The sequence below is a fragment of the Rissa tridactyla genome, chromosome 5, assembly GCF_028500815.1.
Source record: "Rissa tridactyla isolate bRisTri1 chromosome 5, bRisTri1.patW.cur.20221130, whole genome shotgun sequence".
Classification (NCBI taxonomy): Eukaryota; Metazoa; Chordata; class Aves; order Charadriiformes; family Laridae; genus Rissa; species Rissa tridactyla.
This window is the reverse complement of record NC_071470.1, coordinates 31,546,464-31,607,411: the sequence shown is the minus strand read 5'-3', so window position 1 is coordinate 31,607,411 and position 60,948 is coordinate 31,546,464. Positions and strand designations below refer to the sequence as shown.

General features: G+C 42.3%; 1 protein-coding gene and 2 long non-coding RNA genes across 6 annotated transcripts; 2 read left to right on the top strand and 1 right to left on the bottom strand.

The window, feature by feature from the left end:
• The first annotated feature begins 206 nt into the window (after positions 1-206).
• Positions 207-6,037, top strand: LOC128909760 (uncharacterized). The gene is made up of 3 exons (XR_008466509.1): positions 207-434; positions 5,434-5,527; positions 5,931-6,037. It is a non-coding gene; the product is annotated as an uncharacterized LOC128909760 (long non-coding RNA).
• Positions 6,038-18,358: 12,321 nt separating this feature from the next.
• TNIP2 (TNFAIP3 interacting protein 2) lies at positions 18,359-26,498 on the bottom strand. Its single transcript, XM_054201878.1, has 6 exons — positions 25,981-26,498; positions 23,201-23,506; positions 21,176-21,259; positions 20,354-20,638; positions 19,865-19,984; positions 18,359-19,376 (listed from the first exon to the last, which is right to left on the bottom strand). Exons 1-6 carry the CDS (start codon positions 26,449-26,451, stop codon positions 19,095-19,097), a joined length of 1,548 nt encoding a protein of 515 aa, XP_054057853.1. The 5' UTR covers positions 26,452-26,498; the 3' UTR covers positions 18,359-19,094.
• Positions 26,499-26,831: 333 nt separating this feature from the next.
• On the top strand, positions 26,832-44,079 carry LOC128909759 (uncharacterized). Of its 4 annotated transcripts, none has more exons than XR_008466508.1 (4): positions 26,832-26,877; positions 35,685-35,929; positions 40,794-40,866; positions 41,788-44,079. It is a non-coding gene; the product is annotated as an uncharacterized LOC128909759 (long non-coding RNA). The 4 variants fall into 4 exon arrangements; XR_008466505.1 differs by lacking the exon at positions 26,832-26,877 and adding an exon at positions 27,741-27,963; XR_008466507.1 differs by lacking the exon at positions 26,832-26,877 and adding an exon at positions 31,553-32,029.
• Positions 44,080-60,948: the final 16,869 nt, after the last annotated feature.

The window sequence follows — 60,948 nt, the reverse complement described above, 5'->3', positions numbered from 1 at the left end:
TTCTTAGAGGGATTTTAAGGGAAGGAGGCAAGGTAGATGAATGGCCAGAAACGAACTATTTCTGCTTGCTTTGTACCATAGGGATGTCATTCCTTTCACTTAAATTGCTACCTGGATTGCCTCTTCTGGTGTGTTTTACAGAAATAAATTGGGTAAAGAGGCATCTGGATCCAGAAGAGTGTTACGCAGTGTCAGACACTTAGTAATTTCAGGATGTCCTGCAGGTAGTTATGCTATAGTGGTGTTACACGTGCACCAGCAGATAATTTAGTCATCAAAATGAATTACGTCATCTACTAATCTGATTTCTTTTCTCTGATATGGTAGTTTTACAGATCTTCAGAGGCAGCTAGAATGAGTAAGACTAAAATCAATTATACAAACCTCCAGACCAATATGGACTTTCTGTAGGAATCTCCCAGAAACAAGAAGAGGTACAGAACTTTGTTCCCTTTCTCTGTACTAACACAAGAATGTGAAAACTGCAATCCTTGATAAAGTGTCTAGAATGAGCCTCTGACAGAGGCCACTAATGAATAATACAGCAATGACCGTGTATTTGCTCTGTTTCTAATCTTATTTCCCTGAGGATTCCCTGCTGGCTTTCATCAACTAGTGATTTAGGGACTTCCTGAGCCAGATGCTGCATGCACACTTGTGCTTAAAAGCCAACGGACCTCTCTTCCTTCAATTCATCTGATCAGTTTTAAAACCATTTCTCCTTTTGCCATCCAAAACATCCCATGTCAGTGAGTTCCCAAATCTGATTATACCTTTTTTATGCAATAACTTTTTGGTTTGGGGTTTTCTTCCCACTTGATACTGAATTCCTGCGTTATGAAAACCAGCAAATACTAATCCTTCACCACCTTGTTCACTCATGATTTTATAAACCTCAGACATCAGTCATCTCTATTCCTACTTAAGAACTTTGAGCTTATTTAATCTTTCCTTGTATGGAAACCTTTCTGTATATCTGTATCTGGTTCCCTTTCTATATATTTTGTATGTTGTCTGCCTGCATTTCATTTATTAGAAGATGACCCAAGCTTCACACTGGTGATGAGAAAGGGATTTATAAGTTAGCACAGTGTCTTTTGTTTCTATCTCTAATTCCCAACTTGTTTTTGTCTTTGTCGTGGCACCTGATCCCTGCCCTGGTGTGTTCAGGGAGCTTAAAACTAACCTTGAAATGGCAAGATACTCATAAAAGATACTCTGCCTATAAGCGCTAGTTCAGACTCAGTGGAAGGACATGCCAGTACATATCTGTTAAGACATGGATTTGGGATTTTTACAAAAGCTGACTTGCTAGAGAGGGAGTAGATGGCTTTGAATTGTTATAGTTGTTGGTCCTCTCCAAGTTCCAGGCCTGTTTCCCTCTGTTCCTCTCTCCCCATCTCCGAGAAACAGAAAGGAAAATCTTCCCTGAAACTGTTTTAGTTCCTTTTCTGATTCCAAAGGAAAACACCCAAGTTGTGCTTCAGAATACCAATAATTCCCAGTATTACAAAAGTAAATCACTTTCTTCTCTTGATTTTAAGAAGAGGAGCTGAAAAGTAAACAGTAAGCTGCTCCTGACAGTCTGGTCTGTGCTGCATGCGAGGAATTTGATTTCAAAAGCCTTCCCAAACTCAGACCTAAGGGATGGAAAGTGCTGTGGTTTTTGCAGCAGCTGAGTAATTTTGTCATTGGCTTTGCTGATGTGGACTATTCTTGGTTTTATGGTAGAGCAGAAGCATAAAGAAACTTAAAATGTCAGTGATATGTGCTGATACATCCTTGATCCTACAAAAACTTTAAACATCAGGTCTCTTTTGTATATATATTCAAGCGTACTGGAAGGTCCAAACCTATGCTAGGAATCTTAATGAGTTCTGAAACACCAGTCATATTCTGAAACTGTTGGTACTTTTCTTTTTCAGAAAAGATTGGAGGAAAAATTTAACTAATTTTTCAGCTTTACCATAAGTAAGGCCAATGCTAGGGTCCTGCTGTGCCAGAAAGATGGGCCAGGCTACATTTTTTATGTGGAAAAGGAGGAAATACTGTTTCAGACCAAGCTGAGACAGAGGCTTAACTGTTTTTTCCAAGGTATTGGTCTAGTGAAAGATATCATCTTTCTACAAACCCTTGTCCTGAAATAACAAGCACATCAAAGATGGCATCAGACCTTAGGCTACAGTGTTTAACTTCCATTTCTGCAGGACTGTCACCTTGCAGCCCCTCTGCCTGTGTCTCAGTGTGAAGTCATGTTGTGTTTGGACTGCAATGCCAAAGCATCGCATTTTCTTCCATTTCACTTGATTTTTATTCTTTTCCTGAATGGTGTTGCCTGGCATTCCTCTCATCTTTATCAGACAGAATCCCCTTTGTTTTCTCACCCTTTATTTTGACCCCCAGCCCCTTTTATTTACTTTTCTCAGCCCTCTCAAGCGTTCTCCTTTCTAGCAGAAGAGGCAGCCCTGTGGCAGATGTGTCTCAGTTTTGGGTACACGGTACCTCCGCTTATGAAGCCAGAGCACTCGGCTGCAGCCAGAGAGACCACCCCTTATCTGTGGGGTGGCTGTAGGAGCCTGCACGCAGCACCCTGTCTCTTCCCTGCTCCGACAGCCACCCTCCACCCGTGCAGGGCTATGTTGCAGGGAAGCAGAAGGTGAAGCCAGACGTGCAGTTCTCACCAGTTCTGCTGAAGACAGGATTGCTTTCTCAGTGTTTCTTCCACTCATCTTCTACTTGTCCATAAACTTAGTGTCTTTCTGTGGTGTCCTTTTTTGCGGCAATGCTGGGCGCTCCTTTAGCAACACCAAGTTGGGGTTACTGGGAAGTTGGGGTTACTGGGAAGCCCTGAAACTGGCCTATGTTCTGCTGCTGCTGCAGACCTGCCTGCATCCCGCTGTGTGCTGACCTGTTTCACCCATGTTGTGGGTGGTGAAACCCTGTCGCTGCTCTGCTGGAGGCTGCAGCGTGCTCCTGCTCCGCGCCTTTCCCACCCATCGCAGGCACTGAGCACTGGAGGCTTCTTGGAGTTGCTCTTGGGTGTTAAGTCTCTCCAGTCTCGGCTGTGTTTTAAGGCAACTGTAGGAGCTTTAACCACTACAAGTCCCTGTTACTAAGAGCAGGACTGCCCTGCTGCTGTGAGGGCAGAGATCTGGAAAGAGGTGCCTGAGAAATTGCACTAAAGCATTAAAAATCCAGGAATTTTTTTCACTGGGATCGGGGATTTTTTGTTTCAGATAGGGGGTTTGCACAGGAAGTGTACTCTCTTTTCCCCTCCTAGTCTCCGATTGTTTTGCATTAGTCACCGGTGCTGATTAAAGCCCAGCCCAGATTAAATATGTTAAGGTGACTCCATTACCACTGTGTCAAGGAACAGGAAGGTATAAACTGATAGATAGACGCAATCACTGAGTCTGATCCTATGTATACAATAGGTGTCTGTATGTCAGTCATCCCTAAGGTGGTGGTGGTTAGTGGAAAGGCTTGTGCAAGAGCCAAGAAAAAGGGAACGAAAGGTTAAGCCTGGAAGGGTGGAGAAGGGAAGAGGTGGGTGCAAAGAGGAACTGAAGAGCTGGCAAAGGGGATTCGGCTTCTTGTAAACATGCAGCTTCATGAACACATGACTTGGACCTGTGTAGCTGAAGGTTTTTGGAAGCTGGAAGAACAAAATCTCTTGTCTTTTATAATTTCTGTTATCCAGACTAGTGCAATGGAGATGCAAAATTTTTGTCTGTAATTGGTGTCCTAGGATTGGAGGAAGCATGCAAGTGACATAGCTCCCAGACATGGCCTTTGCAGAGCATGAAGCCAAGTCATTTCCAAATTGCAATATTTGAGGAATTCATGAAAACAGGGTGAGATGTTTGAAAAAATTGAAAATACCAGGCTTGGAGATACTCGGGAGGTTTTGAAAAGCTGTTTTTGTTTTTGGAGAAAGCTAACTTATCAGAACCAAAACTTTTATTGGAACTTAAGCTTAGTTGAACTGTTGACTCTTCCAGGGGAGATGCAGAAAGGAAGAGCTCTTCTGAACCAGAAGGCTGAGGTGAAGAGTGGGCCCGTCTGCAGGTTCGGGTCTCCTTCCAAGCAGTCTGTCTGAGCCCTTGTCAGCATTTTCATGTGTAGTGGAAAAACTTTATCAGGACAGAATGGAAGCAGCATCCCTGAACAACCTGTCACTTAGAGCACTGCCCTGTGGCAGGAAAGGTTCCTGCCCTACCACCAGTTGTTGATGCACATACATGCATGATTTAATCAAATGTACACTGTTCTGCTATAGGCATAGGTGGATTTTGGAGATTCTTTGCAGGCAATGCAGTGAGCAGGCATGGGATGTGGTGCATGATGTCGTTTCTCTTCGGTTTGTTGCAGAAGTACAGCATGATGCATGTCATGTCTGAAAAGGGTAGGATGGCAGGAGGTGGCTGCTAGTTCGTGTGGTCCTTGGAGTCAAGTGTTGGGGAGGGAGGCAGGGATTGCTCCATCCCTGGGAGTGCCTGTGCTGGGTCTGGAGAGCAGGGCAGGGCTGCCAGCTGGCAGAGGGCTGCAGCAGCCTCCACAGGCTGCAGAGGCTCCTTGTAGGAGGGAATTACACATCACAGTGGCAGAAAAAGGGTGTAAACTTTTTGTAGAGACCAAGTGGACACTGCATAGAGTTTTACAATCGGGGAAACTAATGAAACTTGCTGTACTGGAAAGACTGGAAGGGGGGCTGCATGGTTTCCTTGCCTTCTGAAAGGATGTAGCTGGACTTCCCTCAATCTTCTTCTCTGTTGTCATATTTTACAATCTTTTGTTAGAGTCCTGTGGTCTTCTGTCCATTCCCCCTGCCGTGTTTTTCTTCACGTGCAGTTTACAAAGCACTGTGCAGTACTTCAGTTGCACTTTTATTAACACAACGCAGAGCAGAGGGATTTCTTCACATCCAGCTGGCAGCTCCCCTGTTTATTCTCTGCGCTTTGATGTCTGGCTTATTCGCAGCAGCCTGTGACTCAATCCAGCCTCTGAGCCTTTTTGAGGAATTGCCCTGTTAGTGATTCCTCATCACGTACTTGTGCAATTCATTGTCCTCAAACTATGTTACTTTGCATTTGTCCTTGCTGAATTGCCAGCGTTTTCCAAACCACCTGCCCAAGTTGCCAAAGTCGTTCTGATTCCTTTCACCAATGTTCTGGCACCTTCTTTTCTTTTGGGGTCTGTATGTCTATTTAATAACTCTTCTCTATCCCATCTTCCAAGCGGTAATGAAAATTCTGTTTTTTTCAGTCCAGGACCAATCTTTGAAGAGCCTTGCTGTGATATATCCTCTGACTGATTTTTGCATCCCTTGAGATAATGGTTTTTTAGAGTTTGCTTATTGAAATGTCATGTGAAAATGGCACCAAAACTCTCAGTATCTCTCATAGTATCTACTGTTTTTCTTCTGCCCACAAGTGCTGTTATCCTGAACAACAAGGAAACAATCAATTTGACCATGAATTGCAGCCAACAAAGATTTGTCAAGAATGAATCACCTCCTTGCTGTCAGGTTGGCACTTAAAAATCATCTGTTTGTTCCTTTGAGGGGGGATTGAAATTAGTTTGTTTCCATTTTAAAGATGTTTGTTGTTTCCAGGCTTCTAGAGTTTCATCCATGACTTCCCAAATGAGACTGAGTATCTTTGGGAATTCAAAAAATTCAACCTTTTTTTTTTATTTATTGTAAACTTCGTGATGATTAGCATCAACCCAGTCACTGAAAAACCTAACATATCCAACAAATCCCTAGTTTAAGTTCATGTTACCTTGATGTCACTTGTGTTTGTTGTGTCAACGGCCCTGTTACAGCTGACTTTTTGTAAGGACAACAGAAACTGTGCACTTCTTGTATCAGATCTCAGTTCTTTTCTCTTGGTCAAAGTCCAACTCCATCCTTTGTCTTTCTCTTTTAGTTTAATATCAGGGTCCTAAATGCGGTATGCAAACAAGTGATATTCAGAAGGCCATGATGAAGTTTGGTGTAATTATGTATAGATTCACCGTCATACCAAGATGAGAAATTCAATGATATCAATAGCGAGTAATGCCCTTCTTTTCTTCACTGTAAGTACCATCAATTCAGATCCTGGCTTAGAAAATATTAGAAGTGTTTTGTGCTTGGTCTTGCTCTAGTTCTTCAGTAGATGTAGATCAACATCTCAGGGCTGCCTTTGTGCAGCCTTAGGAAAGCACAGAGGTTGCAGGTCACATTCGTGATGCGCTCACAAACTCATGGAAGAGTTTCCAAAATGACGGCTTAGTTTTAATCAACACTACTGTTGCCTCACCTTTGTGAGCAATGGAGCCACATCAGCGTTGTAATGCAGAGGAGGGAATGTGACAAGGCTGACAATAAGCGTGAGGGATTTGTGTTATCACCCACTAGTCTGCGCATGGTCTGGTGTGATTCATTGTCCTCACAAAATGGGAGAGCAGCTACAAAGAGAGTGATTTAGAAATCTCATCCAGTTGAGCCATGAGGAAATCAGACATAACAAAAGAACGGAAACACTTGCTGTACCCTAGGCTTACTGTAAAACCTTCACAAGTTGCAAAAAAATAAAATACAAATGTCATGGACTGTGAAGTCAGGAAAGAAGGGATAACTCTGATTGATGTCCAGCCAGGAGAGGGAGAGGGTCTAATGTATGTATAGTGAAACCATGCTGTCAGGATTTTAACTTGCTGGGATTTAGGGGACCTAATTATAAAAGAAGTACCTGTGTTAGACCTCCCAAGTTTTCAGGCTCTCTTGCTTTCTACCAGTCTGTTAGCCGAGTTTTCAAAACAAGCCTGTGCATTTGAATTGAGGAGTTTCTAGAATCTGACCCAAAAAAAAAGTGGCAGATTTCTTTCCTTCCTCTTCACCCTTCATCCCTGCCAACAATGGATTGTGTTGTTTTTCTTATAAACACTTTGAGAAGTATTTGTTTTAGAAGCCATGCCAAATATGCTATTTTTCTGAATATTCAGCATTGGTTCCGGAGATAAGTGTGTCACTTCTTTCTCTAGTGTTTTCGGTGAGGTTTTAGGTGTCTTCTCTGTATCTCCGCAGGGTATTTATTTACCTGTAGATCTTGAATACTTTGAATGTGACAGTTCATAAATAAATACATAAAATTCCTCTCAGGATTGGGGGCGGGGGCAGGAGAAAGGGAGAAATAGGTCTATTTTTAAGCAATAACAATTAATCAAAATCAACAAGTGTTTTGGGGCTTTGTCTGTTTGGGTTTGTTTTTTTTTTTCACTTATCTGGTGTCAAACACCTCAAGCTGAGGTTAACCTGGGGGTCCTGAACACGAGCCATCAGTGTGCCCCTTGTACTAAAGGTGGCTGCCATTAGGCAGAGCATGGCCAGCAAGTGGAGGGAGGTGATCCTTCCCTTCTGCTCAGCACTGGTGAGACACATCTGTAGCGGTGAGACACATCTGTAGCAGTGAGTCCAGTTCTGAGCTCCCCAGTACGAGAGAGACATGCACATACTGGAGAGAGTCCAGCAAAGGGCCAGAAGGGTGGTTCAGGCCTTGGAGCATCCATCAAACAAGGTGAGGTGACAGCTGGGACTGTCCTGCCTGGAGAAGAGAAGGCTTAGGGGGAATTCTTCACAACATGTATAAATATCTGATGTGGGGCAGTACAGAAGATGGGTCCAGACTTTTCTCAGTGGTGCCCAGTGACAGGACAAGAGACAATAGGCACAAGCTGAAATAAATGAAATTTAATTTAAACATAATAGAAAAAACTTTTCTACTGTGAGGGTGATTGAACCCAGGAGCAGGTTGCATAGAGAGATTGTGGACTCTTCATCCTTGGAGATGGTCAAAACCTGGCTGGCCACAGCCCCAGGCATCCTGCTCTAGCTGACCCTGCTTTGAGTAGGAGGGCGTTGGACTAGACAATCTTCAGACCTTCCTCTTCCCAAGCTCAACTATTAAGTGATTCTTTGCAAACTTGCCATTGATTGTGACAGTCATAAATTTGATTTAAACAAATAATTCATGCCTAGACCTGCTGTCTTCATTCAGAAATTCCAGTAAGTTTCTTCCTGCGTTTCCTTTAGGTGCTGGCTCCATGCCCATGTCCTTTTCTGTGAAGTTTAATTCCTATCAGTACTCTTGCATGCATACAAAATTTTCCATTATTGATTTAGTGCATGCTCTAAAAGCTATTCTGATGTTTATTTCCTAAAAATTCCTTCTGTCATGGTCAGTCTTGGCTTCCAAAACAGCAAGCTTTTATAGCTTTTTGATGTGTTTATATTATCCTCTTTCGTATTTGACCTCTCATTTGCAAAGAGCTGGAGTGGAAATCCCAAACTCCAGACACACAAATGCAAATTGACATTTTCTGAACCTGCGGTCCACAGCTCTTGCTTCAAAGAGTTTTTGGCCTTCCAAATGGAAAGGATCCTGCACTGCTTACACTGGGGTCTGAGTTTGTTACCTGCCTCAGCTGTCAGCCTCTTGCGTAGATCAGACTCATCCTGACTCACGAGCAATTGCATCAGTAATTGGAGTAATTGCACCAGTAGGAACAACTGTAGCTACAGGTTGTACTGGTTTGGTGTACTGAAGACCCGAATGGCTGTTGCAGGTTATGTTGCTACTAAAAGTGCTCCCTGAATTCATTAGTGGCAGAACTTTCACTGTTCAAATCATGCCAGTTTGGAAATAGGTGTTGATGATGTGTTGGTGTATTGAGTAAGGCAGGTTTTAAACCACAGCCTGTTCATGGACATCAAGTAATGGGATGGGGCTGGGTGTGCTGGAGACTGGCTAATTGTTCTGTAGCTGGGATTTTTAGCCAATGCAGCTTGCAAAGTTGTGGGGGACTGTTAATGCACTTGAAAAGTTGCGTGATCATTGTAATTAAGTACATAACCCTCATATGTGGGCACAGCCTTAGACTGTAGCAGTGCGTCAGGCCTCAGAGTTAGCCTCTTCCATCCAGGCATGTCGAATTGGTGACTGCCTAAAAGCACAGGTGGATGCAACTTGCTAGTCCTTGCAAAAACCAGCAGAGACAACCCAGGTACAGAACCAGACCTTCTTGCTTGCTCATTTTTTGTCAGCCCTGGGGAGGAAAAACAGTTAAATAATGTGGAAAACTATGGAAAGAAGAGCCCCAGTGGAGTCCATAGCCTGTGGCCACACAAAGTGGCTGTACACGTGACCTGAGGCTGAGATTTTTAGTGTACCCAGACGAGGCCTTTCTCCATGAAATCACAGGGTTGTCTCATTGAAATGATGTCAAAACGGTTGCACTATTTGCAAAATCCTTGTTCTGGCTTGTGTTAGCACCATCTCTAGAAAAACTGCACAGGTGCCCCTGTGTTTTGCAGTGCGACAAAGCTCGGTGTTTAAATTAGTCGCTGCCCTCTGTCTTCCCCGGGCTGGAAGCTGCATGGAGGAGACTGGAATTTGACTTTTAAAATCCAGTCAAACATTTGCAGCTTTAATATTGAGCCTTATAACAATATTAACACCAGCTGCTCAAAGATTCAGAAGAATTGCTGAAGAGGTGCACAAGCCCAGCTTCTTACTTTTAGACATTGGGGTTCTTTTCTGTGCATGCTGGAGACATTATGTGTCCCTCTGGTTAAGAAAGCAAGGTAAGAGATCAATTTTGTGAAAATCTCTGTTAGAAGTTATTATTTGTACTCACTATTTGGTTTTGCACTATTGCAGCAAAACAGAAATACTTGCAAGTACATTTAGCGTGGGCATCCTTTTGGGGCTTGACTCAAAATCATTCAGTTGCCCAGACTCTAAAACAGGTCCAAGTACAAATGTTGGGGATTGCAGGTTGTTTACAGCTGCTGAGAACACAAAGGGATGACCTGACTGCAGGGGGAAAAAAAAAAAGGTGGCACTCGCCTGCCTTTCCAGGCTGTGAGAGTGGCTTTTACTGCTGAAGTATTTCCCAACCTTGTTATTGCCCGGTGTGTGTAACACAATTAATCCACGCAAGAGAATACAGCAGAACCAGGAGGGAGGGTGTCCTCATGCTGTTTTGCGACACTGCGCATTTGAGTTCCTCAGCTGTGCTAAGAGGAAGTGGTTATTCGGTTTTGCTGCCGTTTCAGGAAGGATAAAGCTCCAGTAAACTTTCCCTGAGAGTCACCTGGAAACCACAGGGGTAAAAATTAAGATTTGCCCACTGCCTGTCAAAGGAGACACCACCAGGAGGAAACTTAAGCTAAGGTGAGTGCAAACCCGGAGTTGAGGAGAAAGGCAAGACGAGTGCAATCCCCACTGCGCAGGAGTTACCATGGTCAGCACACACTATTTTTTTCTCCCCTAATGGTTATTCTTAGGAGTTGAAGACTTTGACATTTTGTAGGAGGAGGTGCGGTGCCATGTGACCGGTGTGTGTAGGTGCAACAAAACGAACCCTCAAAACAGTTCACAAAGTAAGTTGTCACCCATTCTTTGGGTGACGAGGTGGTTGTGCTCATCAATTTTTTCCACTGCACATTGTGCCTCCCCAGGACCTGTCACCCTGCAGAGAGTTTAGGGGATTCCGTGTCTGGTTATCAAAGGATGGATCTTGTGTAGGAGGGGAAAGCCTGCCTGCACCCCACACTGGCTCCTAGTCTTGGCCACAGAGATTCATCTAAAAAGATGACTTAGTGCACATGACTGTCTCTAAAACACCCTGGTCTAGTCCACGGCTTTGCCTCAGTGTCTCTGTCCAACAAATTCCACCTTACTCCCCTTTCCAGACCCTCTCTGCTCAGTGGCGAGTGCTGCAGAGCCACCCCCTCTGCTGGGAGATGAATTCCTGGTTTGCATGTAGCGCAAATCTTTTGGGCCGTCAGAGACCTCCCATCACTCCCAGCACACCGCCAGCCACAATCTGTGTCCTGTATATTTTGGAATGTCTGTCTTGAGAGAAAACTGGACCTGAAAAGGTGTAAAACCTCACAGGTGCCACGTGGGAAAGTGGTGACATTACCTCTGGAGATGAAGTGCCTTTTGATGACTACTACTCTTCCCTAAATACAAGAGGTACTTGAAGAAGAAAGAAGGGCAATCATATGGTGCTTTTGCAGCCAAGTTGTGTGCCTTGGTGATTAGAGGCACTCAACTGGGGCGGCCGGTGTCTATGGGCTCCGTGTCCTGCTCCAAGAACTGTGTCTGTGCTTGAGTGTGATTGGAACAGGGCAAAAGTGGGCTCTGATGATCAGTAAGTGGACTGCTCAGGAGAGAGGGAGGGCCTGGCCTCCTCAGTCCTATTAAAGGAGATTACTTGTGGTTTTAAAGCTATTTAGAGTTGTAGGGGAGCTGTCAAAATTCTGCTTTATAAAAAAACTAGAGGTGCAAGCTCAGAGGCCGAGCTTAGTTTGCATCATTCACCCTCTAATAAAGGCTAAAATCCCTTCTTAGCACAAGAGGTGCGTGCACTTGCACGTGCATGCCTATTGCAAGCTATACCCAAGCGTCAAATTCCCTGCAAACTCCTGAATTCCTCAGTCACTCCCTGGTGATGCTGTGATACCTTCATCTATATCCCGTCAGCTTCTCTTCAGAGGGTTGCTTTTCATGGCTGATTTTAGACCTGACCTTGCAATTGCTGGTACTGTGAGCTTCAGCTTCCTGTTTAAAAGCTGCTCTCAGGACGCGGCTCTGTAGTGACAAGGTGATTCTCCTGGATTTCCCTTGCTCTTCCCGCAGGCTGTAGTCCCTGTTCTGTAGGATCTTCATGTGCTCTGGACTCACATCTCTTCCCCTGTCAACACGATCACCCAGCGAAGAGCATCCTGGATGAATGAATACTGGTAACTCAGAGGCTGTTGTTTAAAGAGCAATTAAGAGCATTACAGTAGATCACCATGGACCTCATTAATGAATTTTGTAACTGCAGTAAATGAAAAGACTTTTGTATCTTCCGACTCCTGCCATTGACGAATGCAAGTTTAACAACATTTAGACCTCATACTCTCTCCAGGCAGTTGCATTTGGTGTGATGCCCTTCCTCTGCGTTGTGCAGCAGTGAAGTACAGATGGACTTCCTGCACATCTCTGCTTCGTTGCTGGTGTGACAGGGGACATGTCCCTCATCTGAAGAATCATCTCATGTACATTCACAATTGGCATCTGTTTGATCCTTAACCACAGGTACAACTTGCCCCTCCCACTTGAAGGTTTGCTGGCCTCAGCAGAGGACATGCGTTGCTGGAGAGCTGTCACTTGGAAGGAGACCTTCCCTACTTCTATGTCCAGGTGGGCCTGCACCGAGGTGCCCAAACATGGGGAAAGATGCCCACCTTAAAAACACATCCTTTCTTGTGCCCACCACACCTGTGTGTAACAGGCGCCGATGCAGTGTGTCACAACTGCCTGGAAAATATGGTGTGTTTTAGGGGTCATGCCATGTTGTGAATAAGGAGGGGTCTGGCAGATGCAGGCTGCTGGTGGGCTTCTGCCCAACTCCCCTCTCTGCTGCTGTGGCTCTTCTGGCTCTTTGCTTTGACTGTCCTGTTGTGACGTGTGAAGGGCAGAGGTGGGCTTTGCAAAGTGCTCAAACCAAGTCTCAGATGTCATTAAGGATGGGAACCGCTCTAGCTTTTGTTTTCTGGGGACCCTACACCAGGTCTCTTGTGGGGCTTGCTCGGTGGCTCTGGTGGTGCAGAGCAGTCAATGCTCAAGGAGCAGTTCCTGAAGCGCACCCAGTAGGTGCGTTGCATGAGTGACAGGCGTTCCTGCTGGTAAGGATCAACCACTGCTCAAGTTTAGGGCTCAGATTAGGACTGGTTTTCGTGGAGGGCAGAGACGCCCCTTATCACAGGAGCCAGGATCAAAGAAAGATCTCTTTCTCTCCAGAGGTGTCTGGTTCCCATCTGCCAGCCGTCATCGGGGTTGGCACATGGGAAAGCTCTGTTCTTCCACCCAGGGAAGTAAGAACAGGCCTCACAGAAGGTGGAGCAGGTGCTCAGTGCTGAGGTCAGAAGGGGAGCTGAGAACCACTAAATTAGATCCGCATCACTGAGGGCAAGTTCAGATGGTGGGAAGGAGGAATAGGATGCTCTTTTAGGCTGCACTCAGCTATGGTTCATGAGAGTTACTTTACATCCTACCAAGACCCCCTTTCTTTTAGTAGATGATGTTCTTCCTCAAATGTCTGTGGACCTTTGCATGCCTCTCTGGATGCTTGAGCTTCCTTGAGATGTGGTGGTGTTGGTCAGAATGAGGGCTGATTCCTCTGTTGGTGTCTTGAGCTTCTTTCTTTACTCCTTTTCCCCTCATATAAGCGCGGATCTCTTGGTCTAAGGAGATCTGAGCTCCTCTCACTTTTCCTACTGTGTGTCCCAAAAGAGATGGAGACCCTGCCCTGTAGTGTGGTCTGAGACCTGCTTCCTGATTTGCACCAGGCAGGAAAAACCCTAGGGCTTTGTGAGTGGGGCTAGTCACAGTGGGGCTGCTCCCAGAGCTGGTGTGTGTGCCTGTGGCTCTCCTCCCAGCCCAGGGCCCAGGTGGTGGGTGCAGGTGGCTGGCTTGCATGAGCTGCAGGTGGCCCGGCCCAGGGAGGGCTGTGGGGGCACAGCTGGAGGGAGACCACAGGTTGGCAACTTGCCCTCTGTGCCAGCAAGGCATTATTCCCTTGGCGTGTGCTCCTGTATCAACAGAGGAGGAGGTAACCCCAGGCATTGCCCAAGTCTGGACCACTGTGGAGCAGGGCATCAGGCCGTGAAACCCACTGTCCCATTCAGCCATGCCATTGTGGGCTGTTAAGGGGAGGTTTGGGAGGTGGCTGGAGGAAGTCTGGCTGCTGCCGGAGTCAAGAAGCTCAGCAAGGCATGGGGTGTGCTAGCGCTGGGCCAAAGAGCTGGCAGGGCAGGCACCAGTCTTGCCTGGTAACACGTGTGCCCCTCCGGTAAAAACTGCCTGTGATATTTGTGTGTAACCAAGACCATGTCTATTGGCGCTTTAAAAACAAACAAACAAACCAAGTGCTTTTTGTATGAAGACAGATTTGAAATAGAGATTGGATGAGAGCAGGATGGGAGTGGAGGGGAGAGAGAGGGTTGCAGTGGTGACAGGGAGGGGGTTGGAGGTGGATCTGCAAGCACTGCAGAACTGGGTCCCACTGCTCTTTCCTCCCTCCCACTCCTTGAGAAATTAGAGTGTTGAAAGCCTCAGGCAAGGTGAGTCCGTGTGACACCGAGGAGGTGGGTGTCAGCATGAGGAGGCAGAGCTGCCCTGCTCGTGGGTGCTTGGCCCATCCATCAGCCAGGTCTCCAGAGGGCATGCTGGAGAGCTGGCCTGGGGAAGGACCATCAGGGGAACAAGTGTGGTTAAGCCAAGTACACACTTCAAATGGGGCTTTTTTTGGTGCCTTCTAGAAATAAGCTGCCTCGTAACCCGCCATCTGGTCCAGTGCTGTTCACAATGAAGTTCCATGTGCTATGGAAGTATCTCAAGCTCCTGAGGGAGGCTGTCAGCCACTATAGATGCCACGCCACACATCCAGTGCATGTTGTGAGGAGTTCCTGCACCCTCAGCTTTACAGTGAATGTAAAAAGAGGAGGAAAAAGTGGATGTACTAAAGAGAAAGGGGAAGAATGCACTGAGCAGCAGTGGGAGTGGAGGCTATGCTGTTTGGGACAGTCGGTGCCTTTCAGGAGCCACTGTTTCATCAGTTACTGCAGCACGTTGTAAACCCCCACCCCACCTTGCTGGAACTCTGACCCCCCCAGCTAGGATAGTCCATAGTAGGGAAAGCTTCAGTGAGGGAGCTGGGCTGGGCTTTGTCCTTAGTGATTTGAGACATCAGGTGAGAAGGCGGGAGAGCTTAACCTGATACCCCATCCCTCTGCTGAGGGCCTGCTGGGTTCATCTAGTGCTTAGCAAGTGTTTCTTATGCTATAGGTTTTTAGCCGAACAAACAACCCCCCCTGCCCCCTGCCAGCTGATAGCTACTGGAGCATGGTACTAGGAAATATTACTACAGCATACTTTGAATTCTCATAGATTTTGTAGAAAAAGAATTTGAGACTTCCCTTTTTTTAGAATGAGAAGCACTGCTGTTCTGAGTACGACGGTGTGGCATCTTGTTTGGAATTTCCCTTGCTTTCTATATATATACATGCAGCGAAGCCACAGGAAATGGAAGTTTAAAAAAAATACCATAGAGCATAGGTATCTGCTGCTTGAACAAATTTTATTCTTGTTGTTGGTTTTATTATTAGTGAGCACTTAATCTTGAGGCATCGTTTAAAGCTTGTTTTAAAAGACGTTATGTCCTAAATCATTGGAGGGGGAAGCAGACGTTGCCTTAAAAGTTGCAGAAGTTTTGAGAAGCTTTTTAGGCTCTGTACCACCCATGGTACAAAAGACAGCGTTACTGTTGAGCTTTCTCTCCCTTTGGGACTTTTGGGGTAGGGGCTAACTTCTGAGGCTTCTCTGGGTTGTATTTTCTGAGATTCGGTGAGTCAGTCTTGCCTACAGCTGCTGTCGGGATTGTGTGCTGAGGGCCTACTTCTGCATGGCAACCAACATAGTTATTAGTAAACAGCATTTACTTTAAAATCGCAAGCAAAATACATTATAATTAGGTCCAGGAACAATGAGAAGCAGCTTGCCAGCACTTGGAGGATAAACCTGGTCTGAAAAGCTCATTGCTGGTGAGACAGCTGCTCGGGAGCTCTGAGCTTGTCTTAGGTCTGAACTCAGGCTGGTTTGGAGAGCAAAACTCGGGGAAGGTAATTTAATGAGGGAGAAATTTTAGGAGAAGGGATGGGCTAATCATGAAAGTAACTGGACAAATACATCTTGGCAGCTCTTAATATGCTAAGACACATTCCTACAAGTCCCAGAAGAGACAGTTATCCTGCTTCCTCCCAGCCTTCCTGGACCTACAGAGGTCTTTCTTCTAGTATTGGCATGCCTCTCCAGTACGGGCATTGCTCACCAGCAACAAGGCGTTTACAGAAGCCTGAACGGGTGTTAACTTTGCCTGATAACAGGGTTCAGTTATCTTGGATGCCTTTTGTTTGCCAATAAAGCAAATAAGGAACTGAGTCCCATACAGCCACATATTTTTTCTGTATGGTTTGAAGAGTCTCCTGTGTGAGGACTTGTTTCTGCAGTTTTACAGGTGATGTGTGTTTCAGTGAACAAGCGTGGTACAAATGGATAATGAAAGTTCATGAAGTTTATACTATTGAAGTTCCTTTCATCTTATGCAGTCACTCTCTTACTCATATGCCTTTATTACTTTCTTTTGGGAAAGGAGCTGGGTTTCTTTTACCATTTAACCAAATGAGACACGCATCCAAGTGGCAGAGAAAACCATTCTGAGGCCAGAAGGAGCTTTCCTTAATTTAAAGGGTTCAAAAAAATGCTGGGAACTCCTGGCTGCTTTCACTTCAGTGTTGAGGCAGGGGAGCTGACAGTTTTTATGCATTCTGGTCTACAAGTTGAGGAACCTGAATTATGAGTGTAGGAGGTGGTGGTAATTGCTTGGGATGCCTTGATGTGTATGCTTTGCCTGGTGAGGAGAGGGAAAGTAAAGATTTTTATACTGTTTCTTCAAGAGATCTACCAGTGACTTCAGTGTAAAAGTCAAAGCACTGTTTTCTTAAGAGGAATAGCTTCTGCTTTATAATCCGAAACAAATATTTGCATGTAAGACACTGGTAGCTCTCTACAGTGTGTGTAACTGGTTTCTTGGTTAAGCTGGAGCAAGAAAGAAATATGTAGGGCTTTTTACCAGCCAGAAAAAAAAACTCAGAAGGAAATGGTAAAATAAAATAGCTCTGAAGCGAGGTATTTTTATACTGAAAACCAGCAGATCTGTCCTAGATTTTTGCCCTGGGTATTCAAATTCCAGCCATTTATTGCACAGCTTTAAGTGATAGCTGTAATTTGTGCTTGATCTATAGCTTCACCTGCTTGTGTCTGTTGGTCCAGTGTGGTCCTCTATGGAGATATATCCAGTTTCCCAGCACTGAAGTGCCTTCCTTTCCCAGGATTTGGACTCTAACCTCTGCTTTGACAAGGGGACTAATTCACAAGTCTTAAAACAACTAGAATCGGTACTATTAATTTCTTTGTACTGCAGATTCTCATATCTAATTCTTGCATCTATTTCTAATAGTTCTAGGTCAGTCTGTCCAGCTGTACCCACAGGGATTAGCCCAAGTGGAAACCCACAGCAGACTTGAGCTTCTGACTGATGTATGTTAAGGCAGTGATGATCTCAAATGCCATAAGAAACAATGCCACTGCCAAGATCTAACTTACTTTATTGTTGTGTTTGTGACTATCTTGTAATGTTAATCACTAAAAAAGGTCCATATTCTGCTCTATCAATCACTGGTGATATAGTATTGGTGTGCATTGAAGCTGTAAACAAGGCTTGTCTAATGAGAACAGTCAGAAAAAGTAAGATTAGCTTATGCCACAGGAAGTTTAATCATGTTTCTCAGCCTATATTCTGTGGGCTGCATCTGATCTTCAAGACCTTAAAAGGCAATGTATAAAATGGTTGCTAAAAAAAAGGAAAAAAAAATAATAAAAATCTCTGCATGTTTGTGCATGTTGTATTGGGAAAAACAAGCTAGTAATCAATCATAGGTTTGCAATCGGTTTAAGATTAGATTAATAAGAACCATTGCACCTGCACACTGCATGCAATGGTCCATGCATTTTTTTTTTTTTTTTGGTAAAATCCTACCCAAGGCAACATTGGAATAAACCATCATCTTCCTTTGGGGCTGTAACAGGATCATGAAAAGGAAATATCAAGGAAAATATCCTCCTAACGTATAGCACTGGGAAGGAAGCAAAGCAGAAGACAAGTGTTGTTATACAAAGTAAGTTTTCTTTAATTATTGAAAGGTTGTGGTTGTATTAGGACTTTACTTTGTATCCTGTCCTTAACTCCAGCTCTGACATGGTGAGAAACACCTGGAGCCAAGACTGAAAAAACCTGCAGCCCTGTTACATTTGTACACCTTAACTTCTGATACTTCTTCAGAAAACAGTCCCCTGACATTTGTTGAAGTTATCTCCAGTGTAGATAGGATAAGAAGAAATTTATGCTAGCACTGGTGTCGTCACAGATGCGTGGCAAGGTAGGGCATTAAATGTGTTCTTGTGCATCTGAAAGGTCATTCTTCCTCTCATAAGTGAGGAGTGATTTTTTTTCAATGTATTTGAAAATAGTCTGGGACACTGGTTATCACTGAAGTAATGAAATAACTCATATCTATCTGAAACATGACGTTTAGTTATCCCTTAGTATAGTTACTGGGACTATTTCACATTTAAATACTTAGACTGAAAGAGAGATTTTTGACCACTTTACTAATGTAGTAAAGCAACTGCACAATCACTTTTATTATAAAAATAATCCCTAGGTAAAATAGGAATACAATCAATAATTACACAAATACACATTTACAAACGTGTAAAATAGTTACTTACGGCACAGAAAAAATAAATATCCCTGTACATTGTTTCTGTGCAAAAAGACAGGCTAGTTTTAGTCAATAACCAGCCCTTTCATGTTTTTTTCACTTCTCCTGATTTCAGTTGACACGAGGATTTTCAGATGAGAAGTCTGAAAGTTCAGCCTCAATAGACAAGAAAATACTTTGCTTTTAATCCAGATAAAGCACAGCAAGATTTTTCCTATCTTCTGCCAAAATGCTCCTCCCCCGTTCTTCAGCCTGCATTTTTGGAAGAGGAGGAAAATTTCAAGTTCAGTAATTTTTTTCACAAGCTTCCAGACTGCTGTCAAGAATTAGACTTGAATACGAGTCAAGCTGCACTCTGAAGCTAACTACCACTGTAGGTTCCAGTTTAGTCTGTAGTAGAATTTGCATTATGCTTGCCTTCCTTGTAGGTGTCAAAAATAATTCTTCATAAAAGCACTTTGCTTTATCTTGAAGTATTTCATACAGTCCAAGAGAAGGTGAAATCAAATAAGAGGTAGATATTGTTCATCCTCCTAATTCCTAAGAGCTGTCCATTCGAATGTCTCTGGTTTAGGACTGTAGGAGATATGCATAGAGCAAAGTTTCACTGTCTTTAAAGTAGTGATCAACTTACAAGCCTCACATCACGTGGTCACTGACAACATTCAGCAACGTGCTTGAGGAATTCATCACTGAGTTCATCACTGAAAAACCTCATACAATGAGGGCATCTAAGTTCACCCTGTGCCCTGCCCTCAGATCCTGAGTTTCCATTGTCCACAGGAGGAGAAGCTTGTTCAGACTGTGAAGGTGTTCTTCTCGTGCCTGTTTGGCCTGGGCTATTGCCTCGTAGATGTTCAACGTTCGTCTGTACGTACATATGATTTTGGTTACCAATGTGAACTCTGAAATGACTGCTTGTGTCTCTTGAGTCCTGGAATGATAAAGAGAAGTTCTTGAAAAAGATGCAGTAAAAAGGTATTCTTTAACAGAATATTTTATCATCTCTATTCGAAACACTACTCGTGTTTTCATCAGAAGATTTATAAATAAAGTATGCATTGTTTTTTGAAGTTTTCTTAACATAATTGCAAAGAAGGTTTGTAGAAAACACAGAACATAGTCAGTATGCTACTTTGAAGATGCCACTGTTAGAAGAGTCCTGGCTGTTCTCTTACTTCTAAGCATTCATATTGATCCAAAAGAGAAGGAAAATGGACTGGAAAGGGGTATTACACATGTATTGGGAAGCATCTCCACTAGAAATGACTATGAAATAATTTAAGTTTTTGATAGCTGCACTGAGCTGAAATGGTTTTAGAAGTACTAAGATTTTTTTCTTTAAATATATTTAAAAGTATACTTTAGTCCTGAATCCTGTTGACATGCTTTAATTGAAAAAGTAGCATGTTGCTTTCTTACCTGTCTTCTTGCTAGCTGGTGTTGAAGACATGCAACTTCTGCCTGAAGCTCTTGTATTTTACTCTGTGCTCGTTCTCTGTCTGATCTCTCAGATGTGAAATCATCTTTATAAACTAGGACCTGAAAAAGAATTACTATGTTAATATTTTATAAATTAGACTACTGGCAGGTTACATTAAAAACTTGAGGCTGTGATTCCTTTGTTTGTAAATACTTAGTCCCAGAATCTCAATATTATCATATCTGTACTTTAAAGGTATTTGTATTTATTTTTCAGATCTTTCTTAATCTTGTATTAAAACCACAGAACTGCATTCAGTTCTTTAAGTAGTGTTTTTAAATCTGTGTTGTTAAGTATCAGTGTAGCCAAATGTGCCAAGACAAGTGGCAAATGTCAAAAGAAATAATTTTTTTTTTTTCCCCTCTGGACTTCAGTGGTCTGGGGAGAAACTAAGAATTCCCATTTCTAGGAAAAAGAAACTTAATGACCTGTTGCTCCAGCATTTGTATGCGCTCGTTATCTCCTTCGCTAGCCTTCTTCACATCTTCTAATTCTCTCTTTGTTTTTATGCATTCATTCATTTTTTCTTCCAGTAGCTTGTTTAACCGGAATATCTCCTTGTGCATCAGGTCAGAATTCGTTTGTGTGGGTGTTACACCGTGCTGCTGCTGCTCCAGTTGTGACTTCATCTCTTTTAGCTGCAAGTGGAGTCGCTTCACATACTCATCCCTACTCGCATCATATTTCTGCCATTTTGCATTTAAGTCTTCCACCTGAAAGATTACCCAGGAGAGTCATGAAGAACATGAAGACACAAACTTCCAAGCTTTTGTAGACTATCTATATGCGCAGGAGAAAAATTCTCAAAAATATAATACAATATGCTGACTCAACCGTTGAGTGTGGGTAAGCCACTTTACAGGACAGCCAAAGATTATCATGCTATATAGCCAGGCTCTTCACGGGCAGCCTTCCCCATTTGCCAATCCATAGGGGCAGCTTAAAATAATATGGAATGTGAGGGGTTGGCAGTCACCCTGTGGTGGAATACTGATGCACAGAAGGAACACAAAAACAATGTTCTTCTGCAGTGTATCTTTAACAACAAAACCCCAATACATTAAAAATAACGTACTAAGTTGTTCTTAGCTAAGGGAACAAAGACTATATGCCATGCTGAAAGGACTAAAAAAAAATATTTTGTCGCATTAAACTGCCACTTAACTAGATTAACCAGGCCTTACCTATTCCAAATTTACTGTAATTCAAAACAATCAAATCTTAATCTTGTACAGAATGAAAGTACTCACGTGAGCCACTTTTTGTTTTAACATCCTGTTTTCATCTTGTAGGTTGCAGATAAGAGCTTGAAGTGAAGTTTCATTGTCTAAAAGCTATAATTTTCAGATAAAGGAAGTGTTACTTTAATACAAAAATCCCAAATGCTACTTAGTTATGCTGTTAAACTGGAAGTAATCTTTTTTTTAAATGCCTCTAAAACTATTTGCTATCAGTGAAACTTACATACATGAAGGTCTACTTATTCCTATATAGTATATTTCTAAATACTAATAGTATAGCCTATAGCTTTTATTATTAATAAGCAGAGTAAAAATGTACTCAGGTTTTTACCACCTTGGTATTGCTTTTAAATAGATCTGTGTGGTGTCATAAAACCGTATCTATCTTACCAAATTCTGAGCCTACTAAAGGTAACAAGAAAAACACCACACATTTTACATGCATGAGGGTCTACATTGGTGACAACAGAGCTTAACAGTTTACACAAACTCCTTGGAAACTACTTGTTTGGAGTGGGGCAATGCATGACAAAGACACAGATGTGCCTTCATCTTGCTTTGTTATTACTGTCAATTTTGGCCAGTGCTAGGAAGAAATTACTGAGGGGGGGGAAAAAAAACCCAGCTTGCTAAATAATTGACTAAAATGATACCTCTTTTTTACAGTTGTGACATCTGCTTAAAAAAACCCCGGTGTACGTGAGTAATATAGAACACGTTTGTACAAAATTCCCTAGAATCAGCTAGTAATTGCATCTGAAATTTCTCTTCTTCAACAGGGAAGTCCCCACTGTACAAGGTTAGCTACTTATTACATATATCAAAGTCAATCAAGTTTCCTGTCTATCAATTACACATAAAATATGATAATACTAAATGCTTCAAGTCCCTTAAGTCCTTTTTTCTCATGTCTAGTCAACCTCTAATTATTTCTTACGGGTAACTTTAACGTGAATAAGTTTTCTTTGGAAATGGTCCTGAGATGTTTTGCAAAGCAGAAGTGAGGATGTATAGAATTTACCATAAACGCATAGATGAGTGGTCATGTAAAACACAGCATTGCCACTACGTAGCAGTAAGAGCATGAGACAGAATTATTCTTTTTTGTGAGAATTGGCTGTAACATCCTGCTCACTACTCCGATCTGTTATTGGAGGCAGGACCGCTAATGTTATTTCCTTATGATATTATCATGAATTACCTAATGACTCTGCCCTGTCGTGACTTCTGGAACAACAGAACAACACCATCTACCTCTACCCTACGCAGAAAAGCTTCAGCTAAGGTGATAATGTGGCAAAGCCACACAGCCATTAGCAAAGTACGCCAAAATCCAGGTGTTTCTTTGTGCCCCTCAGCAGCATTTCTGCCACCTTCCTGTCGTGAAGCAATTTTTCTAAACATCGCTGCTGGAGAGAAACAGGGGGGTCACTGGGGGTTCAGGGGGGAACCACAGAGCCAAAAAAAAAAAAGGTAAGGCACCTTGACTCATTCTTCCCTAACCAATTTTCTGTAGGTCTGTACTACGTGTGCAAAGCCAAAAACTAATCTGAGAATCTGAGAAGACCACGTGCTATAGAGTTCTTAATATAAATGCTACTTCAAAATATCTCTACTTTGTTTTGTGATTTAGATGCTTAAAAAAAGTAATCAGGAGATACCACCTTCAAAAGCACAGCACCATCTAGTGATGCACAGAAGCATGCTGAGGTATAAAGAAAGTATATGCAGGGAAGAATTGTAATCATGGAATTGCTGAGGTTTGAAGGGACCTGTCAAGATCCTCTCCTCTCCAGAAAAAGCCTCTGATGATGAGGTAAATGAGATGGCCAAAATGCAAGTGATTTAGGATGGAAGCAGGTGACAGTTTTTGGTACTCAGAATTGTTTAGAGCTTGCCATGGTAGTCTTCTCAGCCTACGTGAAATCATTTAAAGGGATGTTTCTCACCACTTGCCAGTTACAACTATCACATTGTAATTAACACCTCAGAAGCTAATAAGACTTTAAAGAAACATAGTAGCAGTAAGAATACCTGATTAGATCTTTCGGTAGGTATCTGGTCATCTGAATTCCCCTTCTCTTTTCTTTGCTTCTCTTCTAGACATTTTGCCAGATGTTGACACATTTCTGCTGTGGATGCCAATTTGCGTTGAAGTTGGTGAGTTTCGTCAGTGAGTGAACGGCACAAAACATCGCTGGTGGCCTGAGCCTTCTCTCTCTCTGCCAAGCTCTTCTGAAGTCGTAAGATTTCTCTCTCCTTTTCATATGGAGGCTGATTTATCATTTGCTGTATCTCTCCATTTTTCTCCTCTAGTTGCTGATTCAACCTCTGTACTTCCTAAACATAAGGGGGAGGGGAAGCTATTTAAAAGCAAAGTAAACTCAAAAGCCAAAATATGTCTAAGACTGAACGCCGTATTGCAGTAATTCCATATTGCTCCTATACTCACTGCAAAGTACTTTAAAAGTAAAATAAATCCAATTAATTTCTATATAATCACTCAACTTTGGAACTGACAGATCAGTCAATCAAAATCAAGAACTACTTGGACAGTTATACAAGCAAGCACTTCCTAGTCAGTCGAATGAAGAAATAGCAAGCAAAAATTCAGGAAAATTTTATAAAAGATATACAGCACCAACAAACTAAAGATAGAACTTAGAAGAAACAAATTTAAAAGGACTAACTATGGAGACTGAAAAATGCTTACTGGACCTGCATTCTAAATTACTAGATGGTAGAGGTTTTCCTCAAAAACAAAATGGAACTGGAAAGTCCAGTTTTGGGGTGTTGGTTTATTTTTTTATTTCTTTTTAATCAAAAGCTAGTGAAGTGTATTCGTTGCCTGGCCCTGTCACAAGGACAAAGCAGAGGGAGCACACATGGCGACTTTCCCACTTAGGAAAGGGTGAGTGGTAAGCACAAGCAAACAGAAAATGAAGTCTGTGTGGCAGCAATGACTCTATTTTGGCCATAGCCGGACTCTCCGAGGTATGCAAGGGGATCTGACATACTCTTAGGAAGCAACCGTGTATCTTGTTGCTGCACGTTCTTGTTGAATTACTCTGTGCTCTGTGGATCATCCACACTGCATTAAGTTAATATCTCTGCAGGTGTTTTGAGAAGGAAGAAGTTTGCTTGCTTACTGGGGTAAACCACTCTGTAGTACCATGTGTCTGAAGGACACCAGTCCTGACTTTGTCAAAAACAGCTTGTGCTTGTTATCCTCAAAAAGTAGCAGATGTTGGTAACAGAAACCTCTGCAGCACTGTTCCTCCAGAATCAACGATGCCCTGGATGCCAGCATGGACCATGAGACAGGTACAAGCTTGACTCTACCTTTCCATTTCTTTGGGAGGGCTTAATGGAGCTGTAAATCACAGGAAGCATTCTTCTTTGCCAGCACGTAGGCCTCTGACTTCACAATGTCTTTTTTTTGTTATTATTATTTTTAGTGACAATGATTTCAGTGTTTCTGATTGGGCGTAAAATATTTAGTTCTAAAAAGAATAAAATTAATATCTAACTTACAGAAATAGGACTTGTTCTTATTACTGACGTTTAAGTTCTTCAGCATCACGCTAAATTTCCCCTTTGCTATAGATTAAAGACATCTAGTGTCAAAATATATTCAGATACCACAGTTTTGTCATCAGTTTGCAAAATGTCAGTAAGATCATCTCTTATTACAAATTTCCAAACTTGAACTTATTTAAATGTATTTTAAGTGAGTGTCATATATGGAAAATGTTTTGTATAAGCATTAGGTCAAGAGATTACTTATGACAAAAATACTTGTTTCAATTTTAAGTACTACTTTTCAGTTTGGAAATTCCTTTATGCAGCTTCATATAGAAAGAAATGCTTTAAAATTCTTTAAGTATTTCAGACTGAACATGGGAAAGTCTTAATGACAGTAACAAAAACAGCGCTTGTGGTGGATGGGAGGGGATGCAATTTTGAGACTTCTTTTTCATGTCATAAAAGATATCAATTTCCCTTATCTATCTCCTCACAATACAGACTTGCCAGTTACTTCTCCAAGTATGAACATGGTGCCTTAATATCAATACAAAAATCCATTTTTAAGGGCACTTTAAAGAAAAACAAAAACAAAACACATCACTAATAAAAAATGGTGGCATAAGTTGTTTATCTTACAGAACAAAACTGTTGCATCTGGTAAAGAGAAGGGTCTTCAGTAAGTAATATGGAACTTCCAAATTTAGGAGGTTTTACTATTTTTTTCCTTCTCCTTGTGGAAATAGTTGCACGAAGATTTATAATGCCACGCTAAGTTTTTGTTTCAGGCTTTTACGGTTTAGCTTCTTGAACTTAAGGCCGTGGGAACTACTGTTGGATACAGAGTTGCTCTGGCGAGAGTCCAGCTCTGGGCACACAGCAATGGAGCAAGACCTGTCAAATGCACTGGCATTGCATCGCGGGGGTCGACAAGACATCTCGGGGCTCAACAACACATTTGTGCGGGCTTTGCCACCGCCAGCTCGCCATGCCACCCCGGGCAAGTCCCACCAAGTTGTCGCCCCGATCCGTTTCCATAAACGCGAGTGAGCAGCCTGAATGCCCACCGTCTGCATCCTCCATTCAGGACAACCACGGCTAGGTTTACTAAGCTTAAATTACTCTCTTTTTTTTTTTTCTTTTTTTTTTTTTCCCCCCTAGCGAGGAGCACGGAAAGCACCCCTCCCGGGCTGGATGCTGCTGCAGCCGGGTACCCTACACCCCCTCTCCGCCCCGCGGAGGCGAAGGGCCACCGGCCAGCGCGGCTGCCGGGCGGTCGCGGTTTTTACCTGGCTCAGCGCTTCCATTTTCGTCGCCGACAGTCGCTGGCTGTCCCTCAGCTGCTCCCTGGCCTGCCCCAGCTGCTCCAGCAGGCTCTCCACCAGCGAGGGGGCCGGCTCTGCGCCCGCCGCCCCCGCCTCGGCGCCCGCCGCCGCCTGCTGCTGCTCCCGGATGGTGGCCCGCAGCTCCCGGATGGTGGCCTCCTTGGCGGCCAGCTGCAGCTGGAGGTGCTTCAGCTGCTGCGCGGACTCGTGGTACAAGGTGCAGAGCGCGTTGTAGCGAGGGACTTTGTTCTTCAGGCTCCGGTTCTCCCGGTGCAGCTTCTCCAGCGTCTCCTCCACCTGCCTGAAGCGGGCCGCCAAGGGCTCCGTGCTGCTCGCCTCGCTTACCGAGCACATGGCCGGGGAAGGGGAGCTGTGGTCACGCTGCTCCCCCTTCTCTTTCTTCTCCAGGGCCAGCAGTAATCCGCCCAGGTGCATATAAACCCGGAGAGGAGCCAGGCAGGGCCGGGGTTGCTGCTTCGCTCTTCCGCCTTCTCTGCTGGGGGGAGGAGGATGGCCGCTTTTCTTTAAGGGCTCGCAGGACCCGCCTGCTGCCCTTCCCCTTCCCTTTCTCCGCCGCTTTCCTCCGGCGTAAGGCGGGCCGGGCCGCGCTCCGCCTCCGCCCAGCGGGGGAACCCCGCCGCGGGGAAGGGCAGCGGGGGAGGCGGCCCCGGGGGCAAGGCGGGCCGGGTAACCCCGGCGGGGGGCGAAGGGGAGCGAAAGGCAGCCGGGGGCTGCACCGGGGAAGGCGGGGACGGGAGCGTGGTGAAACCAGAGAGAGGGGGCCGGGGGCGAGCGGGAGGTTGCTGAGGGGACGGGGCAAGTCCGGGCTGAAGGAGGCGCCGCTGAGGGGAGGTGGCTGAGGTGAATGGGGGGGGGGGGACGACGACAATCTGAAGGAGGGGCGGCTGAGGGGAGAGCTGGGTCCGGGGAGGACGAGGGGCCGCCAAGGGGGCTCCAGGACGAACGAGGGGTGGGGGGGTGCGGGTGTCATGGTGAAGGTGGGACCGGCGGGAGGCCGCTGAAGTGGGGGCGAGGGTCCTTCCACGAGCCGTAGGACGGGGCTGGCCCCGCGTTGCGAAAGCCCCGTCCGTAGCGCGGCGTACCAGCCGGAGCCAAGCGGGAATTTCCCGGCTCGGAAGGGAACTTTCCCTCCCGGCGGCGACCCCCGCGACCGCGCCGCTGGCCCCGCTCCGCCTCCCTGATAGGCCCCGGAGGTGGCCGGGCCGGGCCTGGCGGGGCGGCCTCCTGCCCGCGGCCCTGCCACCTCCGGCCGGCCCTCGCCCCGGCTCAGCGGGCGGCCCTGCAGGCCCAGCAGCGGGGGCTCTGCTCGGGCCCTGCCGCTGCGAAGGGTAGAGAAACCCCCAGAAAATCCCATATAGTGCGTTGGGTCGGTGTCGGTGGTAACGGGATGGCTTTGGACCCGGGCAAAGCAGCACATCCCTCCTCAAAGGCTGCGTGCCTTTGCAGGTTTTTGAGGAGAAGGTTGCTTAGCAAGGACTTCGAGGAGACCAAAATCTTTCGGTCATCAAAATTCACGTCATCAGCTAGTGTTTATACCCTTAGGATTGCACGTGGAGATAGAGTTGATGAAGGTAAAACCGGCTGCCCAACACTGAACAAACAGGCACCTCTCGGCTGTCCCTGTGGTGGAGGACTTTTTTATTAGCAGCATAGAGATAGAACCCGTTAACCAAGGCAGCGTTAGGTTAATGGTTGGACTCAATGATCTTTCTCCCTTATCCCTTCCAACCTACGTGATTATGTGATTCTATGATATAGCTATTAGAGGGGTTACTCTGGTGTAGTTTTTCTCCTAGAAGAGGGGAGTGTGGTAAACTGGACTGATGTGAAGTATTTTTTGGATTGGTTTAGTAATGTCCGCGTTATCATACTGGTAGACCGGCTTGGGAGGAAAAATCCTTAAACCAGTACAAAAATAAAACCTAGGTAATGTTTGGTTATTATTTGCAATAATGTTTATTGTGTGTGTGTATGCATGTACATAATATTGTATACAACATGGAGCTCTATATGCGCACACAGCCTTATTGCACTACGTTCAGCACAGTCATAGAAGATGTTTCTGGACCAAAAAGCACATCTGTCCAATTACAGAGCAAGTGAAAATCACTGCATACAAGTGGCAGAGGGGGCCAAAAGAGTGGGCTCGTGTTAGCACCTTAGCTACTCGTGGGTGTCAGGGTAAAAAAGCATAGCAACGAAGAATTTGTGTGGAAGAATTTACAGGAATCATAACACAATGAAAGGAGAAGATAGTGAACCTCAGAGTCGAGTCGCTCAGTTCCACTAGTGATGGATTGGAAACTTTGTGATACTGGTGCACACGAAATGCAAGATGCAGCAGTTCAGTCTTTAATGAAGACAATGTGCCTAAGTTGAAACAAGAGAGGTCGTGATCAAGTATAAGGAAAACTATTTCCCCGTAAGGGTAAGAAATATTGGAAGTGCTTTGAGCAGGTGTTTGGGGTAGAGACTTACTGAGATCCCTCCCAAGATGAATTATTCTACGTTTCAATTCAGCTTTTTCAAGGTGGAAAGCCGTTATTTTGTCACTTCAATTGTGCTAGAAAGGATTATCCAACAGATTAGGAGTAATGCATTCAAAATGGTCCATTAGCTTAGCTATTTCTAAAAACATAACTGAATTTTTTGTGCATAGAAGATTCTGTGTGACAGAAAAGGGTAGAACACTTGCCTAAGGTACAGGTCTATGGTGTATTTGTTATTTCATTTTATAAATAATGTGAATACCCTATGATTAAGGACAGTGAAGAATCTGTGGAAGTTGAGGGAAAACAGTTTTTGGCTTTTTAGTTGTACAGAGTTATATATACTACAACCTTAAGACACTGTTTTTACTGTGAAGGAAGCAAAGTTCCTGCTTTAAAATACCTGAGCTGTATAGATTTCATACGTGTTAGTAGGAAAAGTGAAAAAATACGTATGCATCGCTGTGCTACAGCCAGAGCTAAGCGAAAAATTTGGAGCAAGATTGCTTTTGCTAACTGTCAAAATATTTTGTAGAAACATATGATGAAGGCCTAGCAGTGGAAAGATCTGTTTGGTTTCCTGCTGGTTCAAATAACAAACTGCAAGGAAACTCAGAAATCCTGTGTTTACAGATGGGGCAGTGATGTCCTTAGACCAAACATCAGGGAATTTAGTTAGCTATCAAACAGAGTACTTTATAATACGGTTTTATTTGTAGTATTGTATCAGTATATTAAAATCAAGTATTACATCTGATTACTGAAAATTTGGTATTGCTAGTACTTTGGACAAAGCCAGCACTCCCCTGAGGAAAACACCACTGACTTAAGGGAAATTTGACCTGCGTAAATCTTGAGTAAGAAACTGATCCCATATGTTCTCGGGAATGCCCTTAGATGACTGTTGCCTTTTGTCAGTTCTGAAATGCGGAGGAATTCCTGGGAATTCAGTAAAGGAAGCTGCTGCGAAAGAATGAGTCACAGCTTAAGACGTGTTTCTCAGTGTACCTGGCTTTTCCTGGATTGCCTCTTGTGTACCGTGCATGAGATTTGCTGATAAAGCAGCCAGTCTGTGGAGCAGCACATTTGTCCTTCTTCAGTTTTAGACAATCAAATTAAAGCTTATTAAGTACAGTAATTCTGGTCAGCAAATAGTTGCATGAACAACAGGTATGCCGTGTACTACTTTATACGAGGAAAAACTTTATTTTCCATACCTTACTGGTCTTAACTTGAAATGCAAAGTGAAGTTCTTTCTCAGTACAGGATGTAACAAGATGTTAAAGCCACGTGAGAAAAATTGAACCTCAACTTTGATTTTGTTAAAGAAATCTTAACAAAGTTATTTTGAATAAGTAATTCTTTGCACGTCACAACCATTATAATGCATGAGATGTGTCATACAGTGTATGAAAAAAAGTGATTAGATACTACCTAGAAACAAAAAGGAGATGAAGCAGATCCTAGAAAACCAGGAAGAAGGAAAGATGAACAGTGTAATTAGATTAGATTAAGTGTGTGTAGACATACATATATTTAAAAATTCATTTTAAAACACAAGTTCATAAGAATAATTCCTCTGAACATAGTAGTTACATCTCTGTAATGTTAGTGCAATAATATAAGAATGAGTCTCCTCATTTAAAAGTGTAATTCTGTGTGGACAAGACTATAAAATATATGGGCGGGGGGGAGGGTGTCCTATCATTTGCAAGAAACTATATTTTTAACTTGCGAACTCCAGACATTGTTCAGCCAATCAAGCTGTATTTTTCCCCGTTGTCTTAAGTCATCACTAATTGTCCTGGAGAGTAAGTCACGACCTAATGACACTTATGAAATATTCTGTTGCCTTGACCCGATTTACCTAAGCAGAACTGATTAGAAATTAATAAGTGATCTTCTTGCAGCTGTAGGCTGAAAAAATCAATAGCAGTTCACATTTCTTTTGCTGTTGATTGTGTAGCACAGAAGGGAATAAAAACCCATAAGAGCTTATTTTCCCCAATGAAGTAATCTGATATACTCACTGCTACAAAAGATGCCCGCCTTAGAGCTCTACGTGCATCTGAGAATCTGATTTTCATGCTGAGCAAATAGAATGTTTATGTTCCTGTGACTCATAGATTAACAATAATTATAAGCTGCAGTCATGTTTACACTTTTTACATGGGAAGGGGTAAACATCCTTCATATACTTTACTGTATTGGATGTTCTGATAATTTAATGTTCTACATTTTTTACAGTTGGAATGGCAGATTTGTTAAGAGGTTAGCTTGAGGGCATTCAGGATTCCCGAAATTGGGTGAACTCATTGCTGTGACGTCTCTCTGTATTGATGCTCTGATTTGGATCACAGCATTCCTCTTTCGGTCTTGTTTTCTGTTTATACACATAAAAATATTTCATCTAGTTAGGAGTAATGGCATGGTTTTTATTTATTTCTAATTTAAGCTTTTCCCCACATGTTTTTTCACAGTTTGAACTTTGGAGGATGCCAAAACCAAAAGTGTTTTGATGCTTAGGGCAGAGTCCCAGGAGCTGTGTTCTAAAGCACAGTAAGGCTGAAATAACCAGAATGAAGAACCATAACATTGGTCAGATCCAAAGCGGTCCTCTCATTTTTCTTCAAAAAGTGTTTATTTCACGTTTGTTTGGACTAAGAAGGTTCAGTCTCATCTTTATAGATGTTGGTAGATAAGCAGGATATACACTTGTGTGTATATATGTATGTATATATGTATCTCTCACAAGTCTTTTGGTCAGTTCAGGTCTATATCCAGGCAACAGGCTTCTTTTATGCCATGTTACTCTTTAATGCTTTAGATCTTTGCTGCAATTCACCTTTCTGTGCAGGCTTACTGGTCCTGTATGGATATTTCCCCATCCCCCACCCCCCCAAGTGTTTAGCTATTTCAGTCCCTGCTTTAGTTTCTTCTAGATATTTTTGCTTTTTGTTGTTTCTCTTTTGTTCATCCATAGTGCAATAGTACTAGTGCTCTGTGTCTATCCTTGCAAACTGGAATTCATTTCTGTTGCTGATGCTGTCTCTTCATCCAAGAAGTTCAAGCAGTATGCTTGGTCCTTTAGGAAACTCTATCATGACACAGCTGATTTTTGAGCTGTAATTTTATTTATGGGTATGTAAAAAGTTCTCCATCTGTTGAACACAAGTTATCAACAACTGGGGACAGTTTTCATACTCACAGGATTAGACCACTACAGCTACCATGCCTACTTAGAAGTAAGTTACTTCTTTGAGCTTGTAGTTTATAAAACTTATCAATTTGCCCATGTCTGTTTATTCCTGGTGGGCAATGCAGGGTACGCTGGCTTGTATTTGTCATAGGACATTTTTTCCTGAAACTCCAGGCAAACCTTTTTTGGGTTACAGGAAACACTTCCCAACCCTGACATTCCTAACATATGATCCATATTACAGATTCTGTGGAGATTCTGTATATACTGAGTGGATTTTCTGCCGTGATTAATACAGAGTGCTGTGAGTTTTCTGGTTTCTGTTATTCACCATTTCTCAAAGGCCAGGCAGTTTTAAAGCTAAATTGGCAGGGGGGGAATGAAATTACTGAGTATTACTAAATGCCAGGTTCTAGTTGCAAGACTAGAAACAAAAGGTTGCAGGTGAAAGCCTAATTGTTTGTGGATTTGTTTTATGCATTAATGTTGTGCAATGAAGCTTCCTAATGCAGGCTCCATGGTGTCTCTGATCCAGACTGCTCATTCTAACTAGAACAAAAACAGTTTACGCATTTCTGATCTTTTCTGACATAGGAAGCAAACAGACCTGTACATTTTGATTAGAGAAATGTTTTGTTTAAATATTCTGTTTTAAATATTTGTTTTAAAAGGATGATTGGGAAAAGTAATTTCCTAAGACTATCAGGAACTTCAAAATAAATCGTAGTTGAGTAGAAATTCTATACGTATATCAGGAAAAAAAGAAATATTGGAGGCTTCTTAGCATGTCCTTGGTACTAGATGGTGAAATAGTTTTCACTAGAATGTTGAAGAAGGGTTGGGAGGAATTAAATAAATAGAACAAGAAAGTGGAAGTGTCCTTGCCACACCATTCACTCCACTCCCACACGATGCTGTTCCTACATGAATAACAACATTTACCAAAATTCTGATTAGTGTCTGGTTGAAAGGCAAGAAACAGCATGGTAACGTTCCTTGGAGCTCCATCTATAAAGCAGAAAATCCATCAATCATCCTGGCAGGACAGGGAAAAGCAGTTTTCATCAGAGTTTTAAAATCCAGTCATTAACGTAGTCTTTTGTAGACTGAAGTGAAGAAATAATGCCATATAGATATCAACTGCTGAAAACTTCAGCTCTTGTTTGAATATATTTTTGTTATAATCAAGAGTAAGCATATTCTAATCGTAGAAGAGTTGTCTTCATGCTTGAATGCATTTTGACTCTTTTCTGCTCTCAAATAGAATTAATGGAACATGAAAAAAATAGTATTTCTGAGAAGTCTGTGTGCCGTGTCTGTTCAGCCTTAGCACAATAAATGAGTCCAATGTGGACATGCAGATGTGTGTGGATTATGGAAGATTAAATCAGGAAACCATAAGGAAAAATAACATATTTCTTGAAAGTGGTAACTCCTGAAAAAAGCCACTGCATATTTTTCATGGCTAAATTTGTCTGAGATATCGCCAAGTAGCACAGGAACTTACACTTGTGGTACAGCGAAATATGCCTGTTTCAACAGGAATAAATCTTTTTGGCTTTAAATGAAATGCTTTCAACATTTAATTGTTTTATATTTATGCAATATGTTATGATTGTTGCTGGGTTAATGTACATTTCAGGGCAGATGGCTGGCTGTTTGGCAAAATTATTGTACTGTCTTTTTGCCCTAAGCTGTAGAGGAAGGACCACAGGGAATCCTAGATGTATGGTTTTCATTAAAGTTTCAGATGAGAACTACTAATATATTTAACTGAACAAGTAGAGAGGTCACCATCTAATGGAGTGAGTTTGAGAATTGGTTGACACTGATTTCTAGTGTCTCTTCCCTTGAGTTTACTGCTTGACCTTGAGTAAGCCTTGTAACATCTTAGTTTGCTTTGCCATTTGAAGCTTGCACTAATGATAATAGTGACCTATTGTTGTAGGTCGTTTAAAATCAAAAAGGCTGCAGAATATTTGGTCCACGGAATGAAGATCATAATCGGTTTTCACTTATCTTTACTTAATTTTTAGACAAAATCTTAAAGTTTTGACTTAAAACAGAATGACATCAGTGTCTGACCTATTATGACTTTTTTATTGATGTATTTACCTGCTTATGACAGAAATGCTTAGAAGTCAGCTGTGAGAAAGTTAATTATGTTAGGCCTTGCATAAACAAAATAATAAATGATCTTTGCACTGGAATATTCTACATACTGACTTCTTTGGGACCTTGTCTTAAGTAAGTCATATTTAGTAAAATTATCATATTCCAGTTCAAGTGTGTGCAGATACATAGACACCTTTAAAAGGACTAGTTTCAGAAACACTCGTTTTGAACTTTAAGGATTTCCAGCAAAGTCATGGTTTTCACGTAACTGACTTAGGAAATATCCCTATTTCTCCGAGGGCTGGTTGAAATATTGTCATAATCTTATATTTACTGAAATTACTCCTTTTTAACAAACATAAAGATGTTGTTACAAGAGAGGTGTGGCCTGGAGGGAGAGAGAGAGTGTTTTTGTTAGATCCTCTGATAAAGCTGGAAAAAAACAAAGACCTTTTGAGACCATCTCCGCTTCCTCAGATTAGTTGGTCTGTCACTCCCTGAAAACTTTGCTTCTATTATGTCTGAAAACCATCACATTTGCACCATCACTACTGTTACTTATGGATAAAACAACTTCTTATAGTAGTTTTTTTCTATCTGATTTCTGAAATAATGGTGATTGCCATTAGCGGACCCAACAGCTTTAAAAAATGAAACATAATCTCCCCCATCTCTTATTTCCTGTGAGCTATCCAGGAAGTGTCTCAGAATGAAAGAAAAGCTATGAATTTGCCAGATAATGAATCCGACTCTTGGTTCATCGTTCTTTCCTGTAGGCAAAATTATAGATTTCTTGTAAACTTAAAGGAAGTGGAGTGAAGGAGGTCACTTGTGTGATAATGAGAGTAGCCAAATGATTGATTAGCAGTTGAGGAGAAAACTGTGCTTTGGGCATTATTGATTTTCAGAGGTACTAGAGGAGCATGGTGGGTTGACCCCAGTGGCAGGTAAGTCCCCACCCAGCCAGTCACTCACTCCACCCCCCCAGCAGGACCAGGGAGAGAATTGGAAGGACAAGTGCGGGAAAAACGCGTGGGCTGAGATAAGGACAGTGTAATAAGGGAAGAAGTAAAAAAAAAACCAAACAAGTGATGCAAAAGCGATCACTCACCACTTCCCACCAGCAGACTGATGGCCAGCCGGCCTCTGAGCAATGTCTGCTTTCAACACACCACCCACCCCCAGTTTTGTTGCTGAGCATGATGTTATAGGCATGGTATATCTCTTTGGTCAGTTTGGGTCAGCTGTCCTGGCCATGACCCCTCCCAGCCTCTTGCCCACCCCCAGCCTACTCCTTGGGGGTGCAGAATGAGAAGCAGAGAAGACCTTGACGCTGTGCAGGCACCGTTCAGCAACAGCTAAAACACTGGTCTGTTATCAGACCAGTTTTGGTCACAAATCTAAAACACGGCACTGTATGGGCTGCTGTGAAGAAAATTAGCTCCATCCCAGCCAGACCCAGTACAAGAAGTAAGTGCCAAAGTGTTACTCCAAAAAAGAGGACACCAATATTTTGTAGCATTTACATGGCTCTTGCAATTTTCATTTAATGGAAGCAGGCAAGGATTTTTTTTTTCTCTATTTTGGAATGAGGAAACCTGAAGCAGTGAGATATCAAGAGATTTGTTCAAAGTTGCATATAACATCAAAAGACTATGAGCTGAAGAAGCATAAAATGCTTGAGCTACAAAACACTGAAAAGGCTTTGGAAAAGAGTACAAATACATAGGCAATTTTATAGATGTAATGTCTGGTAATAAGAGATCAGAATTAATTTATGACTACTGCTAATGTGAAAAATGGTGTTTAGAATAGTCTGAAAACAAAGTTTGTTTCTTTCCCAGGTTCACTCATGGATTAATGTCAATCTATACTAGAAGATTATACTTGAAAGACATTTTCCAGCTTCTCCTTTTACCATCTTCATTAATAATGTCTCCAACCTCGGCAAAACTCTCCGAAGTACATTTCCTGCAGAGCAATATAAGACAAATGGAACCAGTCTCTTCCAGAGACACCTTCAAAGTTTACCAGCATGCCTCCATAACAGCTGCATGCTGTTTTTACCACAAGGGAACCATAATACCTGGTATGTCAATGGCTTTTCTGTAGCTTTTCTGTCAGAGCACATGACATGCAAAGTGCTGTTATCCCCAGGGTGATCCCTATGTATTTATTCCTGCAGCAGCATATATCTGGGATTGTGGAAGAAGGATCTAATAAGCTTGGGCAGAGGCAAACAGAATTGGGAAGCTGGCCTTTGTGTGCACTGTATGAGAACTGCTGTGATGAAAGGGCTTTCGAGAGTCTTGTGCTCCTTCAAATGCCCTGTTGGAAAGAAGAGATGCTTTTGCATGGAGCAGTGACGTGCTGTCCTTGCTTGTTGTGCGGCTTGTGAACTCCATGCTGCTGTTTCAGTATGGAGCTGGTCTGTCTTGGTGTGCTGCGAGGACTGCCTGAAATGTCATGGGCTGTTCCGCACTGGTGTGCTAATGCTGTGACCCTTGCCAGAGGAGTCACCCTGATGCTGATTTCGTCCATATCTGTCTTGCTATGGCCTTAGTCTTAGAAAAAAAAATGGAGTTTTTGGGATCCATGGGGTCAGGTAGCGGTAAAGGGCCCTGCCAGCCTCTCCAAATCACTCTGCTCCTGTCCTTGTGTACAGGGGCTTCCCCATGTGTGGAAATGGGGGGAATAATGCCACAATTCTCCCCAGCCCTCTGAGAGCGTCAGCCTTGCAGTGACTATGTCCCATTTGGCTTGTCCATAGGCTGGATAGGTTTAGCTAAATATATCATGAGATGTGGTGGAGCAAAGTGGTAGAATGGGGAAGTGATACGTTCTCAAAGCGTAGCATGCTTAATATGATGGGGAGTGGCAAAAGTGTATTATTACTGTTACTTCAGAAGGTTAATGCTGAGTAATTTGTATAGATGTCTGCCATTTATGGTTCTTGATTTCATATCTGCGTGAGAGGTGTACTTAGTTTTCCCGGCATGTGCATCACTGTTTTGAAAGTAGTAGCGATGTTGTTTGATTCTTGCAGAAGGTAAGATGGGAAAACATGTGCGTGTAGCAACTGGTATGGAAGCAAACTAGGAAATACCTGCACTGCTCGTGTTTGATGTAAATATGTAGTCTTGGCTGGTGGTGATCCAAAGTGTGATGTGGTTGGTTAATATGCAGAAGCAATCCTGCCACTTACATAGAGCAAATGATTCAAAAAGGCTGATTTCCATATTTTTCCTCCTTTGCTCAAGCAGAGAAAACCACCCAGAAACACTGTGGAGGCTTGTAGTGATGGGGGTCATAATAAAAGGGGTTGAGGCCCCCCTCACACATCTTTCACCTGTGAAATCAGGCTGGCAGATTGCCCTGCCTGATTTGCCATGTGATGCAGCATCCAGGTGTTGCATGGACCATACCAATCTGACAAAGCTTAAAAACTGTACGTATACACGGCCAATCTTTGGTTCACATCCCTAGCATTTAGGCATGGACCTTTTGACTTTCTCAATTTCAATCACTATTGCATACGTAGCCTCCTGTTGGAGCAACAGGTGGGCCCACAGCTCTGCAGCAGGAGCTCTTTTAAGCTCAGGCCAACAGCCTTGGTCCCTGCCTGAGGAGTACTATAGGGATGCCTGGCACACCAGCCGTGGACCTTGGTGGTCCTGACCCTGGCCTCACTGACCCTGGCTTACCTTGCTAGGGACTCACCTGGCGAACGCCCAACTGTTGGCTGGCCCTAGCTCCTGCCAGGGGAGCTGCTCTGTGCTCCTGCCTTGGGTCTTGTGGAACCATGGCTTTCATGGGTAAGGATGCTGCCCCTATCTGCCTTGTTGTCCCCCTTGTCTCCCAGGCCATCATCCCTTGGTGCAGGAGCTCGGTCTTGCCGCTCCCTGACACCCACAGCACTGAGTTATCAGGCCACCTCCTGTTAGTGGACTGGGATGAATGAGCCAGAGAACTTCACAGCCTCCTGATGTTGGAAAGTCTCTACACGTATTAAGAAACAGACCATATTAAGACCCTGGATTCAGAGCTTGTTCTACAGCCCTGAGGTGTTGAGGGTGGGGTATTGTTTTGTTAAGGTATCCAAAATAATGAAAGTACTGCTTTCTGTCCTCCAGATTTCTGTGTTTATAGCCTGAGGCACATAGCACATGCCCTGGCACATGGTTTTGGGAACATAACTCCTCCTTTCAGCACACTTCTTCATAGCTAGCAAGGCTACTGGAAGAGGAAGAACATTAGCAGAGTCGTGTGTGTGTTTTCTGACCATTGAGCAAATAGTCCCCTGAACTATGCTCTTAAAGATGTAGTTATTTTATCCCCAAAAGACACCCAGGAACATGCCAACACAGAAGCAGACAGGGTAAGCGGGAGATCAGGATGCAGGAGCAAACCAGCTTCAAAATGGAGTAAATCCACAAATCTTTATAAGGACCTTGTTTATCGTAGTACCTGAGCTGCTGGTAATAGCACAGAGTAACAGAAATGACCTTATGGCATTTGCTCTATTTTATTTTCCACAGGAAAAGCTTTGGATTGTTTTACTTGCCACGTGTCTGCTGTTGCTTTTTTGTTTAAAAGCTGTGTGTTGCACTGTATTTGGGAGAAGAGAAAATTGAAAATTTGCCATACGCTTGAAAATGATTACGTATATACTGAAATATATTATATTATTTCATATATTATGAAAATATAGGTATATACTGAGAGATCAGCAACATTTATCACTGTTGGTCTTCTACGTTTTCCATTTAAAATTCTAAAAGCTGATGCCAAACATCAATACACTTACATCAGGAGGTCAGAATATATGCAATGGCATCCTGCTGTGTTCGTGTCCTTCCATAAATGATATCAGGCTTCCTTAGCACACCTCTGTAAAGAACATCTCTCCTTGGATGCACTCAACTTTCATATTAACCAGTGAGTCATGTTAATGCTTAGTTGAGAATCTCTTCTTGTATCATGCTGATGTACATACAACAGTCAGGCTATTTAATGTCTATTTAATGGGCGAAGTACATCGCTTCCTAGACACTTAGTGGGAAGATGAGGTATAATGTAGCTGTAGGACATGGCATTTGATTTCTTTTTGTGTGCATTGTTCTGAACTTTGTTTTTAGTTGTATTTTTGTAACAAAGCACAGCGAGTATTTAAGTCTATGTGCTAATCAAGAAAAAGCAGAAGTTGTAACACGGCAGTTTGAGCTATCAGGGTTCAGTGCACAAGACTGTCATGTTTCTTGTTCTGGAGGTCCCCAGTTCAGTCCTTGATGTGTCAGCCAGGAAAGTGGCTGTCACAGCTGTACTTGTGACTTTGTGAAATTTTCTTGCCACTGAAAGAAATCAGACTGAACTTGGACGTAACCATGTTAGTACAGCTCTGGGAAAATTTTAGAGAACATTTTGGTATGGGTAGGGACAGAGTCTGAAACTGAGACTTAGTCATAGGCACTTGAAAATGTATAGGATACTGTTTGTATGCCTTTCCCATACGTATGACGCTGCAAACCAAGAGAAGTGATTCCCCATGCTGTGCATGACTCTGCAGTTAGGTGATTGCTTTACTGTGCGAGATAGCTGGTGATTTAAAAATAGTTCTGCTTACTCAGATGCAGCTGATGATTGCAGAAAAATACCGCTCGGTGGTAAAGCTGGAACACCTAGTGCTTCTTTCCCATAACCAATAGCAAACAGAAAGCAAGGTAAAAAAAACGTAGGGAGGTCACTTGCTGTTCATTTTCAGCATTTCGTTTTTGTTTTAATACTTCTTGTGGGATCAGTTATTTCTTAGAGCATGGAGGTCCAGCCAGTTCTTAATCCTGTGCTATTTGCTAGGATGATGCCAGTCCTGTGTTTCTGTAACTTGGGTTCTTTCTGAGAAAAAGTTGTTAGTTTGTATTCCCTTTGTATTCCCTGTCCCTCTCAGGTGGCTTTCATAGGCCCTAACATGCCCACTGGGGTCATTCCAACGTACAGAACATCTCGTTGGCTCAGTGTGTCATTTCCAAATAAATACAGATTTTCCCTGAAAGTTAATTACAATGCTTTTAAAAGAAAAAAAAAATCTTTTCATATGAACATTCCAAAGTAAAAACTTTGTTTACATGGTATTATAACATATTTTACAGAAATAGAAATTATATTACCATCGTAGGAGCTGGTTATACATTGTTAGTTCACACATGTGTGCATATGTAGACACACACACATGCAGTGTATGCTGTACAGTCTTTGCAAATGTAGTACAGAACGGATACGACATACTGGAGAAACCTAGATGATAAAGTGCATCAATCTGTTTGTTCAGTTGAGTCCCTCATTCTGTGGAGAGTATTCATGAATTTTTTTAGTTACTCCGGAGCCATAGATACTTAGTTATTGAGTTTCGGCTGTCAGGTTTATTTTGCTTATACCACAACTCAACGTAAGGCTGTACATTTCAGTCTGCCAATAACCTTCTAGGCTTGTTTGAAACAGTTTTCATACCAAAAGATTATGCATTGCACCCATTAACTTCAGAAATTCTGTGACTCAGTGCACTGAAGAGAAACAAGAGAAACTGAAACTGAAATCACCCTGCTAAGATTTTTTTTATCAATTTTTACTCCAGCAGCACCCAGATAGTTCACTAACAGGTCAGGGCTCCAGAGGCTCTTTACATGTTACTCACGCACCATAGATCAAGATTCTAACTCCACACGGCTGGAAGCCAAGATGAAAAGGTCACGTTATGATCAGTTCCAAGATCACTTTCTGGTTATGTTTCTCTATTAAAAAAAAAAAAACAACAAACCAAAACAAACAAACCCAAAAACCAAACCAAAAGGCTTAGCAGGAAAATGACCAGTCAAAAATCTTCCAAGGTAGATTAGTCACAAGAAAACAGGCCTGTGGGGTTTGTTTACTTCCAGTCAACAGGATTTTCTTATTTACAGGAGCATTTCCATAGTGGTTAGTAGTGGAGAAAAGTTCTCAGTGGGCTTCAAGAAATGAAACCAGCAAATTCTGGTAATCTGTAGATTTTTATTGAACTGACATCCTTCTCAAAACATAAGTTATTTCCATCTTTATTAATCTTAATACAGCTGCACAAATGCTGTAATACAAAGAGGTCCAAATCATATTTTACAGTAAGATTTGTAAACTTTTCCCTATAACCAGTTGTTCCTTTTCTCTGTCTCACTTTTGTACTTTTTGTGATCTAAATAGGGGACTGTGACATGTTTGGTTTTCAGTAAAGTAAAAGGAAGTGCACGCAGTGAGCTTACCAAGTTTGTCACACCAGGCTAATAAATTGACTCGCCTCATCTTTGTAGAAGCCACACTCTCCCAAGAATTTTCTAATTCAATATAAAAAAGAAGAATCCCTATAGCCTAATTAATAAATGTGTTCAGTAGAGCCCTTTATAAAATGCTGAATAAAGCAAATAATCCATCATACCAGGAAACTGCTGCAGATTTCATTTAACATTTCTTCGACATCAGTATTTGCTCAAATTATTTATTTACATCTAATAAAAAATATAGGGTGTTTTTCTGGCTCAATAGAAATACACTGCAAATTGCTATTATTTCGCAGTAATAATATTACCTAGCACTCTTCATCTGCTTTTCAAGCAGTTTGCAAAGGTAAGTAAGTATTCTTATTCCCCTTTTAGTGGTAGGAAGCTTTGCATGAAGAGGGATTAAGGGACAATTTAAAAAATATAAGCAGAGAAAAACAGATGCATTTAAAACGTAAGGGTGCCCAAATAGAGAAATTTAATCTAGATATAAACTGGGGAGGGGAGGTGTCAGAAAGAACATAATGAGACAAAATGAAATTTGTTCTAATACCTATTCATCGTAAAGACACACAGTTCTTTTTCATAAGCAAATTCTGACAACATCACTCATTTTTCCATACTGTTTTCATGTGTTTTTCTCTAGAAAGAAGATAAAGGTGAATGAAAAATGCAAAGCCAATAAACGCTTTCACATCAATAGGAGAACGTACTCTCTCACAAGTTTCGTCTGTGTCATCATTTTCCCATAATATATGTTGCATTTTACATGCTGCCTCTCAGTTTCCTTCTTTACTACCAGTAAAAGCTACTGTGTTTTTAGTAATGCTATTTACTGTAGCCAATGTAGGAAAAAACTCCAACTTTTGTTCTAGAGAAGGAGGCAAGTTCTATACCAGAGATTCAGTTCTTCCTCTCACAGATTTCTTCTCGTGTCATTTCAGATAAGCCTAACCTCTGCTTTGGAACCAGCTAACTTAAACTTACCATGGGAAAGCCAATGAAACTAAATGTGTCATTCATCTGAGTTTATACTCACAGCCCGAATCTGATGTCCTTTCCCACAACTGCTCAGGTTTCTGTTTCTGTCCTCAACTCTTTCATTTTTAGCTCTCAGCCACTTGCCTTCTATTATTATGATAGCACCAAACCTGTTGATGTATATTCAGATTTAAAATTGATTTATTTTAAAAAGAATGAAAAAAAATCTCCATCTAACTGCTGAGAAGTCAAACAGATTATGGAAGAAGCTGAGAAGTGATGCTGTTAAAAACATCTCAGCTGCAGTTCATCGGTTTCAGTAAAATACTGAACACCGTTCAGAGGAGTAATACGTTAACATGGCCATCTTCATTTCTAAATGGCATCTGTGAGATTTTTTCATAAAATGTCCTTTACAATAATGTATTAACATTGAAGAGATAAATCAGATCTTTTCCATATTTTTACCAGTTTTCTTGGTTTCCTTGTTTGTAACTGGTATCATGGAAATGGATGGCAGCAGAGGGAAACAGTGGAAATTTTGTCGCTTCTGTTCCCTTTTCACAGCATTTCTCTGTTCTTCAGTGTTGGAAACCCAGATATGTTATATCACACATTTCTTTCATGATCTGTAGAGAAGTTCTGGTCTTTCTCCAGGTTGCCAGATATCCAGATTCAGCGGGTTAAGTTTTCTGGCTCCTACTTTTGCTGAGAACAGCACTCTCAGCAAGAACACAGCTATTGTGTAGATTTTGCTCAAACTCGCAGAATTTAATCCTGCCAGGAGAATCATATCACCTAGCCAACACCCTCTTTCATCTGGTACTGATGATCCAGCAATCATATGGTTGTGAGCTGTAAAGTGCTGCATTTGGCTGTGTTTGAAGGACCTGTGAATCCATCATCCCTGATAGTAGACAAGCCTTCTGGATAATGTTTCTTCTGCCCATATGGTGGAGAGCGTCAGTGGTTCCTGGTGGCACCTTTGCAGTCAATCTGCTGTGCTCAGGCGTGCCTTACTGCACCGTGTCCCCTTGGGACATCCAGGACAGCCTGCTAGGTTACGTACCTGTCACAAACAGGGGTTCCTACGTTTATCCCGGCTGGTGACGCTTCTAACTGTGATCATCAGTTCATGGCTGTGTAGCAGGCACATGTCTCCGGACATGCATGTTTCTGTGTACTTTGAATTTTGCTATTTTTGCTTTTCCCACGCATTATTCAGAACTGTAATAGCAAAGACATTATCAGTTTTCCTCACTTACAGAGCTCTCGTTATCTTCATCGTCCACATTTTGCAAGTACTGCAGTGTGGTTTTCTGGGGACTGCCTTTGACACTCAACATAGAGCATCGATCCTTCCACGATAAGAATTCCTACCCAATTAGCAAAGTCACTCAGCTGGAGTGCCCACACTCGGAAGTTTTCATTTAATTCAAATGAACATTTTTGGTCTAAATCTACAGTGTGTCCAAGGTTTATCTTCATGAAACCATAGCTGTGATGACACAGTCGCTAAAATTAGTAACTTTGCCTGACTATGGAAGGCAGTGGTGGATTCTGACAGGCTTAAATTTGTGTTTATTAGTCATTAGAATATTTTGAAAGGCCCAGCTCTGCGCTGTGACATCACATCATCTTTCTGTCATTTTTCCCCATCAGGTGGGTTCTTCCCCTTACACTGGGTTGTCCAGGGAAGGACTTGTGAATTACATAGGGAGTTTCATGTACCATGTTATGTAAATGTAATGTAACACACACTGTATGTCTGTCTGTCAACAGCACTCATTGGTGTGATTTCTAGTTGGGATTGCACTGATTGAAACTGCTAGTAAAAGTATCATATGATCAGCTGCTTGTAAAAGTGTCATATGATCGGGGTGAATGTCTGTGGTGACACTATCAATACAATTTTCTCTAGTGTCATTAGTTGTAAGCTTCTGGCACATATAATCTCTCTGTGCCTGTTTCCTCAAGAGCTCTGCAATTGGCGAGTCTGACTTGATTATCTGAAGAATTTGGTCGCTGGAGTGCAAGAATTTGGATTAAAATTACTCTTCGTCATGGTGAGGTTCAATTTTTTTTTTAATTGGTTTAAAAATAAAATGAAAGCTTTTTAATTAAAAGCAAAAAAGTTAATGTAAAATTAAAAAGTAAGTTTGAAGTGTTCACAGAAGTCCACAGTGTTCACAGAAATTTCAGTGTAGGTTTACCAGCCTACTTCAAAGATGTTACCTTTCATGAATTTGTTATATTTTATGGTCCCTCAAGCTACTTTAAGCCCTGTGCTTTGAGTCATGTACTCCAAGTTTTCATATGTAGTGCACCCAAGTGTACCCTCAGCAAGTTTGCTGATGATACAAAACTGGGAGGAGTGGCTGATGCACCAGAAGGCTGTGCCACTATACAGCAAGACCTGGACAGGCTAGAAAGTTGGGCGGTGAGGGACCTAATGAAGTTCAACAAGGGCAAGTGTAGAGTCCTGACCTAGGGAGGAATAACCCCGTACATCGGTACGGGTTAGCGGCTGACCTGGTGGAAAGCAGTTCTGTAGAGAGAGATCTTGGAGTCCCAGTGGACAACAAGTTGACCATGGGCCAGCAATGTGCCCTCGTGGCCAAGAAGGCCAGTGGTCTCCTGGGGTGCATTAAAAAGAATGTGGTCAGCAGGTCGAGGGAGGTCATCCTTCCCTTCTACTGTGCCCTGTTGAGGCCACACCTGGAGTACTGTGTCCAGTTCTGGGCCCCCCAGTTCAAGAAGGACAGGGAACTACTGGAGACACTCCAGCAGAGGGCTACAAAGATGATCAACGGACTGGAGCACCTCTCTTATGAGGAAAGGCTGGGAGACCTGGGTCTGTTTAGCTTGGAGAAAACAAGACTGAGGGGATCTTACCAATGCTTATAAATATCTAAAGGGCAGGTGTCAAGAGGATGGGGTCAGGCTCTTCTCAGTGGTGCCCGGTGGCAGGACAAGAGGCAATGGGCACAAGCTGGAACACAGGTAATTCCATCTCAACATGAGGGAACACTTCTTTACTTTGAGGGTGCCAGAGCACTGGAACAGGCTGCCCAGAGAGGTTGTAGAGTCTCCTTCTCTGGAGATCTTCAAGACCCGCCTGGACGCGTTCCTGTCCAGCCTGCTGTAGGTGAACCTGCTTTGGCAAGGGGGTTGGACTAGATGATCTCCAAAGGTCACTCCCAACCCGTACAATTCTGTGATATATTCTAATTTTTTAATGTATTTGCCTCATATGTCTTTTTTCTTAGGGTAGATAGTTTGAACTTTGAAGTTCACTGATTGTATGTCAAATTAGTCCTCTGGCTTACCATCCCCTTCCATTTCTTCAGTTCTTCACTATTTTATCGATTTTTATCAGCTGAATCTTACATTATCTTGTACAGTCTTGGGGCACAATGGGAATTAGATCTGTGACTCCTCTTCAAGCCTTTGCCCTGTTGTAAAACAACATAAACCCAACGATATTAATGAATGGAAAGAACCGATCTAATAATTTTTTTTGCTGAAAAAAATTTTGTTTCTCCTGTTCAACGATTTTCCTTTTTACAGTCCAATGGGGATTTTGCTTGTTGGATAAATCTGCAGAACATGCTCATGAAATTACAGACAGGCTTAAATTTGTGTATTGTTGGCCCATTTGAGATCAGTTTGTGCTACTCAACCATAAAATTAATGTTTACTGTAAGTGAAGTTTTTTGCAGGATTGTAAGGCCTATTCCGGTTAATCCTGAATAATGAAAAGGGCGAATAAAAGCAGAGGAGAATTAGAAGAAGCTGAACCATCATTATTCAGCATTAAATGCACTTTTACAGAAATAGATTTTCTTTTCTACTTAAACTGCCCATATATTAAATTAATATCTGCAGAGTGCTCTAGAATAACCATATTTTGGATAACAAGTTCTCCATTCTTTTCCTACACTTGTGCAGAAGGTTACTGGGCAGAAATGCTAAGCTTGTGAACTAGAAGTCACCATATAAACATATACCTAATCATATATGTGTAAATATATGATATATATACATATATATATACACACATGCCACAGTAGTGATATGACCACATTTTTTTTCCCATTCTTACATTCCAGTATGATACTTTGGGAAAAGTAATAAATACAATATTTTGAAAAATAGAAAGCATGTAAAAACACGGAAAAAATGACATCCAGTATTTCCCGTGCTTCTAATCTAATCTGTTCTAATTGTTATCAAAAACCTTATTTCATAAAAGAACAATCATTTTTTCTTTCCTTCTCTTTGCCAGAGTCCCACACACTCCTGGGACATAACTGCAATATAAAAAAAAAATATAATAACATAGTAATAAATAATATCACTTGCTTATCTGTCTTGGAAAGGGTGGCTGGGCAGCTCTCTGGCGTTAGCCCAGCTGCTGCTGGAGGGGAAGGGAGGTCACACAGTGGGTGGGGATGTCAGCAGGTCCCATCAAACCTCCCTGCCTCCCCTCTCCTGTCCCACCTGATTTTATTTTTTTTTAATTTATTATGAAGCTGCCCGAGTCCATAACTGACCTTTCAGTCTTCTGGCTTGCAATCTTTTGCTGTGCACTGAATCTCTAGAATTTTACGGTTTCATAGGTTTTTTGCACTGGCAAAATGTGAGGGTGAGACATCTGGCATGGTGAGACGCCAATCTGGAATAAGGTACCTTCTGGGGAAGGAAGAAAAGAAGGAAGGAAGACCCTTGGAGGTCTCCCCACAGCACAACGTGGCAGGGTAAGAGAAGGGGAAGCAAGAGGTGCGTCATGTTTCATGTGCTGTGGGCTGAGACATAGCGCTGGGCTCCACCTGAGGTGTGTATGGCTGCCAGAGGGTTTTGATTCAGGATGCCACCCTGTCCCCACAGCCCCCCTGCCACCCCACTGCTCAGCCATGCCTCATCAGCAAGTCAGAAGGTAGCAGCTGCATTGTGTCTGTGCGTGGTGGTTGTAAAGAAGGTGAAATCTGATTCACACCATTTACCTAGATCTTAGAAGCACAGCTGTTCTTTCCCAGCTGTGTATCACATCCAAGCAGCAAAGGCCTTTACCAGTGGAATATTGCTTGCCTCTTCCCTCCCAACAAAATGTAGCCCTGTCCCAACCAGCGTATTCACACTGCATTGCATGAGCACTGCAAGAGATGCTGGGGAGGGCTAGGGACATGCATCTGGAGGCTAAAAGCTAAACTAAACTGGGCTTGGTTATTTTTTACATACAAAGAGCGTAGGTAGAGAAGGAGGGGATAGCTGCATTCGCACGGCTGTTTCCCTGCAGTGTCTCACGTAGCCCATTTAGCAATGTAAGGATTTAAAGGTGATATCCGTATGTGTTTGACCGTTCTGGCTGACTCATAGTAAATGAGAAAAAAAAGGAGTTCTCAGGGCGCCGAGGCTTTGCAGTGATCCTCTCTCTCTGCCTTGGTGCTTGAAGCCTCCATTGCCCTCTAGCGACAAGCCCGGAGCAGGCGGCAGAGCGCAGGAGGGTGCCCTGGGCTCTGCAGCCCCTGCTGTGGGAGGGGAATAGAAAGTATAAAAGTAAAACCATGTACCACTCACTTTAATGTTTATATCCAATAATGTTTTGTAATAAGCTTTTTTGTTAGCGTCATTCATTTACTAGCCCTTTAGAAGGGATATCCTTTTTGCTTGGATGATAGACTGCACTGTAATGTCTAAATATTTACAATACTCTTGCTGAAATAATAACTAACAGAATAGTAGTAGCTTCACTGTTACGAATGGGTTCCTTTGCGGTGGCTGATACAAGGAAGATACCTGAGATCAGCTATGTTTGAAATCCCCGTTATCCTCTTGCCTCCTTTGGGAATGCTTTGCAAATACATCTTTACCAGCACACTGATAACAGTCCAGGTGGAAGCAATTGGTAGTTGTAAAAGGAGGCAAAAATGCTTTTGCTGATACAATGTTATTTGAATTTCTGAAATAAATTTTATCATGTTTACCACTGGTTTAGGTGGTACTTTTATATTGCTATACCAACACCAGCTCTGCAACACAGAGGGAGCTTATATCACAACACAACACAGGAGCTTATATCGGCAGACCGCGTTCTCTTCTGAGAATGCAAATTTGCAGTGTGGCTATATGTGCATGTAGTCACACAGGACAGAGACTTCAGCTCTAACCACAGCGTATGTGCAGCGAATGCCTGTACTTCAGCCTGCCTTGTACCACGAGAGCACTCGCCAGCCTCAGTGCATCTCAGTCCACAGATGATTTCAGCTTCTCTGCCGTGACATTATTGTAGTGCTTTTATTTTTTTAACACCTATTTGCAGGTCTTATTTTGTAGGATCAAGGAATAGTCTCATTTTCACTGGATTTTCCTGTGGTATCCCTAGCTTCTGACTTTAAGTCACGTGTAACCATGGATAATGGTGCTACCCAGGTAGGTGGCTGCACTGTGTGTTCTGTCTGAGAGAGGAGCTCAATCCCTGCTCCTGCATGGACAGATATCATGCTTCTCGGCAGTGGAGCCCTCAGGATAAGATACTCAGTTACTCATAACTCTGTATTGTTGCTGAAGAATGAAGACCTGCAATGATGAATGGTGCTGATGAGCTGCTAAATGAGGCAGAGCCAAATTTTTGGCAACAGTAGGGCACGCAGCACCAGGAGTTTCTGTCCCACCAATATGTGTACCACCCAAAAGCTGCTCATGTCTTTTGTCCTAGAACAAGGGGAGATGCAACTGCATTTAGAGGCCCTTTTGACAGGAATTCTCCATCTACCTCACAAGTATTGGAAGGCTCTCAGTTCTTACATTTTCACTGCAGATTACCTACAGGGCAGAAAACCTGGCGAAAAGATGTCTCGTGTTTTATTCTGCTAAGAAGAATCCCTTGTCTGCAGAGCTTTGAATGCCTCCTTGAGGTGCCAATCACAGTCAAAGACTCTCACCTGAGATCAAGGATCTTTTTGTTGCCTCTCTCAATCTACAGAATATTTACTTTTGTATTATCATTAAGCTAGCTCACGGCAAAAAAACTTCAGTTCCTCATGAGTCATAATCATCAGTACAGAGCCTTCCATCCCAACTGTCTGTGGACATAAGAGTCATCACCACAAATCTGGCAGTTATGGTGTTCAATTCATTTTACAGTGGCTCTTTACCCTTGTCTTGGTGATTGGCTGGTGAGAAATAATTACCCCAAGTGTATAGTTCCTTACATGTCATTCTGTGTGTCTTTGACTGTGGATATACTGAAATACCATTGCCTTAGTTCAGAAGTTCACAAGCATCCGTGAAACCAATGTTAGCCAATGCTTACTTCTACAGTAATCATTTGGTAATGCTGTAAAATCCTGGGACTCGTCTCAGCATCTGCTAATGTGATTCTGCATGTCAGATGTGCAAAAAACCACATGCTGTGCTTATCCCAGTCACACGTCATAGCAAGTTTTACCTTGCCTCTGATGATGCACAGCTCTTCCTAGATCTGCCTGAAGGTTGCTGTTTCTTTCACAAATCCTACACAGGCTGACAGTAATGTAAGTTCACAGAGCCTGGAATTTCTGTAGACGGTCTCAGGCCACAGTATGCATGAATGTGCTGGAGCTCTAGACCATGAAAATCACGGGCTGTACATTTTTCACTGCATCAAAAGATAAAACGTACAGGTGATGATAGACTGTATCAGCCTGATTAATTACATGGAAGGTCAAAATAAGGGGCTAGTACGGAGCTTTTGTCTGTCTATCAAGAAGCTGTTGATCTTTGGATCATGCATTCAGAATTATAACCATCTGACAGCAATTTATCTCACAGCTGTCCTGAATGTGTTTGCTGGAAATTCATTTTGTTCTTCTAATAAAGATGAGAAAACAAATTACAAAAGGGGAGATATTTGTCATGGGCATTGTCATATTACAGAAGACAGTAATATACTGGAGTAGTCCATATATCATATACTTTATATAGAATAAAAGAGAACAGAAATTCCACACTATCATGTGATCAGAGGTGTAACTGGGTTTAGAGAGGCATGAATCTTTCTCACTGCATGTAGTAACCGAAACTCTTGTTGCTTATAGAACAGAATGTTCAATGATGTTTCTTCAAATCTTATAATGCAATAGGTGTAGGGAGTAGGATGTGCTTTGTTTCCAGGCAAAATCAGAAATACATCTCCCACACTTACCATATCTCGATAGAGTGAGAAACTCTGTAAAGTCCCTTGCCCATTTCCTTCTGCTTTGTCACTCCTGCGTAAACTTCCCAATTCTTGACGTTTATACTTCCGTATATATATAAAAGTATATATAATGGCAATGATACTTACTGTTAAATATTTTTCATCATAGGTTCATAGTCATCAGCTGATTAAAGGCTGCCATCATAAATGTGAGGCAGGTGTGGCTTGATTTACATATGCCTTTTGCATTTTGTTAAATAAACCAGTGACAGAACCAGAAGGAAAATTCAGGACTCAAGACTCATCTTAAACTCTCTTTAAAAGTAACCCAATTTACATAATATATAAACATAAAGTAATTCAGCAGCTTGACCCTGAAGGTAGGAGCTCTGATCTCTTAATTATAACATGGAGTATTTTGCATATGTCTGTTAAAGTTTCCATATCTCATTTTCCTGGTTTGTCAAGTAGAGAAAATAGTAATTACCCTCTTCGTGGGATTCTTAATACTTTTTAAGGACTTTTAAGCAGTATAAAAAGAGAAATACCCAGTGGTAGCATTCCTAGTAATTATGCAGTTTGGCTGTCTGTGGCCCAGAGGGCTGGACTGGTTACCAGGGGTGGTGATAATAACAACGGTTTCAGACACATCTTGATGAGATGTCATTACTCAGATCACGTCTCTAGTCTGTTGCTGTGTTATGAGAACGGCTGCCTTCGCCACTGACTGTTGCACAACTTCCTTCTGGCTTCTAAAGTTGTTGTTTCCAAGGAATTCCTTTCTTCTGGTAACTGGTAATGATTTCCCAGGCAATAGATAGTGATGCTGGTGACTCTTTCGTCTCCTTTTTTATTTTAATGGTAATGACATGATAGAAGCTGTCAGGCCACAACTTCCTTTTTCTTTCCAGAGCTTTTATATATAAGGTCTTCTCTGAATTCAACAATGTGGATACTTGTGGGAAGCAACTGAAAACCAAGAAGAGTCATTCATTGCTCAGTTCTTCCCAAAGGAAAGAAGGAAGAAACATCTTTGGGCTGGAGGAAGAAGATAGGAGCTAAGGCCAGCCCCACTCTGGCCAGGACAAGAGCAAACAGGGCAAAAACTGGGGTGTATAGGGAAGATATCACATCCATTTGGTAACATCTTTATTCCCTACATTGAAAAATGTAAAAGATTTGCCTTCTCAAAAAAGGCAAAAAATCTCTCTCAGGTTCACTTGTTCCCCTTAGCTCATCCCTCTCAGATACTCATACACAACATATAGTCCTGATCCCAGTAAAGCTTGTGGTGGACACCTTTCAAAAAGAAATAAAAACTGGCATTTGCATTCCTTGACAGCAGCAATGGTGAAGAAAAACTGTAAGCAAAAATGGCTTGGGAATGTGGGAACCAGTTGGGTAAAGTAAGGCTTGATCTACTCTTCCAAACTCTGGGAGAAGAAAAATTCTTTTTCATATTGTACCTAGAAAGGCTTTATTCTGAGTGTGGGCATGCCCAGCTGATGTATTGAGAGTATTTAATCTAAGTAATTAAGCTAACAATATAATTATCAGTCACCAATCTACAGCTATTAATCAATCATTGGTTTGCTATTTATTGGTTCAGCAGACAATATTTGGTTTTTAATTAGCTAAACTGATAAATGGTAGTTTCTCTGAGTGGGGTGTTCTCACCCTTTTGAGACCTTGAGAATCATAGAATACCAGGTTGGAAGGGACCTCAGGGATCACCTGGTCCAACCTTTCTTGGCAAAAGCACGGTCTAGACAAGATGGCCCAGCAGCCTGTCCAGGTGGATCTTAAAAGTGTCCAATGATGGGGAATCCACCACTTCCCAGGGGAGATTATTCCAATGGCTGATTGTTCTCATTGTGAAAAATTTTCCTCTTGTGGCCAATCGCAATCTCCCCAGGAGTAACTTGTGCCCACTACCCATCCTCTTTTCCATGTGACTCCTTGTAAAAAGGGAGTCTCCATCTTCTTTGGAGCCACCGTTTAAGTACTGGAACATGGTGATAAGGTCTCCCCTAAGCCTTCTTTTCTCAAGGCTGAACAAACCCAGTTCTCTCAGCCTTCCCTCATATGGCAGGCTTCCCAGTCCTTTGATCATCTTGGCAGCCCTTCTCTGGACCCTCTCCAGCCTGTCCATGTCTTTTTGGTGTAGCGGGGACCAAAACGGAACACGACACTCCAGGTCTGGCCTGACAAGCGCTGAGTAGTGGGATAATGACTTCTTTATCTCTGCTGGTGATGCCCTTGTAGATGCAACCCAGCATTCCTACAAAGTACAAGAAAGCACAGGAGGGAGTATTGTGCTCGTATCCTGTGCTTCCCCCTCTCCATCTGCCTGGTGAGATGGTGCAGGACACAGCTGGGTCACTTGGGAAGGAAATTGTGTCCAAAACTGGATGAATAGGATGGAGAGGAGCGGGGACCACGCGTGAAGGGCTGGGAAGCATCTGAATGAGAAAAGCAAAAGGATGGGGGAAGTATTATGCAGGAAGGCGTAGAAATGGGGGGGGGGGGGGGGGGGGGGGGGGCAATTATGTCCGGTATGGCTAAGATGGAGACCGGAGGATTTCTAAGACCAGGAGGGAATGAACCGCCCTAACCGGGCCCGCTGCTTCCAGTGCTGCTCACCTCGCACACCCAGCACAGCAAGAGCAGGAGCTGCTCCGTCCCTGCTCCGCCCCTGCTCCGCCGCTACTCCAAGTGCAGTCTGCAGGTGGTGCAATTGCCTCGAGAAAGCGTTTCAGGTCGGTTGGGAGAATTTTCAGGGCGGGTCAATGACATTCACGGAAACTTTTACCTATAACTGCTGTTTTGATGGCAGGATGGATAAAAGTGCTACCCTAATCTTTATTTCATCCTAAGTACTTCCTAACCTGTTGATAAGACTGGTAAATCCCCGGTTTGTAGCACTGAGAACTAAACCATTGTTCCAGGAGACGGTGATGCAATTTCTGGTGTTTTCCTTTATCTCATCTATATTTTAGTTAATGATTTCAGACCCTGCAGCTAGTCTTAATAATCAGTACAGACGTCTCATCTTGTAGATAACGATCAAGTCAATTCAGCTGCAGGGATGCAAGTAAAATTTGCGCACAGACTCACGCAATACGTTACACAAGCAGCAGAAAGAGGCAAAAATAGCTAAAGAAAAAAAAATTGTGTTACACAATCTTCTTCCCATATTCCTAATCCCTTTGTTTTAACGTGCTACTATATGACATAAAGTCAGTAGATACTTCTTTTTTTCTTTCCCCTCATTGCTTTGGCATTTTATAGCTCCTTCTCCAGAATTCTAGGACCTCTTGGGTCTCCTATTATATTCCACCATGTATACCTCTGCAGCCACAGCTGTGTCAACAGCTATAGACTTGCAGTAAAATTACATTATAATCAGGCTATGTTATTAATGGCTATGTCAGAGTTGTCTTTCAGTAGCTGAGCAGTTGTTTGGATATCTCATGAGACATTGCTAAACATCCTTGAGGAAAAGCCTCCTCCCTGACGCTTTGAAGTCCATAGGACTTTTGATGTTGACTTCATTAATGGTAGGATGAAGCCTTAATGTTGCCTATGTATGGTATAAGGCTAACCTTTCACTGAATCACTGCGGCTATGAGTGAGTAAATCAGCTATTTAATGCATCATCTCCTCTCTCTCTATAAGGTCGTTCACGTAAATGTCCTAGGTGCAAGCTGAGGAGCTTCCTGAGATAGAAGATCAACAAGTTTATGGAGTGCAGTTAACTATTTTTTTCATTCTTCATGCCGTTTTGTACCAATCTTTTACTATAAGCGCTGCTTATTGTGAAAATGCATTCCCCAACACCTATAAAAAGATTAAAATCTGTGCCATTGAGGAAGTGCAAGTGTTTATTGAAATGAAAATGTGTGTTTTACAAACCTTGTAAGATGTGGTATCAAAATACCATGTGGAGTTTAACAAAGTGAAACAATTCTTCCAGCCCAAAGAGATTCCAGTTCTTGTAATGCATGGCACTGAGTTACATCTCAGGGGACCTGTGGGGGAGCAGTACTCTCTTGTATGTAACGAGATCTGCAGTGTGATGGGAGATGCTCTGCTAGGTATCATCCATTCAGTTATTCAGGATGGTAGGTCCTTCCTAAGTCAGAGGTCTCAGTGGTGGGTTGGGGACTTAGTCTAGCCATCCTGTGGCACAGCAGAGGCACCTTTGAGGTCTGAGGATGTATCAGGTCACAGACAGATTACAGGACACTCAGTTGTTGGACTTCGTAAGCTGCTCTCACAGCAGAAGAGATGGTGGAATTGTTCTGAGTCATAGTCATTAGTAAAACAGACTTTGCTTATAATTTAGCTATGATTGCTTCAGTAATGTTATAAATTTGCATGATTAGTCCATTATTACTCATATGAGAAACATAACTAATGTCCATCAATCTTCTCTAGCATTTAGTTTAAAAACAGGATAGAGAAATAGCATAGAAAAGAGTTTCTTTGTTGTTCACATGGCACTGGCTCCCTAGGATAGAACGATGTGTAAAACCTGAATCTTCTCTCACCTCTGTTGGTTTCATGACGTGACCAGAGAATTGCAGTTCTATTCTTCTCTGATTCCCTAGGAAATAATATGTTTTATTTTATGGGATAAACAGATTAAAAATCTCAGATATATCTAGAAACTTTACAACATGTGGTCTTTGGACTCACTTTCCTTTGTCCCTAATATTCTAGCTGGCATTGGCCTTATTTGCCTATATATCTATGTATCTGGTATAGTCTTACCACATTAATTACCTTTTCTAGTGTAACTGTTTAGAGGTGTATACCAGCCTTTTGCAATCACTGGTTAATACACATTAATAATTGTTCGCTTTTTGGTAGCCTTTCATCCATTACTTCGCACTTGTAACTAGTGCAGTGAAACGATCAACTCTGGTAAGCGCTTTTGTTTGCTTTTTAGGGGTAAGAACACCAAAGTGTTATATAGGCCAAGAATATCAGAAGTGGCTTGAGATTTTGGGGCGAATAGCTGAGTTTGTTGGTGTCCAACATAAGCCACCTTAAAAGGCCTGATTTTCCAAAACAGGTGAGATACATGCTTTCTGAAAGTCAGGTGTTTCTGAAGAGTCTCTAACTAGACGTGTAAAAAACTGAGTCACTGAAGCTACGTCTGGAAATCCTGACCAGTGTGTTTTGTCTGAAGTCACATAACAAGTTAAAGGCAGGGAAAAATGAGTAACTGACTCTTGCTTTCAACTGACCTGTGATGCCTCCTTTGCATACTCGTAGTATTTTTCACTGGCTTTTTGTCTGGTCTATCCTTTGTGTATCTTATAATTACTTTCCAAGATACATCATCGTCTTCCTGCTGGTTTGTCATTAACATTCCTTTTCTGTGCTGCTTCCCCCCAAGGAGGAGACCAGTCAATACGCTGGCATGATAACACTGTTGCACCAATTAACCTAATTATTTTCTTCTATTTCCTCTCTTCATCCTTCTACTGTGTTTCATGTTAGACTTGCACGTGAAACTCTTTGACACATGAACGATTATTTTTGATTGCACAGCATCTGGAATAATGATGTCTAAGTTTATAAATTAGATTCTTTGGGGTTAACTACACTACTGCTACTACTACTACTGGAGAATTACAGGATTTGCTTGTTGTCCATGTTGATTTTTGAGTTTAAAGTCAACTCCGTGCGTTATGAAACAGCGTTCAAGAACCTTATGCTTTATGCTTGAACATATTAGGGTGGGATTGCTGCTGAAAGTTATTTCCAGTTTTCTGAGTCAGAACTATCAAATCTGTGTATTAGGTAGGACTAAAGCAACTCACTCCAGAGGACAAAATTCAGCAATTTTTCCCTATACTAAATTTCTATTGCTTTTTGCCTAAGAATACTCTTACATGTTGGAATTGCAAGAGCATTTTGTGTATGAGGCTACAGAGCTGCCTCTGTGAGATTTATAGTAAAAAATTTTCCATGGACTGTACACAACTCTTATCATTACCGTAGACTGGAAGGATGAAGAAGCTATGTCTATGTCTAGAACATATTTAATCACAGTAACAAAACATGTAATTTTTTTTCTCTCATTATGTTCACATGATACATTTAATATCTATGTAACTATCATTTTGTTTTGCTTTGTCATAAGCAGAATGTAAAAATTCCTAATACAGTCCCAACTGCTCCAATTTCTGGGCCCAGCTGGAAAGCCATCCCTCCCTACATTTTTCGCAACTACTGTCCATGCTCAGTGCTGTACTTTGCAGACCCTGCCCTTACTTAAAGCCTGGTTTAATATCTGACACATTCTGTAGCTTTTTGTTATTATTTAATGAAAATGCTGAGTGAGCAAATCATAGTCATAAACCCTTCAGGAATTCAGTTTTATTAAGCAATTTTCTCGGTCTTAGCAGAATTATATAGTGCACATTAATTAGTCCTTACAACAACCACTTTCAAGAGTAAGGACAATGAAAGTATTATTGCCCTCACAAGGAAGCCGAGAAGTTAAATCTGATTTAAACCAGACATAGTAGCTTCAGGTCTTGCTCTCATAGGTATTACTGATGGAGCGTGTTCATGTGAATGACTGAAGTTCCTGTTTGATGTTTTGCAAAGAAAATTACTTTGGAAAGGATAGTGACCAATAGTGCACATGATTTCATGAATGAATTGACTTCAACCAGCAGGTTAAGTGAGGCACACCAAGCTACAAGTGCTGGGCACCGAAGCGTTTCATCAGTGTATGTGCTGATGTCACTACACTGTCAAAATGTAGAATCGCTTCTGTTATTTCCGTTGAGTTCTCATTCAGGTCCAAATTCAGCACAGAAAAATGAGCCTGTCTTATTTTAAGCATGCAGATAGTCTCAATGTTTTATTTTTACTTTTGATTTTTTTTCTGGTTGAGCTTGAGTGACTGGTTGCTAACTTTGACATCTAGGTTTTTTGTGCTCTTTATGTGTTTCCTGGAACAGTTTTATGTCTTCTTTTTAAATATTAGAATACCTGCACAAAGACACGTAGGTGGGTTTTTAAAATTCTTTTCCTATGTGCTATTTTTCCCCATAAGATAAGAGTGTGTACTTTGTCAGTATTTCTTCTAATGTTGCTCTTGCAAATGCTTTTCTAATATATCCAGCTCAGTATTGATGTGTTTCTTTGCAGGCACTCTTGTGCTTGTCTTCATGATATCTGAATTAATCTGGATTCACCAATTAGGATGAATTACCTTCATTTGGAATAAAAATTCAGGTTGATGCAAACACAGACCCACCATCAGTGAAGGAAGAGTTGGTATGCAAACTATTACAGGAGCTTGACCCCTACAAATCAATGGGCCCTGACAATATCCACGCAAGGGTATTAAGAGAGCTGGCTGAAGTTGTTCAGAGGCTGCTTTCCATAATCTTTGAGAAGTTGTGGAAATCAGGAGATGTCCCAGAAGACTGCAATGTCACCACCATCTACAAGAAGGCCTTAAAGGAGGATTCAGGAAACTATAGGCCCATGAGTCTTACTGTCTTCCAGTCCCTGGGGAAGTTATGGAACGAATCCTCCTGGGGGCTATCACAAGTCAAACAAAGCACATGATTGGGAAAAGCCAGCATGGATTCATCAAAGACAAACCTGTTCCATTGATGTGGGGTGAGCGGTGGACATTGTCTACCTGTATTTATCCAAGGTTTCCAACACGGTTCCCCACAGCCTCGTCCTAGGGAAACTGGTGTGTTATGGTCTAGACAAGTGGTCTGCGCGGTGGGTGGGGAACTGCTTGACAGCCTGAACCCAGAGGGTAGTGGTAAATAGCTCCTTTTCAAACTGTCAATCTGCCACAAATGGGGTCCCCCAAAAACTGGTCCCAAAGCTGTTTAATATCTTCATAAGTGATCTGGATGGTCGGATCAAGTGTACCCTTATGAAGTTTACTGGTGACACCAACCTGAGTGGGGAAGTGGACACTTTGGAAGGGAGAGCCACTCTGCAGGAAGATCTAGATAGGCTGGAAGAGTGGGCTAAAAAGAACCCTACAAAGTTCAACAAGGACAACTGTAAGGTCTTGCACCTGGGAAAACATAATCCAGGAGTGCAGCACAGACTAGGATCTACCTGGCTGGGGAGCAGCTCTGTGGAAAGAGACCTGGGGGTCCTGGTGGACAACAAGCTCAATATGAGTGAACAGTATGCTGCTGTGGCAAAGGAAGACAGCAGGATGCTGGGTTGCGTCATCAAGGGCATCACCAGCAGAGATAAAGAAGTCATTATCCCACTACTCAGCACTTGTCAGGCCAGACCTGGAATGTTGTGTTCCGTTTTGGTCCCCGCTACACCAAAAAGACATGGACAGGCTGGAGAGGGTCCAGAGAAGGCCTGCCAAGATGATCAAAGGACTGGGAAGCCTGCCATATGAGGAAAGGCTGAGAGAACTGGGTTTGTTCAGCCTTGAGAAAAGAAGGCTTAGGGGAGACCTTATCACCATGTTCCAGTACTTAAACGGTGGCTCCAAAGAAGATGGAGACTCCCTTTTTACAAGGAGTCACATGGAAAAGAGGATGGGTAGTGGGCACAAGTTACTCCTGGGGAGATTGCGATTGGCCACAAGAGGAAAATTTTTCACAATGAGAACAATCAGCCATTGGAATAATCTCCCCTGGGAAGTGGTGGATTCCCCATCATTGGACACTTTTAAGATCCACCTGGACAGGCTGCTGGGCCATCTTGTCTAGACCGTGCTTTTGCCAAGAAAGGTTGGACCAGGTGATCCCTGAGGTCCCTTCCAACCTGATATTCTGTGATTCTATGATTCATAACACTCTTGTGAATTCAGGTAGTGTTGTTATCTTTGACCTACAGCTAGGCTCTCTATTCTGGAGCTATTTAGTGTCAGATGACTATCATTTTGGTTTAGTGATTTGGAGCAGTTTTAAATATTTTTAGTGTAAGTTATCACAGTGTTTTGCGTGTTCAAATTCTCGATTTTCTTCAGTCTTCATTTTTATTTCTCCATTCTGGAATAATTTTCCCATTCATTAGTCATTCTACAATTTTTTCATCATTGAAGATAGTGACAGTACTAATTATACCATTATTAACTGCCCAATCCTGATACATTTCTTCTTATACAAAGGACGAATATCCACCCAAAGCATTCAATAACACAAACAAACCCACTATGCTGTCGTGCAATTAAAGGCTGAGTTTTAATGCACTTGCATGCATGCACTTAAATGAAACTTAAATCATTAAATTATGTTTCACAGCTTTTGAGGCCTAGACTTCATAACCTTTGTATTTTTCTAAGTAATTTTAAAAATAATATTGCAATTATTAAAAAGAAGTATTCTATTACTTAGATTTTGTTCCTAGGCTGTCTCACCATGAAGTTTATTTATATGAGTACGTATACTAAATACCACAGAATAGGCCTTTAATGTTCATGGCCGCAAATATGTAGACTCATAACTTCTGGGGTCATTGACTGCTTTTGGAAGAGGAACTACTCCAGCGGCTGTAGACTCTTCAGCCTATTGAAATCTAGTTACCTTTGCCAGCCCCAGATTTGAAATTGGTGGTGTGGCCAGATCTGTTGGTGACAGATTTCTGCTGCAGGCAGCCACAAACTTGGTCTTTGCTGCCCAAAACTGTAATTTTAACACCAATCCTAAACTAACTTATCAAGTCCTTTCAGACACTGTGTCAAGTCTGTTATATCAACCCTATATCAACCCAATCCCTCAATTGGGATCTGGAGCTGGCAGGAACCAGTAAGATTAAATGTAGGACTAACTTAAATTGTTTTTTGGATCACAAGGGTGGTTATAATTCGAGACAGGATAAAAACCTGTCCTGGAGTTAAATTTGCCACCTAGATTGACATCCTGAACACGGTTTGGGTCTGGGAATGGCTGGGGGTGGCTGGATCTGCTGGAAGAGAGTTGGGCTTAAGGTTCAGGTGATGGAAGAGAGCACAGGCAAGCAAAATCAGTGAGTTTTATTCAGTACTGGATCTGGCAAGGGTTGCAAAGTTTGATCATGATGGTGGCCTCTTTAGTTTTTATGAGGCTGGAAGGGCTCACTGTGTTAAATTTAAGGATTTGCACTGGTGTTGGATTCATGCTTCTCTTGGTGCCAGCCCTAAATTTATCAAGGCCTTATTCTCAGTCCAGTGCTGACCTTTCTTCATCAGCCCCTGCTGGCCTGAAGTTTTTCCTAACAAAAAATCTTAGAATTAACATCCAAAGATGAGGACCTAAAATTAGATAGGGATGTCATATTTGCACAAGCCCCAACATTACCTTAGTAAAGCCTTCTACATCCCTTAACCCTACATCATAGCCCTTGTCAACCTGAACCTTAAACCCTCATCTTATCTTCACTGTGACTCTTGCCAGCCCAATTCTTGATCAAGTTACGTGGCTGAAATCACGATCTTAAGCTAAGAAGCATTCATTATACAGAGCCAGCATAATTGTAGCGGATTTTATTTGCTCACATGGAGCAGTTACATTCAGTAATACTACTTCAAGGCCCAGATAGATAAATCAATGTATTTATAACAGTACTTTGTTGTTCCTGAGGAACTAAGCTCTTCCTGAACATTGCAGGAAGTGAAGACATAGGGCTAGCAAGTTCAGGGAG

Coding starts and splice junctions, on each gene's coding strand:
- TNIP2 (XM_054201878.1), bottom strand. CDS start 26,451: ATGCACCTGGGCGGATTACTGCTGGCCCTGGAGAAGAAAGAGAAGGGG. Junction 20,639..21,175: donor TAAAACAAAAAGTGGCTCAC/GTGAGTACTTTC, acceptor GTAATCTTTCAG/GTGGAAGACTTAAATGCAAA. Junction 19,985..20,353: donor TACAAATGCTGGAGCAACAG/GTCATTAAGTTT, acceptor ATTCTTTTTCAG/GTCCTAGTTTATAAAGATGA.